This window comes from Brachypodium distachyon, chromosome 1 (assembly GCF_000005505.3).
Source record: "Brachypodium distachyon strain Bd21 chromosome 1, Brachypodium_distachyon_v3.0, whole genome shotgun sequence".
NCBI lineage: Eukaryota > Viridiplantae > Streptophyta > Magnoliopsida > Poales > Poaceae > Brachypodium > Brachypodium distachyon.
In genome coordinates, this window is record NC_016131.3 from 70,357,924 (window position 1) to 70,425,236 (window position 67,313).

The following is a 67,313-nucleotide window of genomic DNA, read 5'->3' on the forward strand; positions in this document are numbered from 1 at the left end:
TTAGAACTGTCATGCTTGCATTACGAACGATTTGTTCTGTACCTTCAGATAATTCTGTGACTTTTGGCCGCAGAAATCTGCAAGATTTTTGTTGTTTTAATACTTCGTGCAGTTATCCACGCGATTCCGTCCAGGAGATATGATCTAGTTTTTCCTTTTGGAAACTGACATGACCTACGAGTAGGCTAGTATCTCAGATTTTGACCTACTAGGCTACTAGTACATCTCCAGTTGAGAGTCCAGGAAATATCTCAAGGGCAATTATTAAGACCCCACGAAATATCTCAGCGAAAATATCTGAGAGCCCAGTCCTGTCTGTACTCCCCCCTTTGAAATTGCAACTTGCCATTGCAACTGAAAAATATAATAAGCTCATTTATCCACACAGACATGACCACAGATCTTATCCGTGATTTTTTCTCCTTTTCTGATACAAACCTTTTGTTTTAATGTTATATACAAGTCCAAGTAACAGAACAAGCAACCAGTTGGTAGTTGCTGTTGAGTTTAACTGAATCAAAATTGGAAGTTCCCAAGTTCATGGAAGAACCTTTACTTTATCACATCAAAGGTACAGGAGTTGCTATGCTGGTCGTTTTACAAACTTCATTTTTCCCGGGTTCTCTGGTCAGCCAATTTTCAACTCTACAACAATGTGAAAATACCATAAAATGTGCTAAGGAATAGTGCTCACGAACTACAACTAGGAAGCAACAGGAACTTCGGCTTGCAGGCTTTTCTGGCTCCTACGAGACAGCATTTTAGAATCCTGCAAGCAGCAGCATCATAATATCATTAGACTACAATAATGCCGTGCCACAATGCATGAAGACAAAAATGGGATTAGCCAACTTTCATGCATCCACGTACAACCAGAACCATGGGGAGTATTTACCTGCACTATGGACTGAGCACAAAGCTTCCCAGATAAAACTGCACCCTCCATAGAAGCCAAGTATTTCTGTTTTGTGTAGTCACCAGCCAGATAGAACCCTTCAATCGGTGATCGTTGCAGAGGTCGACAAGGTTCACAATCTGGGACTGTTTTGTATACAGATCTGTAACAGAGAGCCGGAAAAGTAAAATAGTGTAAGAGAAGAGCACATCAAACTATTAGTCTATTCATCCTCCTTTTGGTCAATTATAAGGAAGGGCCTTTGCAAAATGTACTCACCTCGGTGTCTTTACAACATGATATTTAAGAATCTTTGCTTTACTCTGATCAGCAGCAATTTCATCAGGAAATAACTTGGCTAGCTCTTGCATAGTTGCTTCAATGATTTCATTGTCACTCCGTCCAATCCATTCCTCTGCTGGAGCAAAGACCAACTCCAGCATTGAACGGTCTGGATCATAGTACTCCTGTAGACAGTTAGGGAACAAAAGAAATATGAAATTGTCGTGTATTCATGTCCTTGGTTCTTTTTCCTGAGCTAATACAACTATTCTCAGCGGAAGAAAAGCTATTATGATTCATGAAATCAAGAGCCAAATGACATGTTAGCAATGACAAAAATGCCACAATTCGAAATTTGAGATAACGGAATTTTGTAATGTCAACAACAGCTGTAACTTTAAGTTTAGAGACCTTCTGTAGTAAGATTCAGGTTAATCCACATGCGATACTTAATATGGTGGATCCCAAGGAGTAGTACAGGATTACATGATGGTACACTAGCATCTATCCATTTCATATTATTAAGTCCTCAAGTGAGTACCTTGCACGCTACAGACATGTCTGCATAAACGCTTAAAAGTGAACTCCTGAAACAGAAGGGGAAAGATCAATATAAGAATATGGTATTTGTTATAAAACAATAACATATTCAAACATTTACTAATGGTATAGGATGTGCCCAATTGTAATACTAGAGACAACAAATGCATTAGGCGTCGACAGGAAGACCAATACAATCAAAAGACATACCTGCTGAAAAGAAGGTGGTCGTACGTGTTTTTCAGTTTTCTGTCAAACCTGAAATATTAAAACCAACAGAAATACTAAGAGGCATTTCAAAAACACATGGGTAGAAGTAGAATTACAAAACACAAAGATTTATTATTTATAACTTAGAACCAAATGCTTCAATCAACTAACCATATATGAACATTGATGACAGGGACTCCCACTAACTTATCCAGCTTCTTGAAATAAGAGATCTCTTTCCACTCTTGCGGTACAAGAAGTTTGAAGATGTCAACTGAAACAGAGGCTAGTCAGTTAAAACGAATATCTGCAAAGGAAACATGATATTTGGAAATAAATCACACCTGGTGCTGCAAAAACATAAGCATCTCCAGTTATGTTAGACCCATCGCTAAGTACAAAGTGCTTCACAGTTCTGTCAGGATTCAGTTCTATTTTCTGAATACGAGAATTCAGGCGGACCTCACCACCCAAAGACTGAATATGGTTAACAATAGGCATGCATAGCCTTTCAGGAGGATTACCATCCAAAAATGCCATTTTGGAACCATGCTTCTCCTACACATACACACAGTAATTTTATCGTTATGGTGTATAGCACATTTAGATTCTCTAAAGGTAACAAAGAACGTAAATGAGAAATACTAAAGTAATGTAAATATGCTAGCTACTTCTCTAGGCAGAATAGAAGGATTGCTAGACTGCACATGCTGACACAGGAAGAGAAGTTGTACCTGGAGAAATCGGTTTAGAGCAATCAGAATGCACTGCATAGATAACTCATCAGGGTTTATGAAATTGAGCGCCTTGGACATTGCAATAAAAACCTCATCGTTGACTCGATCAGGAACACCCTGTGCTGATTAAAAAGTTGTATAAGACACTTGACTCCATTGTTGAGAAAAGCAAAGGAACGAAAATTTGGGAAAAAACAAAAGAAAGAAAATGGCAGTTATCAACATATGTACTACAAATAAGAAAGGTGATTTTTTTAAGGACACCCGCTTTATGCTAATTAACAAAGAACCTCAGTAACCTTGTGCAATTGTTCATTTTCAGATCTAACTGTCCATCACTTTTTCTTGGCTGTGACAAATACATGGATATGTTATCCACTTGGCCTTTAATTGAAAAGGTTAATACATCTATAAGCATTTCTCAAGCCTTAATTTGCATACAGAAGGGCCTGGTGCAAAACACAATATTGAACCTTTAGCATGTTATTTCATCTATGGACCTAGCAATGCTTCGTCCCAAAGAATATGACAATAGAATGTAGCAACTTATTAGCAGACAAAATTCCAGTGCAAATCCATCGGATGTCAATATATTTTGTACAGACAGGAGTGTGACTGAAATACTGAGCTCATACCTGCTTTTCCATCCACTCTGAAACAGTTAGGCCATCTTGAGCTTCAACATAAGCTTGGCCACCAAGCATTGCTGGCAAAAGTCCTATAGCAAACTTCACCTTCTCCGGCCAAGTAAGCATTTCATTGTTTCTCAGGATGGCCCATACTCCTGTTAAATGCATGCATAGTCAATTAACCTGACATCAAACGGCAGAGTACACCTCAAAGGTCATGGTTTGATTTTCCAATGTCATGTGCATTCAGATGATCACACATTAACAATATTAAAACTAACACTCCGATGCACTTCTCAATTCTCTTGGCTTTCTTCTAACAGTGTTATGTGTGATCTTACCATTTAAGGGTGCTGGCAAAGTTTCTGGGAAATCAAAACGGCTGTATTCTCCTGGCTTGTTCGGCATGGCAAATATCATCGAGTGTTCCTTCCATTGCAAGCGGTCATTAATACCAAGCTCGCCAAACAAATTCTGTATGTTGGGATAAGCTCCAACTTAAACCAAAAAGATATATGGTTACATACATGGACAGAATGAAGAGAATCATACACATTCCATTGGAAGGGAATGGCACGCTGGTAGCAGAGAATTTATGGACAAAAAACTCAACTAGGCAAACAATGTTGTATTCTTGTATGTAACATTCAAATCTGAACTAGTGTGCGCACAATTAGTCTGCAAACTTTCAGGCTTAAAGAATTTGAGACTGCTATTTACCTCTATTGTCCATGCAGAAAGTACACATATTCTTTTGCAAAATAAATAAAGCACATCTAAAAGAAATTCAAGCAGCATAACAAGTTGATTGTATGAAATAACCTCTCATTGTGGCTACTCGGAGATCTCTTCATACTTTACTCAAGGTGGTTTATCTTATTGCTATTATGTAGATATTTGTCGGAAACACCAAATACTACCTATACGCTGCTAATGGAAATAACCTACATAACACAGAGCACAAAGAGAACCAGAACGGTAACTTACAAAAAATATGAAGGCCAGTCTCGTACCAATCGCCATCTTCATCCTTCCAAGCAGCTATCTGTTCAACGCACACAACGATAGAAAAAAATAAGCACGAATGATGATAACAGTGAATACAAGCTATTCAGATAAAAACAATGAATGGAAATCCAGATTTAATAACCTGCATAAATTTAGCGATGAGATAAGAAAGCATGTAAGTAACTGTCAGACCTTTCCACCCAAAACATCTCTTGCCTCAAGCAATATGGGTTTATGGCCAGCATCTGCCAGATACTTTGCAGTCGATAAACCAGCCAATCCTGCGAAAGGCACATACAAATTTAAGAATGCTCAGCACTTGAGATTTCTCTCAAGGTTATCAGGTTTGTGAAAATCATACATGAGTTAATCCTAGAATTACATCAGACCTGCACCAGCAATCACGACCTGTAATGGTTTACTGGGGCGTTCGCTGCTCCGAAAAGATGAAGAGAGCTGTCCAGCTTCCAAATAGTTGATTGTGCTTTCCAGTGGAGGTCTTGGAAAATCCTGGCAAACAACCTGCAAAAAGGGCAAAGAATTGCTTCATGAGAAATGATATACAAAGATAAAACAGAGAAATTTTAAAAAGGAAAAGAGAAAAAATCTTAACCTGTAGAACACCAGGTCCACGACGCAATCCTTTTCCTTTATTCCTTAAGACAGGAGTTTTCAAGCTAAAGCTCGCACGGCGGCTACCTTTAAGTGTTTGGACGCTGCTACTTGTGAACCCTCTTTGTATATGAAGTTGTCCCACGAAAGATCTTACTTGGTTAGCTCCAGTTATGTTCATAGATGACAGACAGCCAGTATCCATAACGAATCAACTCTTGATAAATTCTTGTCAACTCTGATTTAAGTTTAACCAATAAGCGCGGGAGGAAGACTGCACTGTGAATAAGAAGAATTAAACTCATGGCTTATGTGGTCCTTTGTTAGGAATGTCAGTCAAGTGGAATTAAACTCATGGCTTATGAGGTCCTTTGTTAGTAATGTCAGTCAAGTATCACAACAAAAATCAACATAGGCTTCTACCACTACAAAAATCTTTCGATGCACGATTTACTGAGAGAAATTATCACAGAGCCAAAAAATACAAAAAAAATGTTGTGGTCCTTCAATTCGAGCAAATGTAGCATCACAATTTAGACAAACAAATATTCCATGCGGAAGAAAAAAGAGCAGGGCTGTTGTATAGTTCCAATTTCCAAGTCTAACCATAGATATCGAAGGTTTACAGAAAACATTTATCTGGGAGTGGAAAAGTGAGTTTCATTCCGTAATATTAATACTCCGTGTGTTTCCTTCCATGCGGCTGTGGCTCATAGTTTGGGGAATTGAAGTCAATGAACTAGCAGAATAATCAACCATACAGCATCAGTAAGCCGCTGGTTTCCCCAGTCGATCGGTAATTTCCAACGCTTCTAAAGCAAAAACCCTGAGAAATTCCCCGATTCTAGAGCTAATCCGCGCCCCACCCGCGGATTCTTCTGCCCAATCAGCAAACCGATCCGTTCCCAGGAAGCGCAAAGGATTATTAGCATAGGAGAGAAACCCCACCGAGGCACCGAGCTGTGAGCTGCCTAAGTGCGGGAGGAGAAACGTGGAGGAAGGAGACTTACCGGAGCAGGAGGACAAGGAAGGGGGGCGGCGAGGCAGAGGGAGAGGGAGAGGGAGTCCGGGCGCGAGAGGCAGGGGGGAGGTTATTTATGGTGCGGGATAAGGCTCGTCGCCGGTTGGGGTTTGGGGCGGTGGGAAAGGGACAAAGGCGGGGCGGGGGGAGGGCTGAGGAAGATGTGGTGGCGGAGGATGCCTTTTGGCGCCTGGTGCGCTCTACGTTTCCGTGGAATATACCGCCACCACCTATCACACGCTCAGCGCGGCAGCCGCTAGTGCCGTGTGCTTCGACGACGGTTCACTGGAGCTAGTGCTGAGCGTTGGGCTGGGTTGGGCCTTCACGGTACTGGCTACGTCAGGCCTAGACCATCCGGCCCGGAAAGCCCACCGTGGGAGCATCAAAGAACGGCACGCCGCACGCCAGGCCGAGCCGGGCCGGCACGAGCAGGGTCCGAAATTTACTGCAGATGGAAGACGTGGCTTGTGTGCCCTCAAAAAATAAAAGACGTCGCTCGTCGGCGTCGTCCTTGGTGGATCGTGGTGTTTGGTAAGCAGCCGCGCGTCATCTGCTTGTTGCAGCATCGCTTCAACTGCATTCTCCTCCCTTGGAGAGTGTGCTCTGCGTTTTCGTCTGGCTCTTCGTCGCAGCCCCGTTTTTCAGCTGTCTTCGTCGTGAGTTTCCTCCAATCTCGTACTGTACCAGACAAAGGAGTAAAATGCATCAGAGGTCCTATTTTTTTCATAAAGGTTACAAATTAGTTCTAATTTTTTGAAACTGCACGTTTGAATCCTAATTGTTTCATAAGTGGTTCATCACGGGTCCTAAAATGGCTCGAGCACGTGTCTTCTGCCGACGTGGCTATTTGGACCCATCGGATAACCACGTGGACATTTTTTCTTGAAAACCCCCTCTCTTCTCCTCTCCTTTCCCTCGTGAGCCCCCACTTATTTCTCTGCTCTCCTCCTCTCTCTCTCCCTCGCGGCCGCGGCTAGCACAGGCCAGGGACTCGATGCACACCTCCACGACCTTCTCCGGCACGGTTGGCCTGTACCTAATCAAGGCCGCATACTCAGTTAATTACATGGAACATGTACTCATACACGTAGTCGGCAGTCCATGCTGCTTATCGCACGCACCCAACCCCGCGATCTTCTTCCCCACGGCCGGCGTCGCGCCGCCGCTCCCGATTTGCTGCCGCGTGTCCATCCTCGCTTCTCCACCACGCGCGGGAGCTGCGCATCGACACCTAGAGCTCGCCGGCGCCCTCGCCTGCTCCTCCCGTGTCCGTCGGAGCTCCTCCGCCGCCGCCGCAAGGTCGCCGTCTCAGGCCTCTGCCGCCGCCTCCCGGTCGAAACAGACGCCACCTCGCCGCAGAGCCTCCTCATCTCCGCCTGGATCTCCCGCAGCCTGCCGTCGCGCTGCCATTCCCGATCTGCTTCCCCAAGTCCATCCTCGCCTCTCCACCACGCGCGGGAGATGCGCATCGACGCCCTGAGCTCACCGGCGCCCTCGCCTACGCCTCCCGTGCCCCGGAACCGTCCCGCGTCGGAGCTCCTCGGTGCCGATGGATCAGAGCAGGACCGAGCAACGGAGGGGCCCGGCCGCCGCCGGCTGCATTCCTGGCTGGGCCCATGGTGGGTTGGGCTGCGGGGTGATGGCGGCCACGGGGAAGTGCATGGGCCGAGCTCGGAGTCCACGAGTTCGTCGTCGATGGGCAGCGCGCTCGGCTTCGGGTTTAGCGATGGGCAGAGCAACCATAAGTGGTTCTATAATAGGCGACTGATGGATTAACTCGTTGAATATTAGGTAATTTCGATGAATATTTAATTCAGAAAGACATTGTGTAAAACATGTAGCACATTATATCATGCAAACTAGACAAATTAAATAGCAACGCACAGCAATAAAACTCATCTAATTTCACGGCATGAATAATAGAATTACTAATTAAAATCAACAAGAAAGAACAGATTACGTACGGTGTTGTGTTCTTTTCTTGTGTTTGTTTGTTGAGGTCGGTGACGAGTCCGGTGGCGTCGATGTTCACGCCGGCAGCAGCTGCAGCCTTGACTACCTCCTGAGCAGCGGCCAGTGCCTGCACTTGCGCCTGTGCAGCAGCAGTTGCCTGGGCTTGGAGTTGGGCAGCCTGCTGCTATGCTTGGAGTTGTGCAGCCTGCTGCTGCTGAGCTAGAGCGGCAGCCTGAGCCGCGGAATCTCTGAGGTCGTCGGCCATTGGTGATGAAGATGCCGACGAAACAGAGACGTGAAGAAGCGAGCAGTCGCGTGAGAACGCTCCCCAAAAACCTTACCGACCGTCTTCCGGGCAGGATCTCGAAGGTTGGGGTTCCGGAGGCCTGCTCTCCCGGCGATCTGTGCACGCAGTCGACGGGATGGAGTAGCAGTTGGCAGCGAACAACGGGATTGGATCGTGGACGTGACGGCTAGGGTTGTGGCGTCGTCCGTCCGGAGGCCGGGGTAGTCTTATTATATAGGCACGCAGGCGGACTTCGGTTCGGTTTAGGAAACCAAAACCGACTCCGCAATTATCGGGATTTGTTACGCGTCCGCAACGGATTCCGACTGCCAAAAAGATAAGCACGACCCGGCACGGCTCGAACTCGATACACGAAACGCGGCGCGCGCGCGTCGTGACGAGGCGAGCAGAGGAGGAGGAGGAGCGCGCGTAGAGATTTCCCTTGCTCACTTGCTCAAGAGGTGAGAACCAACATACCTTATATATTGGTCCAACTCCCCCTAAACTAGCAATGTGGGACTATTCCCACTTCCTCATCCCACTACATGAATGGGCTTTTGAGATTTTCCAGGAATTAATTTCAGATTGGACCTTGCACCTAACCCAAAATTCCAACATAACTAGCTACTACCAGCGTCGTGGGAGCAGATGATCGAGGGAGTGGACGACCTCACGCGGTTCCGGTGAGCGCGTTACTGTGGGAGCAGCGACAGAGCAGAGAAAGGAGAAGGCCTTAAGGGGAGAAAATAGAAGGAGGCGGGGTTCTGTTTGCAAAAGAGTGTCTAGCGTGTCACCTGACACGTGGATCCAAATAGAACCACTTATGAAACAATTGAGACTCACACGTGCAGTTTGAAAGAATTAGGATGAAAGAATTAGGACATGTGATACATTTTACTCTTGGACAAATTAGCGTTGTGATTTTCAGACTTTGGGCTTCCTTATTCTTGAGGCCGGGAGAGGTTATGCGAGACTTGGCTGGTGCTCGGAGGGGGTTTGTACGTCCATGACCATGAACCCATCTCATTCTGGAAAAACGAACAGACTCCGGTCAGTCCACGAACAGAATGCTTCAGAACACGGCCGGTGGTATCCTGCTTCTTCAGATTCAGAGCCCTGGATCGGACTGGACAAAACTGGACCATATGCGCTACTGTTTCAGGCCTTTTGCGAGCCTGCGCTGTTCTAGGCCCATTAAATCTGGCCAAACTAGATCATAAGCAGTGTTTCTGATTCGGAGGATTAGACCCCAAGTACAGTTTATATTTTTTGTACTCCTCCTATCCCAAAATATCAAGCGTGGATTTGTATAAATTTTTATATAAATCCAAGTCACTTATTTTGAGATGGAGAAAGTACAAATCCAAATACAAGACATTTATCATGATCGGAGGGAGTACGGTTTATACTCCTTCAATACTTTGTACTTCACAGTGATTTGTCACTTTCGCAAACAAAATAGAAGGCCTTTACTTACTCTCTTGTTCTGTCATATCCTTGGCTCCTTGGTTCTTTGCTCCCTTCCTTCTCTACACGGCTACAATGCAACTTGCCATCGACGAACAACTACAGGCGGTAGCACTCCCAGTTTACATCTACTATCTTGTCTGATTCAGAATCACTGACAAGAAAAGATAAAAACTTTCACTACTTGCTTATGTACTGTATCCTGTTTCAGTCCATGCCTTCCTTGGGGTATGTACCTTTAATTAGTAGTCAAACACTGGATACAAAGTTTCAACAAAATTTACTAAATAGGAGTATATATTAATCTCAAAGGAGCAGCCCTGTGTGGTAATCAGTACTGGACTTGTAAGCTCCGAAGTTCTACTTGCTCGGAGAGGTAATAATACATAAGTACTGTACTGATTACCACTGGGTATAGTATTTTTTTTTTCTTGCTACGGGGACTATCTTGTCTGGTATATATCCTTGTTCCCTGGACAGATACCTCAAAGAATGAGTACATGTTTCCCTTGGGTTATGTACCTTTAATCAGTAGTCAACACAAGCCATACCTATGTGGTAATCAGTAGTCAATGAGATGACAGATGTAGAAGTAAGCTACGAGCTAGGTTGGACTTGTGAATGTGAAGGCACAATGCTTCATGAATGGAATATTAGGTTTCTGAGACACAGCTTAATTAATTATCTAATCAAATGGCAGGTGACGAACAATATCTCTAACGTACCTTCCCAACCTACTAATACCACAGACAACGAAGCATGCATAGGGTGCTCCTGCACTGATCTCAATCCAAACAGATAAAATATCCCCTACTTACTAGATTAAGAAATGCATCAGAGTAGGAGTATATATAGTCAAAAATCTTGACCGTTCTTCAGTTACACAAAGCAAAAACAAATTACCCTAGCTACAGCATCGATCATCTCCCAAATAGGCCGGAAAATATGTGTTAAATTATACTCCATATATATGTGTTGACTGAATGGGCGATTTGCTCGTAAAGAGACACGCAAATCTTGCTGCGTTTGTCACACATGGCCAATTAGTAGCCTTTGGAGAATCATCTGCAGACCGATGCATGCCTGACTGAACTTGTTTTCTTGTGTACAGGTTGCAACTGCATGGGTGCTAATTAAATAGAGCTAAAAAACTGCCTTGCCATTTCGCCAAGTATGATTAGAGATTCTTATGTACTCCTACTACCTGTTAACAGATGCGAAATTCGTGTTCGTTTTTTGGCATCTCGCAGTGCAGACGGCGACGGAAAATTAATCAGTTCAGAACTTCAGAACAGAACAGGTGCACGAGAGACGATGATTCCAAGAAGTAGTAGCAGCGACGTGAAGGATTATTTTTCATGTTAGATGCATCAGGCTACTAAAGCAATCAGTGACCAGTCAACAGAGCAGATATTAAACAACTAGCACAGTCCACATGATGGTTGCAGACTTGCAAGAGATGGCCTTAAAAATGAATTTGGTGATGATAAAACATATAGCTGAATATAGAAAGCACTTGCAGTGTTATATACAACTACAGGTAACCAATAATCCAAACCGATCGAAACAAGAACTGTATCGTTTAATCATGAGCTTGAGACTTCCCAAGTGGCAATGTGACACACAGCTAACGTGTGTGATTGATTCTGAGTACAGCAAGAACTCGCAGGTTAGCTAGGATTTGTCATGTCAACTTATTGATGCTGGCACAACCAACATGTGTACTAGTTGCAACACAGGTATACAACCAAGATTTTTCAGATGCAGTGACTACCGAATGAATCCTTGTTATGAACAATGATGGCAACTTACAAGTGATCAAAATTCTCTACTGAAAAACCTAACAACTGATCAGGCAGTGCTCAAACAATTGGTGGTGATCTGCATTTTTTTTAATATGAAAAGGAGATATGATTTCGAACACAACATAGATAATATTTAGTTTTTTGTAGAGGTGAGTGTGGTCGAAATTTTGGGTGCAGGGAATCAACCTGACGAGGCAACTAGTACATGAGTTTCTTTGTCAGTTGTTGGGAGTAAACAACTCACCGGATGCACGGAACAGATGAGGGATCAAAGGAAATGAAATGGCTGTTGTGGTTGGGATCTTTTGACATCTTGACATAGAGACAAGGGCTATGGAACCAAATGTAAAAAAATCTTGAGCATTAAGCAGACAGTTCCCCTGATTCCCTCACCCTGTTTACCTGTATATCTTTTGCTACTACAGCCTACGGCCATGCTTGTTCATATAAAATCACAGGATGTTGATGGAGTCTTGCAAATTTTATCTTCAGTTCTGATTTGCCAAATTACTCCACTCTGTAAACAGATCCGACAGATGATTGAAACGGTCTCTCGTAACGAAGAGATACATATATATCCAGGTTGCATCTGAAACCGTTGGAAGAATTCAAGCAGCAATAATGGTCTTGCAGGGTCAGATGTGTAAAACAGTTGAACAGCATTTTGAGCAGTCACTGGCCAGTTATTAGCCAGAGATCGAAGGTTGTGGTTTTGGACGTGCCGTGTATTGCACTGATGCCGGCCTAGCTATGAGATAGCATTGCATGTGACGCTGAATTAATTGCATGCACGCATGCATGCAGTGTGCTTGTCCATTATTGCTAATTAACCTGTGTCACTTGACAAATGCATGTGATTGGATTTATAGCGATTTTATCTTGGTTCACGCTCGATCCCAACGGTCAATTGACCCACTCCCATGACAAAATTCTCTCAAAAAGTCATGACGATCTTTCAAAAGGAAACTTCTAAACCCCTTTGAATAAGTTGGCCCCCTCAGCAAGGCTATGATCAGTGCTCGAGCTTCTTCCGCACGATTCTTCCGGTTCAAAAGTCGTAGAGCCTACTGAAAAAGTTTACGAGCGCCCCTTTTGAACCTCCTAGGCTCCTACGTGTTGTCAACCGCATGCATGTGTGCTTCTCGCCAGCAATGCGATACGGAGTATTTTACTTCATCTCAAAAGCTAGTAGGCACTATGCAGTGGAGTCTAGTATATAGGTGTAGGCAAGTGCGTGCAATCTTTTGATTGAAAGAATCCCAAGATCTTTGCTCCTTTGACCGGACGAGCAGCTAGAGCAGGCGACTTTATACTATTCTCGGATGACGAATGTGGAGTACATTAACACATGATACAGCTATAGCTAGTACGAGTAGTATACTCCAGTAGAGTACTTACTCGTCCTACTGGAATAGCTCTCGGTGTCTAGTACATGATCCAGTCGACCGGCTGTTGTTTTTAACTGTGTGCGAGTCCAAACCAAGGAGACGACAAGCGCGGGCATGGAGACCACCGCTTTTTTTGCATGATTTGATTTGACAAGTGCGCGTTAACGTTTGAGCAAGCATGCATGTGCTACTACTTAGTTCCATGCACACACGCACCTTGTTCTTTCTTTGTCGTCGAGTACTCAGGAACGGAAGAGCGTAGTCAGGTCATGCATGATGCATGTGCAGTGGCTAATAAAACACCTAGCACATCCGTCACCACTTAATTGGTAGGACTGGTGCTAATTAATCTTAACTTATCCGACGCCCTTAATTAGAGAGCTGGCTTGCTGAGCTGTTTATCTAGCTTTGACAAAAGGATCAGCTAGTTGCTACTTACTCCGTCTCATCTTATATTAAGTGACCAAATATTACATGTATCTAGATACTTGAGCAAATTTGAGTCACACAGTATACTACCTCTACGATGGCTTGGTGAGTACTCAGGTCACGCACCTGACCTGATCGAGCTCACATTGACATACCGGTTTCGTCCATCGGCACGTCTCCAATGTGCAAAAGCTTACTTACACAAAAGTACACCTTTCCAAACAAAAAACTTAAAAAAAAAAACTTAGACAAAAGTAATCGGTACAGTAGTAGTGTAGTACTCCATAATCGTTAATTGCGAAGAACAAAAGTCAAAATTGAAGCATCGACCGCCAACGACGCCAATCGATCACTGGCCGCAATCTATCATTCTATCAAATTGAGGACTCTCCTCTATTTCTCTACTCGTATATGCAGGTTTTTAAAGACAAAATTCACTATTGTGGATAATCTCTTTTCATATGTCAATGCAATTACTTGCATCATTTATTATATCGGTTTTTTATATCTAAATTGCCTGATCGATATTTAGTCCGAGATAAGTCGATTTCTCAGCCATCAGATATAGTTTGTGTGCTTTAAGATTATTTGAAACAATCAACCAAAAGAGGAGCTAGAGTGGAATGTCATTTAGATACAAGTCCCAATGGCTTTGATATATACGTCAACTGACATTTAAGTTTTTTGCTTTAAATCAGGCGCCTAAGATGTATCCATACTTTATTTTACTATTTTTTAGTCGACTGAGAAATAACAATTTTCCAATCGATGCTAAAAAAATGTTTGATCCAATCACTGAGATTTATCAATAAATGATGTAAATAGAAATGATGAGAAAATCTCCATGAGAACGCATTAACTATAAAAAAAAAATCTCTATTTCTAAGTCGATTGAGAAATAAACATACCCTAAAATAAAAGCTTGGAAAATTGTAAATAAACATACCCTAAAATAAGTCGATTGAGAAATAAACATATCCAATTTTAGCTAGAGAAAACTTAAAACAACTGGATATACACTCCTTGCGCAGGGCAGCTTGCAGCCATACTCTAACCAGAAGGCGTGTGTTTTCCCGTCGTTGCATTCATGCACACGTGTGCGCGCGTACGTACTGTGTGCCTTGACTTCGGACTCTGGAATGTTTAGCTTGCATGGACACGGTACGTACGGCGTGGGGGAGATGCCGGCCAAAGTACCGGCCACGTGAAGTGACACATCACATCCGTAGCAGACAACGCAAACAGTCCCGCCTTCTCCCTTCCTCCTCGATCCTGATCGATCGTGCATGCGAGCAAGATCAAGCAAACCGCCGCTTTCGCCCCACGAATGAATTGAACCTTTGCCTCGTGACTCGCCGAGGACCTGATCGGTCCGTGCATGCCATGCAAAGTGCAGCAGCGTGAAAGCAGACAGCGATGGACATGGGCTGCATGCATGCACGCACTGTGCGGCAACAGCGAGCGCACGTACGCACGGCGGCTGTAATCGGCGACCAGGCCGGCCGGCCAGGCCGTAGAGCGAAAGGGAAAGCGGTCGAAAGGGCCGGCCGAATGAGGATAGGAACCTGAGCACCTGAAGGAGCAGGACCCCTTTTATTCCCATCAACTTCCTCTCATCCCAATGAAGGCACGGCTGTCGAGGCACGCGCCCGATAGACAAGGAACGTGGTGCGCGGCGACGTCACCAAACTTGGTTCGCCATGGCATGCATGGCGACATGCATCATCATGTGTCTTTCGGTCACTCTGCTACGAGTCTACCACGGCTAGCTAGAGTTAGCAACTTAGCAATTAGCATGCGTGCATATGCACATGCATGGACCACTAAACAAGTGCTGGTACTAAGTTTCATACATGCGTGCTCCTCTTTAATGTTTTTTCATCGCGGCCGGGTATTATTTGATTATCTCATGTACTAGTACGACGGCATGCACGCATGATCCATGGTGGAATGGGGTTTACTAGTTACCGCGTCGTAATATAAGTAGTGACCCCGCCTTTCAAAAATAATGTGCCTGCTGCATGCATGTGCCATGCATAAGCAAAGAAAAATTACGGGGCTAGTGGTGCGTCGTGTGCTTGTTGTTCATCAGCCTGAACCGGGCGTGGTTTATCAGTCCCAAACTCCCAAACCCATGCGCTAATTTCACACGTACAATCACGTGTTGCTCTTTGACCAGAAGACTCTTCTTGCCACCTTTTGCAGTTCACTTTCTCTACTCTACATAGCTAGGCCTCGAGAAAAGACAGGCCTTATGAAATTTTATTAGTACTAGTATCGCACGAGCGCGAGCTGTAGGTATGGCATCCGCATTAGCTCGGCATAACGTCATGGCTAACGAAAGCTCGTTTGTCTCTTTAGTCATCTTTGCCGTTTTGTTATCGTGCTTCGGATTAAATACATGAAAGAGTATCGTGCTAACTCAGACAGTCGTTTTACAATTAGGGAGCAGCGTCCATAGTGAAACCTCATGAACTTGGTGAACAATTATCGTATCCCATTTCAAGTAGTTACTCCGTACTTTTTTTGTGTGTGCTCTTCTTAGATGAGCTAGACACAGGTCTTGCTTAGCATGATTACTGTTAACACAGTATACTACTCCTTTTTATCGCTGCTCACAAGTTGCAGCAGGTTCTTGTACCGTTGGTAGCTAGTCCAGTGCTATAGTGGAGGTGGAGCTAGGGGTAGTGCAGACTTTTCCTCCTGTCAACTTGCGCTCATACTGCGGTCACCTTCTCAGCGATCCGGTCTATTCCTCCTTCTCTCGATTGTCGTTCTCTAGCTAGGTCCTTGAATTCAATTCAATGCCAGTGTCGAAAGCTGTCTGTCTTTTCTTAACACGCATTGATTAATCTGCTGCCACTCCGATCGATCCGTGCTTTGATTATGTCAGCACACAACAGCATCATCAGTGGGCTGTGGGCAGGACATGATCCCTTTGCCTGCGCTCAGCCTCTCATCGATCTATCACCTCCTTGTCTTAAGGAGCCCGTAGGGATCGATATATCGACTTGTCACGATCAGTCGATCCAATTGCGCATTCTGCCAGTTTTTAACAATATAAATGGTGCAGTCTGCAGCTTCGTCCTCGATCCTTCCCTGGTCATCACCTTTGGCCTTTGATCGTTTTGCAGAGACGCATGCAACGCTGTTCTGCACGGGAAAAAAGGAATACCAAATGTGCTGTCGAGAGAAATTAAGGTTGGAGTTACTAGTAGTACCTGACACTAGGTAGCTGTAGTAGTGACTAGTGTGTGGTCTGAAGCTACAGCTCCGGGGCATGCATGATGTTCTGCAGAAGAGCCGAGTCGCGGCGTACGAGGATGTAACAATGTTTTAACTGCAGAAAAGGATAGGTGCAGAGAGAGTAGGTTGATAGAGTGGAGAGGTAAACAGTAAAGAGATGCAGAACAACAACAAGCATGTGAGGCATGCATGCAGCATGCTCGATCGATCGTCTCCGTTCCTTTCCTTTCTCTTTGGACTTTGGACTCGGGTGGATTACCATCAAATCCCGGGCATGCACCAGCCCGGCATCGTGCCCCCGAGTTGGCTAGCTCTATAGTGAAAAATGAGAAAAAAGCTACCACCGATCGCTCGTCTAGAGGAGATCGAACTGATCTGCACTCGATCTCGCGAAGATGCCTATCGACGAAAAGAAGGAACCGTATGGATTAGGAAGCGACGACCCAACAAGGTTTATGTGTGTGACATATCGAGTACGGGCACGTGAGTACAAAACCCCTCTGCGTGCATGCGTGTGGCTGTGTCTCGTCCCATCCATCCATCACACGAGCTCTCGAGCGCCCAGCGCCCAGGTGGACGGCAAGTACGTACGCTTCACTTCAGGAAGCGAATCTGGGATCGAGTGGCAGTGTGTGGCACGAGCTCGAATGCTCGATATTTGAAGTCCGATGCTCGTGCGCCACACGAGCCGGCCAGTGACCACGGCTACGTACCCTCCGCGCGCGGCGCCATGCTAGCTATAGCCTCGTAGATAGCTAGACAGACTGTACACGCGCCTGCATGCCTCGATCGATCGTAGCAGCAGCGGCGGCGGCGGCTGGACGCGAATTGATTAACGTCCAGAAAAGACAAGAAATGGACCAGCGTGGCAGCGTGCGTATTGATCGCCCGCCCTCTAGCCGACGAGTAGCCTTTTGCTGCCACGGCGCGACGCGTTTATAGGGCATATTGACTTCCGGCGATCGGCTTTTGGCGGACTCGCGCATATTTGCTTGCGCCGCTGCGGCAGAATTTTTTGCCCTGGGCCAACATTTTTATCAAAAAATGACCTTCTTAAAAACTATTGGCAAAATTATCCTGCCGGAAAGCACAGAAAGCGACACGTGGCTTTCCGACAATGGCATTGGCTGAATGTACTATAGCACGTATTGTAGCAGTTTGCGCAGTGTTTGTGCATTTGACTCTGTATACTGAAAAGCTCTTCCATGTGCCCTTCCACCAATGGCATCGGCGGAAGGACTTTTCCTCCGATGGCATTGGCGGAAAGGCCACGTGTCGCTCTACAGGTTTTTCGTCAGACCATTTTTGCCATTTCGTTCGGAAGGAGGCTATTTTTGTCAAAAACTTCCGCAAGAAAGGCCAGTCGAGCAAAAAATTCACTGCGGCACGCGCTGGCAGAATGTGTCAGCCTAAACGACGGAGTTGCGAACGGGTCTCTAACCTAGTGGTTAGGAGCTCTAGTAGCACCCCTTTGGTTCTAGGTTCGACTCCTCCGGGAGGCGAATTTCAGACCCGAGGGTTAAAAAGATCCTTTCATCTGTCCCATACCAAAGCACAGGTCTAAGGCTGGTTTTGTTCTCACGTGACGCCGCGGTGCCGCTTTGTATGGGTGGGACATGAAGTTCGGGAATTTTCTAAACCTGTGTGAGAAGTTCTCTTCTTTCATAGGTGGACCTACGAAAGCTTGTGCGTATTTGTATTCAAGGTCGAGCTAATTGACTTGACCGCATTCATTCCTCCTGGCATCCTGGGACCCAAGACCCGACATGGATCAACTGTCCTGTCCAAGCCGGCCGGCGTACGTAGATTTGCGAATACTGTTTGGCCGGTACGAGTACAACTGTACTTGCATTTGCATGTGTAGACAAAATATACTCCGGGAGCACAGAGAGGAACGGAGCGAAACCAGAGCACCACACGCTTGCGCCATGATCCGTCCGTCCATCCATCCCCACGTACGCGCGTACATGAATCTGTTTCTTCAATTCTCTCCTCTGGACAGAGCGTACTTGGATTCCTTTGACAGATGACAGGTGCGGCGCACGTACAGGCAGTAGAGTGACACAGTGAGAGATCGACTCTTGCTTTTAACCCATGCCTCCCTTCACTTATCCGCCCGGTCCAACCAAGGCCGCCCCGCGCGGTGCATCGCTCGTTTGCACGGGATGATCGGCGGCGCCCCCCTACTACGGCCGGGCCGGGCTCGATCGGCGGCCTGGGCGACAGTGGCACGGTGGAAGCGCCCGCGTCATCAATTCGTCGCGAACAAGAAATTGATTAGCTGCGGCTCCTTTTTGCAGCGTACTTAAAGATCGGCCTCTCTCTCCCCCCTTTCTCTCTCCAACGGCCGAGGCCCCCGAGCTTTATATAAATGCGGGCCGGCCGGCAGGCGTCTTAACTCCTGTCATCACCATCACCTCATTCCCTCCCCTTCTTCTCTTCTCGGCCAAGCCACCGCGCCGTGCGCCGATCGATCAAAGATAAAAGCGGCATCGATGCTGCTGCCGGCGGCCAAGTACCTGCTGGGGTCGCCCGGCGCGAGCGGGTTCGGGTCCAAGTCCACCGCCGACGACGTCCTCACCGGCGGCCCCGACCTCTCTTCCCTCACCGCCATCATCACCGGCGCCACGTCGGGGATCGGGGCGGAGACGGCGCGGGTGCTGGCCAAGCGCGGGGCGCGCGTCGTGATCCCCGCGCGGAACGTCAAGGCCGCCGAGGAGGTGCGGGCCCGCATCCTCGGCGAGTCCCCCGCCGCCGACGTCCTCGTGCTCCCGCTCGACCTCAGCTCCCTCGCCTCCGTCCGCTCCTTCGCCTCCCGCTTCCTCTCCCTCGGCCTCCCCCTCAACCTCCTCATGTACGCAATGAATCCTCACGCGCCTCAGTCGTTCGACTGATTTCCTTTGCGATCATCCTGTTCTAATCCGACGCTTAATTCGTGTGCAGAAACAATGCGGGCAAGTTCTCGCACGGGCAGCTGGCGCTGTCGGAGGACGGCGTGGAGATGACGTTCGCGACCAACTACCTCGGCCACTTCCTGCTGACCAAGCTCCTGCTGGGGAAGATGGCGGTGACGGCCGCGGAGACCGGGGTGCAGGGCCGCATCGTCAACGTGTCGTCCAGCGTGCACGCCTGGTTCGCCGGCGACTGGGCCGAATACCTCCGCCAAGTCACCCGCCGCAACATGTACAGCAGCAGCATCTTCCTCTCCCAACCTCCTCCTCTTCGATCCGTTGTTTAATTAGTCGGTAATTAATCATTGTGTATTATAACCTTGGCGTTCATGTGCGCGTACGTGCGTGCGTACAGAGCCTACGACGCGACGCAGGCGTACGCGGTGTCCAAGCTCGCCAATGTGCTGCACACCAACGAGCTCGCCAAGCGCCTCCAGGTAGTGTACTACTACTGCTCCCTGACCCTCCGTCCAAAAATTTGTGTGCTGATGATTGATTAGCTTTTTGGGCGTTTGGCTTTGTTGGTTTCTTCCGATCAGGAGATGGGCGCGAACGTGACGGTCAACTGCGTCCACCCGGGCATCGTCCGGACCCGCCTCAACCGCGACCGCGAGGGCCTCGTCACAGGTAGTAAACCTTAGTAATTACTCTGCCTGGCTGCCTATTGGTGGTAATCTCGAATCAAATGGTTAATTCTAGAAGATGCTTGCTAATGGTAAATCTGTTTGTTTGTTCTGTACGTGCTGCAGATCTGGTGTTCGTGCTGCTGTCCAAGCTGCTCAAGACCATCCCCCAGGTGAGATGATGATTAATCAAACGCTGCCGCCCCACCACCAAATCCCCTCCCCCCCTCTTAATTTAACCTGACCCGGCCATCCGTCCATGTGTCGGGTCCCGTGCTCGATCGCTGCGCTCTCTGCCCCCGCCCCTGCCTGCGCCGGAGGGGATTAGCTTTTCTCTGCTCTGCTCTGTTCTGCTTGCAGTAGAGTATAGGTACTTAATGCACCGCCCGTTTGCTGACGTACCCGATTCCCATGCATGCAGGCTGCGGCGACCACGTGCTACGCGGCGGCGCACCCGAGGCTGGCCGGCGTCTCCGGCCGCTACTTCGCCGACTGCAACGAGGCGGCGCCGTCGCCGGCGGCCACCAGCGCCCCCGAGGCCGCGCGCCTCTGGCGGGCATCCGAGGCCATGATCTGCTGCGCCACCCAACACGGCAGCAATGCTTCTACGACTACTACGAGTGCTCCAATACTAGTAGTACCGGACAGGAACATCTGACTCCTGATCTCTGTATCCACGATGTAAATTATTATAATTCCCTTCTCTTGTTTCTTCTGTTAATTGCATGCAAGATGTAACATATGCATGCAGAGATATAAATAGTTGCAGTAGGTGATTAGTTAGTTAATTAGTGATCGTGTCACAGAGTGAAGAGCATCTGTAAGAGAGCTGAGACTGTGAGACGCATGTGTATTATATCAATATTTATTGTGCTACATATATATGGGACTGGGCTCAGTCGGCTGAGAAACCACATTTCTCAGTCGACCGGCCTGGGTACGTGCATGCGAGTCGGTGCGTGTGCCTGCGTGCGTGTGTTTGAGATCACAATGAAAAACATTCATCATTACAGTAACATTAATTAATTCAGTCTGCACTGATCGAAAACACACTTAACAGCACAACGATCGCCACGGAGAAAAGAAAAAAGAAAATTGCAGGTAAAACTTTATGCACGATTTTAAAATTGCAGGTGAAAATTTATGTGCGATTATAAAAATTGCAGGTAAAACGATTCTGAAAATTGCAGGTGAAGTGTTATGCACGATTCCAAATTGCAGCTGAAAGTTTACGTGCGACTAAAAATTACAGGTGAAAATTTACATGTGGTTGTAAAAATTACATGTGCTCACAAAGGTAAGGTATGCGCTCAGTACATTTATAGTGGTGAGTTTGCATGCTTGTGAGCGTCAAAACCAATCCTTGGAACAACATCTATCGAAAATAAGTAGTTTTGTGTATTTCTAGAAACGAAAGACACAAAGTGCATAGTACATGTTTCCAAGTTACAGAAAAAGCCACACACAAATAATTAAAAAGGCGAAACACCTAAATGAAAACTAGCCAGCCCCACCTACACATGTTAACCACACAGGGCCACAGGCGCAGCCAGCTGAACCTTCGAACCAAAACGTAATAGCTCAAACAATTTAATAGGACACAAATCTCCACACATGAATCGGCACGGCAACTCACACGGTCGACTGAGAAATAAGATTTCTCAGCCGACTGTGCATCAGCAAATCCGCATATATACACACACACTCTCTCGCTACCAGAGGTGATTGACTTGTGGGTCGGTGACATGTTTACGGTATAGATGCCCGGGCATTTCGCCCTTTGTCCTGGGCTTTGTCAGTAAACTACTCCTACATGCAGGTACTCCATATGCAAGACCTGTTCATGTCAGAAAAACGTGACATGTCAACAGTGCCGCACGCACGCTCTGGACACACGAGGGCATGCACCATCCATCGTATCTATCACAGTCGCGTGCAAGTACTAGGAGCACAATGCATGCATGGGCAACGCAGGGCTGAATTGTCTTGTTCGATTGGACCCGTCGATCCGCCAAAGGACCCGATGCTTCGGACGCCATGCATGCATGCATGGGAATCGTGGAAAAGCGGCCATGCCACTGCATTTGCATCCAAGAAGAACCGCGAATGATTGCGCCCGTGGCCGCAGCGCTGTGCTGTACGTCGCGTAGGGTACGTACTACCGCTACAGTTGTGGGTGCTGCAAAAGGAAGGTGTGGCCTTGGCATTTCCCTCTCGGACTTGGACGTTTCCCGGAACCAGGGCTTGGACGGTCGCTGTGCGAGATGGTCGCTGGCTACTTCCTGTCTTTGGATAATGGTTGTTGATGGTTGCTGAACGTGAATGGTGACCAGCTGACTAGCCAGGATATTTTGCTTTCTTTTGGGTTCTCTGATGGATGATAACATGCTACCGTGAATGGGTCTAGTGCTGCTGTTCTCCGTGGGACAGGAACTAGCTTAGGTGTTCTACTTCTATCAGACGGGGAGATTGGGACGTCAATATTCGATCAGTGTTCCCTTTCTGGGCCGGGTATGATCAGCAGATGCTGTTGTCATTTTAGAACCGAGGGAATGCTAATCTTCGTTGCAACTTAATAAGGGTCTCTAGAGTAGATTGAAAGCAAAAGGAGGGAAGAACTCCGATAGAAAGAAGCATGTGAAGTTGGCTAAGTTAGGGCGAAAGATGATAGCGACCGGTCCTTTTTTGAACTCTGAAATAAGGAAGTTGAGTGTGGATGACCCGCTGTGTATGGCCCACATATTCCAGGCCTTCACAGAGCCCATCCAGAGGAGGTGGCCAATCAAAGGAGACTGCCCCATCCAGGCCCTCAGCCATTGAAATGGATCAAGCCAACTCCGTCCAGGCCCAGCCTCATCGTTGACCCGACCAAAAAGAAAGGAAGCCACTTTTGCACCGGAAGAAAAACCGTGTTCCTTGCGTTGCGTGCGCTGCAAAGGCGCACCATGCATGTCTCACGAGACCTCTCGATATGGGAGGCACACCACAGACCACTGTCTTTTTTTTCAAGTCTTCCGTGGAAAAGCTGCACCTGGCACGGCACGTAGCGAAGCGTAACAACCTTTGACCTCTACGATGCAGCTCGCTGGCACAAGACGTAAGGACGAGCCCGGTGCCATGTTCTCGAATGATTGGATCAACTTCCGCCGAGATGGTCTCAGACTCTCAGTGCGTACTGTCTGTATGACGAAACCAATAATTCACTGACAGGAATTTGAGTACCCCACGGCTCTGCGGTCAACAGAGAACTCTGCAAAATGCTTACCAACATGATCCCCTGCAAATTTCACCACCGAGATCTCATCATCAATGTAACGGTACGTGTCATGGTTGTCAGCGAACACATTGACACGGAGCGGACTCAAGGTACTAATCGAGAGGGGACGAGGATCGTAAGCATTCGAAAAATTTAAATGTAGACACAAAAATAGAAGGATAGAGACAAGTGTTGAGGTTCAATGGAAGCAATCTCTATATACTGTACCATGAACATAACATAAGGAGATAAGAAAATTTCACCACTACTAAGCTGAGGCACATAGCGTTCCCTGTTAGAATTTTTTATGATAGATCGACGTTAGCAATCCAGCATTATGCGTGTGGATCAGAATTTCTAACAAAATTGTATTAAGGGCCTCTTTGATTCGGAACGAATAGGTAGAGGACAATATAGCTTATGACATATGTGCAGTGCCTCTTTGATTTCGTGGATCACAAAATCTCATGACACGTCATTATCCTGTCCGAACCAAACAGGTATTCTCGGACTAAGGTTTTAATTGATCGGGATTAGATACGTTAGAGGCCGAAAATCCAGGAGTAGAAGGTTGGAGTTTGATTCAGGACAAGTCCTACAAATTCAGAGTTAAAATGGATTTTTTGTTGAAGTAGTCAGCCTTTTCAGTTATCTCCGATATAGTTTTTGGTCTCCTCCACCTTCTTCGGCTGCTGCCAATTTTGTGGTTGTGGAGGACGTGCTGTATAGCCACGTCGTACGTCCGCTGAGCCTTGTAACTTGGGTATTTATGCCCCTATCGCAATCAATCAAATCAAGCATTGCATCAAATCTCCCTCTCAGCTTCTACATGGTATCAGATTCCCTCTAGTTTCCATACTAACCCGATCCTATTCGCTTCCGCTCACCATGGATTTCTTCTCCGACTCCAGCTCTTCCGCTGGCGGTGATCAGACCACCAACCCCTTCACCTCCCCTCCTCCTCCTCCTCCTCCTCCCCCTTCCCTGCCACCGATCCAGCCCTTGCCTGCCTCTTCCCTTCTCCACCTCCCCATTCGTTCCCTCGTCCCCGACGTCCTCGATCTCGAGAAGGGGAACTACATTCGCTGGAGCCGCTTTTTTCAGTCCGTCTTCCGACAGTTCGGCCTCCGCGATCACGTCAACGGTAGCGTGCTCGCCTCGGATCGCCTCCAGGACGCCAAGTGGATGCAGAGCGATTTCTGCATCGTCTCCTGGCTCTACTCCACCATCACCCAGGAGATTCTCGACATCGTCATGCAGCCGGACGACACTGCGCTTCACCTCTGGAGCGCCCTCGCCGACCTGTTCCTCGACAACAGTCTATAGCGGCAAGTCTTCTACCTCCAGGAGTTTCACTCGCTGTACCAGGGTGACATGTCTATCACGGAGTACTGCAGCCGCCTCAAGACCCTCGCCGACAATCTCCGCGCCGTTGGTGCGCCCGTCAGCGACCGGACCATGCTGGCCAACACCTCGCGCGGCCTTCGCGGCGACTTCAGCAACGCCGTCTCCAACCTGAACCTGCTGACGACTCCGCCGACCTTCCAGCGCGCCAGATCCTATCTCCTGCAGGAAGAGAAGCGCCTCGCCAACACGGCCAAGATGGAGAACGCCACGGCGTTGTACGCCGGCGGGAAACAGGCACCGGCGCCTCAACCTGTAGCAGCGGCTCTTGCACCAGCGGCCCCCTCCTCCTCCAAGGGGAACAGGCAAAAGAAGAAGGGAAACAACGACGTCAGGCAGCGCGGCAACAACAGCAACTCGGCGCTCCGGCCACCAGCGCCCCTCCCTGGGTCCCGTCCACGTACAACCCTTGGACCGGCGTCGTCCAGGCATGGCCGTTTCCTCCGAACCAGGCGCCGAAGGCTGGTCCAAGTCTGCTCGGCCCGCGCCCTGGTATGCCTCTGCCGCACGCCTTTTACGCCGGTCCTCTACCAACCTACGCTCCACCGCCGGTGCCGCCGCCCTCCGCTCCGTACCAGCCGCCGCACCAGCTCGACCCGGCTCTCCTGGCTGCACTGCACTCGGCGCCGGCCCGCGACTTCAACAACCCAGGCGACTGGTTCCTCGACACATGCGCCGCTTCTCATATGGCCTCTAACCCTGGTACTCTCACCGTTCGTTCCTCTTCCTCTTTACCATCTCGTATTGTCGTCGGGAATGGGGCATCTATGCCTATCACCCATTCTGGACACACTGTGATCCTTACTCCCTCTTCATCTTTACAACTTCACAATATCCTTGTTTCTCCTTCTTTGATTAAGAATCTCATTTCCGTGCGTGCTCTTACCCGTGATAATTCCATTTCCATTGAGTTTGATCCTTTTGGTTTTACTGTTAAGGACCTTCACACCAGGGTGGCACTCTTCCGCAGTGATAGCACCGGTGACCTTTACCCGCTGCGGCCGTCACCACCCTGTTCAGCCACGCCACAGAGCTTCTCCGTCACCGTCGACACCTGGCACGCTCGGCTTGGCCATCCAGGGCGTGATGTTCAGCAGCGCATTTTACAGTTTTTTCCTTTTACATGTACTCCTTCTTCTAGTCATAGCTGCCATGCATGTCGCATTGGCAAGCATGTTAGGCTTCCCTTTTCAGAATCATTGTCGATATCCACTGTTCCATTTCAGTTAGTGCATTGTGATCTCTGGACTTCTCCCATTCCTAGCAATTCTGGTCTAAAATACTACCTAGTCGTTCTAGACGATTTCTATCATTACACCTGGACCTTCCCCCTTCGTCGCGAGTCTGACGTTCCAACCACTCTGATTAATTTTCACGCCTACGTTCGCACCCAGTTCAACCTTCCCATCCAGATCCAGTGCCTTCAAACCGACAACGGCCGTGAGTTCGACAATGGCGTGCCGCGCTCCTTCTTCTCTTCTCAGGGCATCATCTTACGGCTCACCTGCCCCTACACCTCACAGCAAAATGGCCGAGCTGAGCGTGTTCTTCGCACTATCAATGACAGCGTCCGCACACTGCTCTTCCATGCCGGCATTCCTCCTCGGCTCTGGCCTGATGCACTAGCCACTTCTACTCACCTTCTCAATCTCCGCCCCACTCGTGCACGTGCCCATGCCACTCCCCATCAACTGCTTCTCGGCACTGCACCTTCCTACGACCACCTTCGCACGTTCGGGTGCCTATGCTACCCCAATTCCATCGCCACTGCTCCCCACAAACTCGCACCACGCTCACAGGCCTGCGCGTTCCTTGGCTACCCTCCCGGCACCAAAGGCTACCGTTGCTACGACCCATCTACTCGCCGAGTACTAACATCGCGTCATATTTCTTTCGACGAGACACGCTTTCCGTTTCAGGAACTCACGGCGACCAGATCATCAACTGCAGCCACGCCGGCGTGCCCGGCTCCTTTGTTCTTGCCGCAGCTGGTTCCCATTCCAGTTGCTGCCGCACCTGGGAACACAGCTGTGGAGGCACCTCGAGCTACGTCCCCGTCAAGTCCTGCTGTAGTAAGGAACGAGCCAACCGCTGCGATGAACCTGAGCTCTGCCGCCATGCCTGCCGCGGCAGCCTCGTCTTCTACCGCGGCAGCCTCATCTTCTGCCGCGGCAGGGCCCTCGCCTGCAGCTGCAGCGGCCTCCTCCCAGCCTGCGTCAACTTCTATCGCGGCACAATCCTCGTATCCCGCGGCTGGTCTGTCTTCTTCAGAGGATGAACAACCTCCGTCGCCCCCGGGCATGGTCACCCGTGCTCGCTCCGGCATTCCCCTGCCCAGCCGGCGCTACAACTCCGACGAGTACGTTTGCGCTGCCTCTACTTCGGCGCCGTCACCACTACCGTCGTCTGTGCGCGTCGCCGTCCGCGATCCGCACTGGTTCGCCGCGATGTAGGAGGAGTTCGACGCCTTGCAGCGCAACCGAACGTGGACTCTCGTTCCACAACCAGCCGCCGCCAACGTCATCAGTGGCAAGTGGATTTTTCGCCACAAACTGAAGCCCGATGGCACTCTGGACAGGTATAAGGCTCGGTGGGTCGTTCGAGGATTTCATCAGCGACCTGGCGTCGACTTCACCGACACTTTCGCGCCGGTTGTCAAGCCCGGCTCGATCCGCATGGTGCTCCATCTCGCCGCTTGCCGGCGCTGGCCGGTCCATCAGCTCGACGTGAAGAACGCATTCCTCCACGGCCACCTTGCCGAACGCGTCTACTGTCAACAACCGAGCGGCTTCATCGACACGGCGCACCCCGACCACGTCTGCCTCTTGTCGCGCTCACTCTACGGCCTCGAGCAAGCCGCGCGCGCATGGTACCAGCGGATCGCGGCGTTCCTTGTCCGTCTCGGCTTCTCGGCGACCCGCTCCGACTCGTCGCTGTTCGTCCTTCACAATGGCACCGAGCAGGCGTTTTTGTTGCTGTATGTCGACGACATGGTGCTTCACAACTTCGTCAACTGGCCTGTTGCACCGGGTGATCTCCGCTCTCCAGGGCGAGTTTGCCATGAAGGATCTTGGTCCTCTGGACTACTTCCTCGCCATTCGCGTCCATCGATCGGCTACCGGCTTCTTCCTGTCTCAAGAACAGTACGCCATGGACCTGCTGGATTGCGCGGGCATGTTGAACTGCAAGCCAGCACCAATGCCCATCGACACCAAGCCCAAGGTCGCCGCCAGCTCCGGCACGCCGGCATCGGACGCTTCCTTCTACCGGAGCATAGTTGGGGCACTCCAGTACCTCACACTGACGCGTCCCGACCTCCAGTACGCGGTGCAGCAGGTGTGTCTTCACATGCATCAGTCGTGCGACGTCCACTGGAGCCTCGTCAAGCGCATTCTCCGGTACGTGCGTGGCACCGTTCGGCATGGTCTCCAGCTCTTCGTCCAAAACACGGCGACGGACATCATCGCGTACTCCGACGCCGACTGGGCTGGGTGTCCAGACACCCGCCGTTCTACATCAGGGTACTGCGTCTTTCTTGGCGACTCTCTCATCTCCTGGTCGTCCAAATGGCAGCCCACGGTGTCCCGCTCGAGCCCTGAGGCTGAGTACCGAGCGGTGGCCAACGCCGTCGCCGAGTGTACATGGCTGCGACAACTCCTCACCGAGCTTCGCTGCAGTCCTGACAAGGCCTCGGTCATTTTCTGCGACAATGTCTCAGCCACCTACCTCTCCGCCAACCCTGTGGACCATCGCCGAACAAAGCCTATTGAGCTGGACATCCACTTCGTCCGTGATCTTGTTACTGTCGGCCAGGTCCGAGTTCTCCTCGTGCCCACGGCACAGCAGCTCGCCGACATCATGACGAAGGGTCTTCCGTCCATGGCGTTTGCTGACTTCAGGTCCAGTCTCTGTGTCACCAACGGCGCCGCTGAGACTGCGGGGGGGTGTTGAAGTAGTCAGCCTTTTCAGTTATCTCCTTCGGCTGCTGCCAATTTTGTGGTTGTGGAGGACGTGCTGTATAGCCACGTCGTACGTGCGCTGAGCCCTGTAACTTGAGTATTTATGCCCCTTGATCGCAATCATCAAATCAAGCATTGCATCAAATGTCTCTCTCAGCTTCTACACTTTTCTTTTTTTCACTTAAAAAAATTTAGGCTCCCTAAAAAAACTTACTCTCTCGGTTCCATAAAAATTGGCACAGATTTGAACTAGTTCTAGTTTAAAATCGTGACAATCTTTACGAAACGGAGTGAGTAAAATAAATTAGGCCAAAAATTCCCCAAAATTTCTCTCAGCCCGTCCCCCGAGTCCTTTGTTCTTTTTTTTTTCGTTTTCTTTTCGTCTTTGATTTGCTGGATTTGGTGCTGGGCCTGGAGGCTAGACAGATCCGCAGTGGGTTAGTGCGCTGGTTTCTTGCTGAAGTTAGGAGGTTGTGATCATCTAAAAAAGTTAGGAGGTTGTGGTGGGTTGACCCAGGTCAAATCCTGAAGCCAGGAGGCCCAGGAGGTTGCTGGAGTAGTCAAACTGCATGCTGTGAGAACGTTTGGTTCGAAGCGACCGTCGGCTCGCTGCCATGGCGGGAGATTGAACGGTGGTTGGGTTCGGAGGAGCCATGGATCCAATCATCCAAATGGCGGCGAAAAGAATTGGGCAGCAAGCCAACTCTTGCCACTCGTAATGTCCTAATCGACAAGAACCACCAAAATACTATCGATTGCCAACGCTACCAGCTCCATCCCATCAGATTCCCGGCCGCTGAGTTCCGAAGCTCTGAACCATGGATGATGGCGGGCTGGGCAAACCATTGCTTGGACCAGAGAATTTCAGCACCCAAGACATTGATCTGGTAAGTTAATTGAGTAGATCAGCCAACACTGCCAAAATTCTGCTCAGGACATCCTGTCAAAATGTCGTCTTGGCAATGGCGTCTCTCTCTGTGTGTGTGCAGGGGAACCTGCCCCTGGAAGACGTTTTCGAGCTGTTGAGCACGTCTCGCGGTGGACTCTCTTCATCGGATGCTGCAGAACGGCTGCAGCTGTTCGGCCCAAACCGTTTGGAGGAGAAGCGCGTAAGAAAACCCACCTTTTCTAGGTCCAGTTGCGCGGAAGGTTTGCGAGTTCTCAATGCCTCGTTACCTCTTCTGCAACTTATTTCTGGCAGGAGAACAAGGTTCTGAAGTTCATGAGCTTCATGTGGAACCCTCTGTCCTGGGTGATGGAGGCAGCAGCCGTGATGGCATTGGTCTTAGCAAATGGTGGTGTGAGTGGACTGGTGCTCTTTTCTTTTGATCTTATGTGACAATTCAACCAATGAAATTTCAGTGAGAGAAAAATGACTACTGAGTATATCTTCTACAACAAAAGAGACTTGTCACATGACAGAATTCATAGGCGTCTATTTTTATTCTTCAGAGTCAGGGACCTGACTGGGAAGACTTCGTGGGAATCGTCTGCCTTCTGATCATCAACTCGACGATCAGCTTCATCGAGGAGAACAATGCCGGCAACGCTGCGGCTTCCCTCATGTCCCGCTTGGCGCCCAAGACAAAGGTGGCAGCATGCAATGCAAGTGGCTGGATGTCATGGTTTACTCTGATCAATCATGCTGCTTTCATCCAGGTTCTTAGAGACGGGCAATGGCAGGAGCTGGACGCCTCCATATTGGTGCCCGGGGACATCATCAGCATCAAGCTTGGCGACATTGTACCGGCAGATGCCCGGCTACTCGAGGGAGATCCCCTCAAAATTGATCAGGCAATACGGTTACAGCCTACGGTTTTTGTGCAAAAAAGATAACCGGTCATGCTATGGCATAGTTGATCTGACAAAACGATTTGGTCTTTCTCTGCTTGTTTTCCATCTTTCAGTCGGCTCTCACAGGAGAATCCCTTCCGGTGACCAAACGGACCGGCGACCTGGTATTCACTGGTTCGACGTGCAAGCATGGTGAGATCGAAGCCATTGTCATTGCGACCGGAATCCGATCCTTCTTCGGTAAGGCAGCTCATTTGGTAGACTCCACGGAGGTTGTTGGCCATTTCCAAAAGGCGAGTCATCGACACTTCAGAATGTAATTCGATGTCAGCATTTAGTTGCAGAGATGTGACCGTTAGTGTGAACTGATTTTGTCCTACTGAAAATTTCAGGTTCTTACATGCATAGGCAACTTCTGCGTCTGCTCAATCGCTGTGGGGGTGATCGTTGAGGTGATCATCATGTTTGCAATCCAGCACCGGCCATACCGGGAAGGGATCAACAATGTGCTTGTTCTTCTGATCGGAGGCATACCGATCGCGATGCCGACTGTTTTGTCCGTCACGCTTGCAGTGGGTTCTCACCACCTATCTCAACAGGTCTTTACCCTTGCTGTCGCCTTTCTTTAGTTAACAGATGATATAGCTATGCAAGTATGCGTCACTGATTTCTTCTGAACTTTGCAGGGTGCTATCACCAAAAGGATGACAGCCATTGAGGAAATGGCAGGAATGGATGTTCTCTGCTGTGACAAAACTGGAACTCTTACTCTCAACCATCTCACTGTTGACAAAAACCTTATCGAGGTAGTTTTTTTTTCTTGAAAAATAATTAGAGGATATCCACCTCAAAAATTAACCGGGCTGGTGTGCAATCTGATTCTCATTTTGGAAAGCTCAGGTTTTCAGCGGAGGAATGGACAGGGACATGATCATCCTGCTGGCTGCAAGAGCATCAAGAGTGGAAAACCAAGATGCAATCGACATGGCCATCATAAATATGCTTCCTGATCTGAAAGAGGTTCTGAAAAGATCTCTTCACTTGCTTTGATTCTGCACGCTTACAATGGCTCACAAATGCCATCTGTTCTCTGTCAGGCTCGCGCCAACATCACCGAAGTTCACTTCCACCCGTTCAATCCGGTCGACAAGAGGACAGCTATCACATACATTGATTCTGATGGCAATTGGTTCCGGGTCAGCAAAGGTGCTCCTGAGCAGGTAATCTCTCCCCTGTTGAGCAAGTTCATCACTGTATCTCAGTGCCGCCGACTGTCATCTAACAATATAGGACTTAATTACAGTGTTTGGACCTCATAATTCAGAGCATCTGATCTGATGTCATCTTTCAGATCCTCAACCTTTGCTACAACAAGGACGATATCACCGAGAAGGTGCAGCTAGTAGTCGACGGATTCGCCGAGAGGGGCCTCCGGTCACTAGCAGTTGCTTACCAGGTACTACACTATCATCAAACTCAGATTCTAGTTCACTTGCTGGTGAAACACCGCAATCTGAACACTGCAGCACTCTGGGTTCACTTGATGCCTTTCATCAGGAGGTCCCGGAGAAATCAAGGCACGGCCATGGCGGGCCGTGGGTCTTCTGCGGCTTGCTTCCGCTGTTTGATCCGCCGCGGCACGACAGCGCCGACACCATCCGCAAGGCCCTGGATCTCGGCGTCTGCGTGAAGATGATCACCGGGGATCACCTGGCGATCGCCAAGGAGACCGGCCGGCGCCTCGGGATGGGGACCAACATGTACCCGTCGGCGGCGCTCTTCGGCCGCCGCGACGAGGCGGTTCCGGTGGAGGAGCTGGTGGAGAGCGCCGACGGGTTCGCGGGCGTGTTCCCGGAGCACAAGTACGAGATCGTGCGGATCCTGCAGTCGGAGCGCCGCCACGTGTGTGGGATGACGGGCGACGGCGTGAACGACGCGCCGGCGCTGAAGAAGGCCGACATCGGCATCGCGGTCTCCGACGCCACGGACGCCGCCAGGGGCGCCGCCGACATCGTGCTCACGGAGCCAGGCCTCGGCGTCATCGTCTGCGCCGTGCTCACCAGCCGCGCCATCTTCCAGCGCATGAAGAATTACACGGTGAATTTTGAATTCTGTGAGACTGAAGCTGTTATCCATTGTCCTTCTGTTTTGATTTTTGGTTCTAACGATTTCTACCTTCTTCGCTGCAGATTTACGCCGTGTCCATCACTATACGAATAGTGGTAAGGATTAATGCAGCAGATCAAGTAGTAGTAGGATACCTGAGATAATAATCCGGTGATATATCATTGGGTTCTATTGATCTCTGTGTCTTGTGTGTGATTGCAGCTTGGGTTTGTTCTTCTGGCGTCAATATGGGAGTACGACTTCCCTCCGTTCATGGTTCTGATCATAGCCATTCTCAACGATGGTACGATCCATCTCTGAATTTTTCATCAGAAATTTCAAACTCCTCGAAATAGCTTCAGTTACACCGTAGAATCAAACTTACTGAAAGCTTGCCGATGTAACATATCAGGGACGATCATGGCGATATCCAAGGATCGCGTGAAGCCGTCGCGGAGCCCGGACAGCTGGAAGCTGAAGGAGATATTCGCCACCGGGGTTGTCATCGGAACCTACCTCGCGCTGGTCACGGTGCTCTTCTACTGGGCAGTTACAGAAACAACTTTCTTCGAGGTACCAGCATCGAATTTTGCAGCAATCAAACATTCGTCAGAACATTCTCTTCGATCCAATCGCTGATGCTTCCAAGTTCCGCATGCAGTCGCATTTCAACGTGAGGTCTCTGAAGCGGGACACGGCGGAGGAGGAGGTCTCGTCGGCGGTGTACCTGCAGGTGAGCATCACGAGCCAGGCGCTGATATTCGTCACCCGCAGCCGGGGAATCTCCTTCCTCGACCGGCCCGGCGCGCTGCTCCTCTGCGCCTTCGTCGCGGCGCAGCTGGTGGCTACCCTCGTGGCCGTGTACGCCACCGTCGCCTTCGCGTCCATCGCCGCCGTCGGGTGGCGCTGGGCCGGCGTCGTGTGGCTCTACAGCCTGGTCTCCTACGCCCCGCTCGATCTCATCAAGGTCGCCGTCCGCTACGCCCTCAGCGGCGACGCCTGGAACCTGCTGTTCCACAGGAAGGTATAGTAATCAGCAATCACCACACCAGATTTGCCTTGCTTTCGTCTTCCTGGCTCGATCGGAGCCCTGTTCGGGTTGATTTGATTTGGTTGTTCTTCAGGCTGCGTTTGCGGGGAGGAGGGATTACGGCCACGGCGAGGAGGAGCGGGAGGCGAGGCGGGCCTTCTCCCGGAGGGCGTTCTCCGACCATCTGCTGAGCAGCGGGATGCCGCCGTCCTCCCTCGTCGCGGAGCAGGCAAAGCGGCGCGCCGAGATCGCCAGGTACACGCAGAATCTGAGGATTCCTCCCTCTGTTTGCCCACGGCGGTTTCATGGCAAGGGAAACTGAAACAAACTAAATCCGGTGACCTTTTTTCCCCTTTGTTGGCAGGCTGGGAGAGACGCACGCGCTGAGGGCGCACGTCGAATCCGTGATGAAGCTGAAGCGCGTGGGTTCTCACGTCGTCAGGTCGGCGCAGTCCGTTTGAAGATTGAAGGTCTCATCTGCTTGAGTTCGGAGGAAGAAACAGCGGCTGCTCCTGCAACTCTGTTGCTGCTTCCACCTCATTGTTTTTGTATGAATTGAATGTATCAAAAATAAGGGGGTTTGGTAGAACAGGTTAGATCGCATACCCAATGTTCTGATGCATCATATTATTCTCGGCCAATTCAGACAGCACCGATGATACCACCATTTATTTATCACTCGTAATCGGAGCATCTGGAGACAATTTAATGGAAGAAGGTAACAGGAATACAGCATGTCACAACTGCGAGCTGAGATGGTTGTACTGAGTTGTAGACATGATAAAATCATACAAGACCAATCCTTGGTTATGTCAAAGCGAAAGCTGTGATAACTGATATGTACTCACGAGACCGGAAACTATTCTGTTTTCTTTTCCTCCAAAGGGGCTAGAAGAAATAAACAAATACAGTCTGAGATGCAATAGCAAGGGTGGTAGGGTTTTGCTTGTGTTATATGAAATCTTGGTCCTGGTCATCTCCCCGCCCGGAAGTGTCTCCGTCGAGCATTCTCTTTGTCATGTTGGCCCTCTGCACAAGGCGAACCAATGCTTGCACCACCTCTGACATCGGTGGCCTGAATTCTGGTTCAGGCTGCAACATAATTTTCAATGTTATTCATTACACATGTTTGGTTTTGTATGACTAATAATCTGCATGAGGGGTGAGTTAAGTCCTACCTGGACACACAAGGCGAGCACATCAGCAAATCGGGACAGAGATTTGGCAGGGTACAGACCCTTGAGTGCAGGATCGACCATTCTGTCCAATGCATCGATGTCATGCAGCTGGGGAGATGCCCACCGCACGAGTGACTGCTCGGACCTGGACTTAGAGCTGAAATGCAAACGGTCACAACATCACATCTAGGATCATAAATTACTAAAAAAAAAATTGTGCACAAGCTGGAAATTGGTGGTGGCTGATAACAGGATACCTGTCAAAAGGTTTCCGTCCCGTCAAAAGCTCTAGCATTACTACTCCAAAGCTGTAGACATCACTCTTGAGAGTGTACTGACCAGTCATGTCTACCTCTGGGGCAGTGCACCCAGCACTCTGTTCTGCTGCCTGTTGATGTTTATTAGGTGGTGAGTGGTGACTATCAGATGATTATTATGAACCATAATGTGTGAAATGCTAAGCTATAATTGTATAGTTCATGCGCATCCAAATAATCAATAAGACACAGGAAACATGTGTTTGATTGATTATTTTATCATCAGTGCGGATAGGTGTATTATACCCAGCAACTTCTATAAGCCCATTAACCCGATTTTTTCAATAGCGTTGCTTGCCAAGAGTTATCTGTTTTCTGACTTCTTAAAAGCATGCAAGATGCAACTATGCCAACAATCATCTTATATTGGGTGCTATAGTATATTGACCAGACCTGGAACTCAGCATCAGGAATAAAGCTTGCAAGTCCAGCGTCTGAAAGGTGTGGATTGAATTCTGAGTCCAGCAGAATGTTGGATGACTTGAAATTCTTATGGATGATGGACGGAGAACATACTTCATGAAGGTACCTACAAATTTGTTTTCAGTGGGAAATGATAAGACATCTACAAATGATGAAATGATATTTCAAAAGGATCACCGATTGTTACAACGGACTATGTTATGAACAAATACTTTATTAAAGTGTGTTCTTGAACCATTCGGTGAATGCTATATGACAATGTATAACATTCGACACCAACAAAACACGTAAAAAAACATGCATCTAAAAGTCTACACATAGTATGCAGAGAATGCCTACAGCTTACAGATATTCAGGTGGCATTATATGACCAACGACAATTAATTACTTATCGGCTATCATTAACAAAAAAAAAATAGAAATACAACTTTGAAGCTAGCAAAACTCAGTTAACTTGTCCGGTTGGTCTGGACACGAGGCATAATATAATATCATCCAGATCAGCATATATAGTGTGCCTTTTCCACTTACTCCAGTGCACGGGCAGAGCCGAGTGCGATCTTAACACGAGAGTTCCAGCTAAGTGGCTTGCTGTACTCGTCTGAAAGATGGAGTAGATCATGAAGTGATCCATTCCTGTGGAAATGGTACACAAGCAAGTGCTGCCCATGTTCCATGCAATAACCCTCGAGCTCATTGAGATTTGGATGGTGCAACTTTGAAATGTTTGAGACCAGTTCAACAAAGTCATCAGAAGAATGGAATGGCATTACAGTACTATCTAGTTTCTTCACAGCTAAAACCTGAAAAGAGTAAACAAGAACAGTAAGCACTGTATATTTAAATGACTGAACTTCTGTTTCCACTACCTAAATAAATATCCGTACATTAAAAGAAGATGGACAACAAACACAATAACATGAGAACTGAAGCTATAATTAAGCCACAAAGAATTTCCAAATTACGAGGAATGCTTCTATACTGGGTTTAATACGTTATGTTTTGAACACATAAATTTCATCTTAGATATGTGTAATTTCCACCTTTCCACTAATGAGAAGATGTATAAATAAAATGTTACAGCAAGGACCTATTGCAGACATGACTACCCAAGAAATGGCGTAAAATGATAAGTAGAATACCTTCCCGTCGTTGAACTGTGACCTGTAGACACGTCCAAAAGTACCCTCTCCAACAAGATTGTCCATGCTGAAGCTATCTGTTGCTATTTGTAGATCCGCAACTGAATAAACAGTTGCCTTTATAGGTTTTGCATTGCTTTTCTTCGGGACAGGCTTGTTTGAAAAATCATCATCATCAAATGACTTGTGGCGTTCAATTTTGGGTGGTAGCTTCAGACTAGCTGAAGCAGGGGAAGCCAAAGACTCCACATCTATTGTGGCAGACTCTTCAAAGGGCTTCACATCTGCGACATTTGTAGAAGCAAACATTCACATGATCTGCTAAACAGAAATGGCATCCCTCTAGTATGATAAACATCAAGACGTCAACCTAACTTACCTTTAACTTGGTTTGAAGGGAACGAAGTAAATGGCTGGTGCTGTTCGAAGTGTTCTTCCATTGTAGCTTTGCGTTTTCTTTTTCTTATCACAAAAAACGCAACAACTGCTCCAACGACCAGCAATGATATGATAATGCCTGCCACACCTCCACCACCTATCCCAGATTTTCCACCAGAACTTGATGAACCATCATTTTTCTGACCTGGGCTCTTTCGACGGTTTGCAGGTGGAGCTGTATATGGAGGTGGTGGTGGTGCTGGTCCTGAAGTCCAAGAGTTGCCATCAGTCCTATACACAAGCTCCATATTAGTTTAGGATATAGCTCATCAACAAGTGCATGTTAGGAAATCAAGAGACTCACTGTAGACTGTTTATCTTCTTAAGCTGACTAGGAATCCAACCAGTGAAACGGTTATTTGCAATATTCCTGCAGGTAAGCAAGATATGAGATATGGTGATGTATAGGTAAATAAAGCAACGTTAAAGTATATGTTGCTTACAGATCGGTAAGGGGGAGATTAGCTAGGACATTGATAGAACCAGAAAATTGATTGTTCTGCAAATATCTGAGAAGAACAAGACATGTATTAGATGCATGCCAGTCTAATAAGATATGTCTTAAGAGATAGAAAGTAAATAAATTTCTTACAAAGTTTTAAGACTTGACAGCGCGGTGAAGCTGTCTGGAAGGTCACCAGTAAGAGAATTGAAGGAGAGATCCCTGCATCACATTACACAGGAAAATAGTAAGTGAATCAATATATCAGGGATATGGAAAAAGAGAGATTTTACAACACCAGATAAGAACAATTCGCACACACAAAAATACTCACACTGTTGTTAAGCTATCAAGGTTGGAAAATACATCAGTCATCTTTCCTTGTAATTGGTTATGATTAAGATTTCTGCATACACCAAAAATTCATTTAGCCTCTAGATGAGACAAACTCCAAGAAAAAATATTCCTTCTGGGCTTCTGGTTGCAAAGGTACTCACAAATACTTAAGTTTAGACATAGAGAAAATTGAGTAGGGTAAATTTCCAGTGAACTGGTTCCCTGCAAGATTGCTGCAAAACAAGAATCATTTAACAGCCATGGCGCTGGAATAGTTGAGGACAAGACTTTATTTGAGAAACTTACAGCCTCTCAAGCTTATCAGTAGGGAGATTATACTGTATCGCTTGTCCACCGCCAAGGTTGTTTTGGCTCATGTCTCTGCGAAAATCGATTTAACATGGTTATCAACTGAACTCCGACAACAAACTGAGCATAGGATAAATTTGGACACTCACATCTCAACCACTGAACCCATGGTATTCATATTGTAGGCCAAATTCCCAGAGAGTCCCAAGCTTGGCAATTTGCTACAGCATCAAACAATGGAAAATATGCTAAGAGGGAGTAAGAAATGAGCCGGTTAGCAACTACTTTTCCTTCATGAGGCTCACATTGCAGTAACCGACGATCCTGAGCAAGTAATTCCCTGCCATGATTGGCCGCAAGGGTCACCGCCACTTGCTTGCCAGCCTTTGAGTTGCCCGGGAGAATTCAGGCTAGTGAAGAGCGTGTTGAGGACAGTAACTGCATGTAGGAGAGCAAAAAAATACAACCGTAGGCAGGGTGTGTCAATTAACAAACCCCGATTCATTTGCAAGCTGAAATAGCAGGATATATATCTATGTACGGATTCATATCCACACAACATGCTGGCTAAAATGCGTGAATAGAACACTAACAGGAATAGGAAAGCTGGTCTACTCAGGATGTGCAACTGCAAAGCAATCAGACCCACTGGGGCAATTTCCATGATCCAGCTAAATACAGAAAACTGGAGAAAAGGAGGGTCAAATCTAGAAGGCACACGAGAGGAAAACGACCGCACTTTTTGGACGAAATGCTGAGCCAAAACTATTTCCCCCCAAAAGAGCAAAGCATCCCCAATACAACGTTTTTCTTTTGGTCGAAATCCCTGCTTTATCCCAACAATTACACCGAGATTCAAAGAGTAGGAAAGAAAATGTTGATCAAATTTCCCGTAAAATCCGGAAAATTGCTGGCTTGTGTTAGCAGCACCTATTAGAAACGCAGGGGAAATAAAAATGGGAATTCGCCGACTAAGTGCTATAACTAAACAGCCGATTTGACGCATCATCTTGTTCAAAATGCAGAGAGGGTCCAAATCCAGGCACTCCTGGACAAATCTGGAGCTTCAAAAGCAATAAGCAGAATCGTCATTCCCGGACTGAATCTACCAGTTCGGGTTTGCTACGAGAACCCATCTGGCGTAAGCACTTCAAACAAACAGGGAAAATATGCGCAGCAAAATTCTCGCCTTCTTCCCGAACTAAAACCATGAATCAGAGCTCTACATAGCAACCAAGAGAGGAAAAGAGAGGAAAGTTTTCTAGGATCCGACTCACCGTCATTAGCGTTAGTGTCTGCAGAGACCAAGATTTGCTTCTGGGGCCAGGCGCAGCAAACCAGGAGCAGCAGCGGCAGCCATGGCGCATCCAGCATTCCGCCGCCTCTCCTCCTCCTCCCCATCCCCTACGCCACAGCCCCACCAATGCTCTCCCCGTCACCACTCGATCTCCCCCCTAAGAATGTAGAGGAAAGCGCTTTACTGACCGAGAAATGCCTCCTTCTTTTTGGCTCCTCCAATTCTGATTTCTTAATTATCCCCTTGGTAGAGTTTTTGCTGCCGCCGCTGCTGCTTTTCAACCTAGAATCGAGCAACGGAAAGCAGCCCAGCAGCAGCTGGCACCAGAGCGCAGACAAGAACCCCGGGGTGCGGCGCCTTGGTCAATCGTGGGCGTTGGGGTTCCTTTCAGGGGCATTTTGGCGAATTCAAAGAGCACGAAGTTCTGTAGAAACCCCAAAACCGAAGCAAACCCCGTGATTTAATTCGTCAGCACATAAACGAGTCATCTCGGGAATCTCGTGTGGAACATTTTAATTCCTGTAAGAAACGAAAAATGGTACTCTCGGCATTTCATTGTATCTAAATATATTTTAGTATTTTTCTTCCATTTCATTGTCTTAAATTTGTCTAAAATGGATGTACTACCTCCGTCTTATAATAAGTGGTTTTCTATTACATGTATTTAGATTTTTTTTGACATAGTTACATCCATATTTAGACAAATTTGAATCACTTAATATGGGACTGAAGGAATATCTATTACTAAAAATGTCCAGATGCATGTAATATTTCAACAAGAATTATGGAACGGATGTAGTATATACAGATACGTACATATTTAGACAAATTTGAGTCACTTGATATGGGACAGAGAGACTATTTCTTTTATGATCTTCGTCAGAAGAAAAGATGTTTTCTGTTATACTACATGAGAAAATTACACACCAGACAAAAATTAATCGGAGAAATTGTCCCCGCAAATATAAAGACACTTACATTTGTGTCACCAGTGGTCGCCAAACATGCGGTAAGCCGAGGTTAGTGGACATTGTGTTGCCCCACATACCTTATGGAATACACACATGTTAGTGTTCAATGTTACCTTCTCGTGGTTGGGGATTTTCTTTCCATTTCTCGGTCCGGTGATTTTTCTAGAGTGAAGTACTACACTTCTAGTCCATAAACTCATATGGGTGAAACTTTAGTCACATGAACTCACAAACCCAAACTTAACTTCTTAAAAAGCTCATACAAAATCGATTCAAGATGGCGAACAATGGCCATGTGAGAGAAAAGAAGACAACTGTTGAATACGACTAACTATGGTTTGTTTATTGCCATGTTCACATCCGGCATCCTGCTATTCCTCTTACTCGTTGCCATCTCACCCACCTCCGTCTTGTGTTAGCCATGGTTGAGGCCTTGTCACCAGTGTCGGACATTGTTGACACATGTGTTCTTCCAGTTGACGTGGCATCTGATGGCCGCAAGGACGGGAAGGAAAAAACTTGTTATGCTAGTGATCCCAGCAAAGTCATTCATGTGGTTGCCGGCATCTTCCCGACGCACCGTAAACATATTGCCCTTAATACCTAGCCACCGTTGGCATGGACCAGTACCCGACAACATCTCACCATTCACGGCACGATCGATACAATGGCGACAATGATAGCAAACTAGGGTTAGGAATTTTGAGTGGGTGCGAGAATCAAAAAGGGAATTGGGAGAAATAGCAAGGTATGACAACTTTGCGTAAAGCACCCTGCAGTTCTCATTCCTCAATCCACGATCCAGCCTTTGCCCGACGTGGTATCTACGTGGCCGATTTTACCCCCGCTGAATCATCTTTAGGCTAAAACGTGGCACTAACAAGACGAGTTTAAGGATTTAAATGTAGGCTGTGATGAGTTTGTGAGCTTAAGGATTTAAATGTATATTGGCTAATGGTGTACGAAAACTCAATAAGCTCGAGTCCATTTTTGCGTCCAGCTGATGCAAGTTGGGCTTGCAGTCGTCACAGCGCCGAACGGTGCGACGCTAGACCGAATCTGCACGTGGCAGCCATACCGTAGATAACGTCATGGCATGGCAACGATCGTGCTGGATCCGATTTACCGTAATGCCTACCGGGATTGCACGTCAAATTATGATCAGTTGGTCACAGGTCGAAATTGCGCGTAACGTGCTCTCCATGACATGGCCCCGCTGCTGCCTGCGTGCTGCACGTATATTGTCCTCATGTCCTGTGCTCACCAAGCCATCAATTCGATTTGGGTTGTGGGTTGGTACGCCTACGCACGTACAGCCAGACTAGATGTCAAGCCAGTTCAACCTTTGTGGTAGAAGGCCCCAGTCTACTACACATCAGCAACCGATAATTTTTGCTCAAGTCAACTTTGGACCTAATCTCACGCGGGCATGCTAGCTTATTTCCAGGTTTTGCAATAATGCCATCGGACCATCAAACGTTAATTGCACATGCAGCCGTGGTAGGATTGGGAATCAGATTAGGCTAACCCGCTGCACACCAATGATAAGGCCATGTTAGCGTCCAATCAGTCGATTTTTAAACTTGTCCTATAACTTGTTAGCCCCATGACAACAACATGTGAACGAACGGGCTAACAGCATGCAGTAGTTGAAAGGCATATATGACGATCTTATCCTAAATACTCTACTTGGGTTGCCAGAGAGACGAGGACCTCCTTTCGGCCAGTTCCACAACTAACCTCACCCACGTGGCAACATTCGTCAAGCAAAACGAAATGTTAATTAGTGGAATCTTAATTCGACGCTATATTTGATGGTGTATGTGCATGGTGATTGAACGGTAGCTTGACTTGTGAGTGGGGATGTCTGATCAAGGTGATCTTTCAGAAACGCCGTGCAAGCAAACCCGTGATAGCGAGAAAGCGTCAAAGAGCCTGGCGTGATTCTCCTGCTTCGGTTCAGATTTCAGACTCGATCCGGCCTTAATTTATGACTTTTAGCGACAGTTACTCTGCAACTACCAAGCGTAAAACATCGCACTATTCTGTACGTTGCCCTCGTCGTCGCTCGTCAGTGTCTAGCCAATTGAAAATAGTTCCTTGGAAAGAGGAGATTTATTCTGGCAAATGTTCGAGCTCACAACTTCTTACACCACTGAGATCTCATTCTCGACCGGTAGATCTTTTTTATGAGATTTGTTTAGAACAGAAACATTTTAGGTTTCACGGAACAGAGCAGGGGATTAGGTTAGGTGGACTGTAGCCTGTTGGTTGGTGGTATCTGTCAATGGAAGAATTTATAGACTGATAGGCGTGTGTTCGATCGATCACCTTCAGTTCAGGCTTCAGGATTCATGGAGCAGGAACCGAATACAAGGACTCTTCTTTTAGTCCTACTTTTTCTCCTTTTCGGAATCGCATAATAGAATGACTTGCAAAGGTCAGAGTCTGCAACTCGATTGATGAGACGCTCCATCAGATTTTGCTTGGAGCCGCGGGTGTTCTAGTGTTCTAGATTCAAGGAAAAGATTGGGAAACGGTTATTGTTTCCTCCAATGTTTCTTCACTTGTGACGTGATGTTGGTGTCACATGGGCATCACTGCAAGATATGCCTAACTAAAAGCACGAGTCGGATGCAACAAGGTGACAGAAACCTGTAAGTTATGGCGTGGGAAGCTGTTACAGCATGCAGCTACTGTTTAGTCCAATCAAGAAATCAAATTACTGTGACATGATATACCGTTGTTCTGGGGATAATTTGGGAGTTTTGACTCGCAAGCAGCAGCGTTTGCAGCAGAATGCAGCCGAGGGAGCACGGCGGCGTGTGCGGGCCTGCGCCGGCCCAAGTAGCGCGAGAACGCCCCGTGGTTTGGTAGATGTTTCGGCCCAAGTAGCGAGAAACGCCCGTGGTTTGGTGGATGCTTCGGCCCACGACCTGCCTCGCCCGGCCGGTTGGGCTGGACCGCTGGACTAAGGATAAGCAGATGTCCATCCTCTATATTCTCAAAAAAAAAAAAAGATGTTCATCCTCTAAAAAAAACAAAGCTAACCGGATGTTCTGAATCGCATGTTTTTGTAAATCTCATGGACGATGGGTCGCCAAATATGAAGACATAGGGTACAGTCTGTTGGCCTTATTGCATATAGATAACGGGCGTCTAGCCACCCTAAACATATATTCTGATAGTCTACTCGATCGCCCTTAAACGCAAAAGCCTGCTAGGCTTAAACATTGGTGCCCGCATAACATGTGCTAATCATCCATCACTTGGACGTATCTTCACGGTCATGCAGCAACAAAGCTCACGGCTGTCTTTTATCTGGCAATAGCTTCCAATCTCGCTGTAACCCTGGCTTCGACACTGGTGCGAGCATATAGCGGGTTTGCATCCCGGCATATCGTCGCAACCCTTTATCTCCCTATCTTGAGTGCCTCCGAAGATCGAAGCTTCAGTGACCACGATGACTGAGTCAGAAATAATGTACTCCCGCCGATTTTAAACTGTTGTCATTGTTTTAGTACAGATTTGAATTAAAACAATAACAATAATTTAGGATCGGGGAGAGTATATGAGGGAAGTGCAATCGGTATAACTAAGAACGAAATTACACGTGTTGTAGAAAAGAAGATACCTACCGGGGCTCTGTGTTGCCTGGCATGGTTGGAGAGCAACAAAGACTGCCGCAAAAGCGAGTAGGAGGCATAGAACACTTGGTGTTTTCTTGATGGGCGCCATGGAGAGAAGGCGAGAAGCTAAGCTACATGTCCTTGTATTTATATATGTTTCTTTTTGCCTGTGGTCGATCCGTATGCCCATCTTGGAGATTTTATAATAATTAATTCGTAAATTTATTCTCTGTCCTCGTCAATTTTCTTGCATTAATGTCTGCTTGGAAAATCCAAATAGATTTTGGCCTATGTTATGAAATATTAATGTGAATGTCCATAACTCCTATACCATCAAAGTTATAATCTCCTACTTCAATGGTGTAACTCTTCTAACATCAGTGCTTGTAACTCCATCTCACATGTATGGCTATATACATGAGCTTATGTATTGGAAAATGAATTAGAATTTCCAACTTCATCTCTCTCTCCATTGTATGCATTCCTTTACATTACAAGTAGTTATTTTATACTCACTCCGTTCCATATTAAGTGACTTTCTATTACATGTATCTAGACGCTTTTTAGGCATAGATACATTCATATTTGGTCAAATTTGAGGCATGTAATATGGGCGGAGGGAGTAACACGTTACCAGCACGACTTTATCTAAAAGCTATCAAGAACTAGGTAAGAAACTTTACATTGATCATAATGTTATTTTTGTGGTAAGACATTATCATTTGTATTTGTTTCTATATTTTGTTCTTGCGCGATTGTTTGAATTTTGCAATATATATATTTTGTAGTTTACTATGTCGAATCTTGCCAAGCTTGATTTCACGGCTCTGGATATTTCGGGCAAAAATTACTTGTCATGGGTGCTAGATGCAGAAACTCACCTGAATGCCAATGGGCTTTGATCTTCATTGTCACCACCTCCACGAAGGTCTGAAGGATGGATACCTTACTGATAAAGATCCACTTGTTCTTTGGAATAAGTTGAAAGAAAGGTATGATCACCAGAAAACAGTGATTCTCCCTAAAGCTTGTTATGATTGGTTGCACCTAAGGCTGCAAGATTATAAAACTGTTTCTGAATACAATTCAGCCATGTTTAGAATCACATCACTGTTACTGTTGTGTGCAGAAAAAGTAACAGATGAAGAGATGCTAGAGAAAACATTCTCTACATTACATGCATCAAATGTGCTGCTTCAGCAGCAATACCGTGAGAAAGGATTCAAAAAATATTATGAACATATTTCCTATTTGCTTGTGGCTGAACAAAACAATGAGCTTTTGATGAAAAACCATGAGTCAAGTCCAAGTGGTTCCAGTCCATTCCCTGAAACGAATGCGACAAGATATGATTACCAAAATTTGCACTAAAACCACGACAAATATTTAGAAATGGAGGGAGTAATAGTTGTTGGTACATGTTTGTTTTGAAGTATATATGAAAAACTCTTTGGCTCAACATCTTCCGAAAGAAGAAAGATATATGTTATATGTTTTGAAACATATTAGACATGCCATGTCATTCTTTTTTTATATAGAAAAAATGCCATGTCATTCAATCCTATGTTTTTCTTATCCCTATGTTTTTGCAATCTACAATGCAAAAATGCAAAGAGGCCCTAGTTACTCGTAAGCAGGAGCACGTGTGCTGCGTGTTACGGCCGGCCAGTTAATTCCACTGTGCAGTGTGCACGCGCTGCTTTTCTTGCTTGGGATGGCAACGCGTGACTAAATTAAGCAGGTGCTAACCAAAAGGTGCTAACGCGCTCGTTTCACGTGGTCTCAACTCAAGTCGAAAAATTAATTACTTGTAGTCGTAGTAGTCATATAAACGTACGTACCCCTATTTTCATATTTTCCATTGTTTTTTTTAACGCAGAATCATCTCTGCGTTCTTGCGTTGAGAAAACAAAGTTAGATCCGCAGCACATGCATTGTGTTGCTTCACAATTACGTCAGTTAATTATAAAACTACACACGCTGACACGCACGCTTAAGCACCAGTTTAATAATGAAAAAAAAATCAAGGTCTTAATAGAAGAACGAGACACACAGAGGACATGGTCAAAGAGCATAAAATTCATTTAGGTGGGACTTTTATCCGCCACTAAACTTTGCCAAACCAGATGAAGTATGAAGCCACGTACGCACATTCAGCTGAAAGGCGCATTGTACAAAAACAGATGGAGTACTATGAAATTTCTAAATAATGAAGATCAATGACATAGTTGGCGTGATCACGGGTGGGAATCAAGTGGAACAAACTATACTATAGCCGCTAATTTCTTATCTCCCGTGGCCACCGAAGCAGACAACTTTTATAGGCGAATGGACACGTCTTGTTTCCCTTTCACGATGACAATGATAGCGTCCACATGTAAGAGGTGTGACTCACCGGGGGCTATCTGTAACTCTGCGGCAGTGTGGCTCCCAATAACCGAACAGTGCCCTGCACACTCACACTGACACACACGCTAAAACTGCCCGTGGTCGCGCGCCATGTGTTGCATGTGCGAATATGAAACGTGCGGACAAGCCTTTCTCTTTCGGCACTCACGAAAGGCCCAACCAACTAAACTGAAACACGCGTGCAAATGTTGGCGTTCGCGTCTATTTATAATCTTCGAGCCAGTCGCTAGCTCATCTCACCGATATATCCATTCACCATTCTTGAATTCCTCTTTGGAAGAGGCCTGTTTGCTGCCATGATTCCGAGGTCTCCGAGCCTCTTCCAGATCGAGGAGGGCGCCGCGGACCAGCAGGCGACGGCGCCATTGCCGGCGTCCGGCGAGCTCGTGGGGCTCCGGCTGATCATACAGCCGTCGTCGGCGGCGAGGCAGCAACGACACCACCGGCCGCCGCTGGCCGTGCTCAGGAGGTCATCCTGCACGCCGGCGGCGAGCGCGTCGTCATCCAATTGCCAACTTAATCAGAGTGGCGGCGCAAGGGGGCTCGTGGGGCTGGAGTTCCTCAAGTGCTGCCTCTCCTGCCGCCGGAAGATCGACGCCGCCATGGACGTCTTCGTGTACAAGTAAGATTCTTATCAATTATCAATCGATAACTACAACCTGGCTTGGCTTAATGACTTGAGCTGAGGTTCTGATGGTTTTAATTTGGTTTGTTGCAGGGGAGAGCAGGCGTTCTGCAGCGCCGAGTGCCGGTGCCGGCAGATTGCGGCGGAGGAGCGGCGGGAGATCGAGGCCTTGGTCAGGAAGCGCCGCGACGCGTTCCACAGCCGGCGTGCAGCGCCGGCGGGTAAGATCGGAGGACCGTCGGATCGCCACGCGAGGGTGCAGATCTCAAGTTTTTGCTAGCTAGTTCCGCAGTGTGCAGGGAGAAAAGGAATTTACGAGTATGAGGACAAATATGCAGTCCTAGGCTGATAGGCTCCTGCCCCGCTCGTGTCATGTGTCCATTCTGGTACAACCAGGATTTTCGACTTGGATGCGTAGTTTCATGATGTATTAAAATTTGTTAGAATAAGGTTTTGATCCAGAACGTATATGACCACGATTTTTTTTTGGCAGCATATATGACCACGGTTACTAGAAGGTCTTTGACACATAGGTTAACTTTATGTTGTTTGGCATTTGTGGAATGAGAGAAATAGGACAATTTTTGAAAGTACGTATATGCTAAATTATATCAATCATCGATCATGGTGGGTTAATCCCCATAGAAAAGGCACAGTGTCAAGCGCGGAAATGAACTGGGCACAGCTAGTTGTGATTTAAGTGAGACAAGACGACACATAAGTCGGTGATTTTCTCCCAGGGCCATCTTGTTGACGCATAACGCAACCATAAAAACAAGGTGTACTTTTTGTTGAATTTATCGTACCATTACCTCCACTGGATCACGGCTGCCAACACATTGCCCATTCACCCTTTACACATGTAAAGAGCCTCCCAGAGCCTTAATAATATTTGCAACAACATCTTAACCGTCCATCGTGTTCGTCGCAAAAACCTTTATCCTTTTTATAACCCCTGTCTTCACAGAAACCATTGCAGTGATCATCACTGCATTTATGGTCGTAGCATATGGCAACTCCAGGAACCGCCCCATTCCCATCCGGAACTGCGTACAATGAAGAAGAATAATCATCACGCCAAAGTTAGAAACATTGACTGTATGTACTCCCTCTCATCTTAAATTCTTGACTCAAATTTGTCAAAATATGAATATATCTATTCTTAAAAAACCGTCTATATACATGTATATTTTGACAACAATTTATAAAACAGAAGGAGTATTTGTTTGTGCACTTAATGCATTATTATATGCATGCACGCACAGACTGTACGCGCGGCCGTTTATTTGGGCGACCGTTTGCACGGTAACTCCGTCCAATTTTTCTTGAATACCAATAACATAGAGAGTCGTATAGTCAGATCCAACCGTTGATTTGGGCATTTTCGACTTTTTTTTTAGAATTACCTGTAACTACACGAGCATCATTACATGTACAATGTTTTGGATTATAGACTCTAAAACTTACAAGGTAACTCTTATAATTAAGAATTACAATGAAATCTTTTAAAGACATCTTCTCCGTGATATCATACTTTGCAATATGAAATTATGCTGAGGCTTCAACAAATAGACTGCAATCAGGCTGTAGCAGCAACAACGTTACTGGTATCCCTGTACGAACTTGACTAACTTTGAAGGTTTCGAAAAGCCCCTTGAGTCGCTCATCAAAAAATATGAGAAGTCATGAGCGTTGAACGTACTTGGGCCAGGAATAATCCCCTAAACGTGCAGGTCGTCGAACCGCAAGATCTTCATCAGAACGCCAGAGAAGTATTCCAAAATCACAAAAGATAAAATCAACACACACTAACAAAACCTCAACAGATACGTATAAACGGATCTGCGAGTATACAAACCCAAGATCCACGAGATCGGGTACACTAAACCCACGGGGATTCAAAATCTCTGACCCCGCAGCAACGCCCGTTGAGGCACCACCACAGCAGAGGAAGAACCAGAGTACATTTATTCACGACGGCATCGCAACCTCCGCTATTGCGTTGCTGATCGCAACCAAACAATTGAAATATGCAAACACTTCTGTATACTTTAAGAAGGAACCGAGATTCCCCCCACCTCGCAGCGCCAAGACGGTGGCCGGAGGCGAAGGGAACGCTAAACCTAGATCCTCTTTTTTCTTTTCTTGACTTTTTCTCTTTCTTGTGATTCACATGTAGGCCGGTTACCAAAGTTTGGTGGGCATGGGCTTGAAGACGAGGCCCAGTACGTGAGCCCAGAAGCAACCACAAGTTCACCCGCCCGTGAGCGTATGAACTGCTCACCGCCGTCGTTGATATCAGTGGCTGTTTTTTTTATTATGGAAGCCGCATTGATGTCCGTGACGGAATACTACAGTAGCTGTCCAACGTGAATCACACCAGTGCAATGGGTAGAACCAGAGTTTGAGGTCTTTCGCTGTCTAGAAAATCACTTTTGTGTTTCTTACCCTAAGAGTTAATTTTTTTTATGGAGTATATAGTTTTAATTGCTCCTTGCTTCAAGCTCTAAGCCGTGATGAAACTATTGCCACTTACTCTGAACTCCAAGCTCCAGCTGTGATGATATATCCTCTGTTGTTACACCGGAGTTAACTGAACATTTCATATTACGACCTGAACATGCAACTTCACACTTTTTACAGTTGCCTGCTTGCGTTCCTGTTTTGACATTTGGATCTGGGTATAGCAGCACTTCCTCGGGATATTATATCTGGCTTGGACCCTACTAGTGGAGCACTCATGGCATGGCTGTGACGATCTCAATTTTGAGCCATTCAAGCCACAAATTGGACAATTCTGGAGCACGTCTGCATAGCAGCTGATCACCTAAGTTGTCCCTGGCCACATGAAATGGCCAAAAGGTAGGAGACTCGTTACTTTACTTGGAAACATCGCAAGACACTGAACCTGTTCGTAGGGGCAAATTCATGGTTCCAATGAAGCCACCAAGTTGCACAATAGAGTTAAGCAACAAATTGAGCTGTCTACCGTCAACTCACCTAAACTAACCAGCGAAAAGCGATGCAAGTTACATCGCCGAACACGCATAACAATGCAGTAAACAAGACAGCATCTACCTTTTTTTATGGTGCCAACTAGCAACGGAGTATTTATTTTTCTCCCATCAAAAGGTTAGTTTACTCCGTTGTTTCTTGCTTGGCTCAGCTTAAAGTATTGTCTATGACCTCCTTAGGATGCAGCTAGCAGCTGGAAAACATATAGGTAGAGGCAGGAAAGAATTAGGAATCGAGTGTAATGGCCGGCATGTTGTATTTTGTATGTTTATAAAAAAATGATTACAACATGATAAAATGAAACAAGTTCTGACTATAATATCAATGGCACTCCGTGATATTGTTGTTTAGTTAGTACTGTATCTAGAACGGGTATCCTAAAAGTACCCTCTGATGCTACTTAGTTCAACCAAATGTACTGAAATTCTAAATCACATGTGTTAGAAGATACCCTCTAGGTCATCTTTGTTTTTTAATCTCTTAAGGGCTTATTCGGTTCACACGACTTTGAATCACAGAAATAGAAAAAATAGAGAACCGGAATGAATCATTTGGACTTTTCAATGAGGTCTCAGCTATCGACGTTTAGAGTCATTAGGAGTCAAGAATTAGGTCAATTTGGACACCGTCTTTAAGAATTCAGCACCTCTATTCTTATAAACGAATGGTACACATGAGAAAAAAACCTTAAGGGTTGAAATCCTCGAAATCTTTTGATTATCCATCAAACCGAATGAACCTCGACTGTATCTGTATGATAACCTAGTTTGTTTCTTGGCGTGGCCCTGCTGATCTTCCAGTTGTGCTAGCTGGTATGGCCTCAGCTAACAAGTCTCTGATGCCATACCGCTCTCCTAATGGCCACCTGAGCAACGCCGCAATCAACCTTTGGTTTTGCTCCTCAGAGCTGAATCATTTCGCTGGCCGGGACAAAAGATGCTGTATAAACAGAGAAACCCTGTTGGATTACAGATCAGGTCTAAGATCTTTATCCGGTCAGCGAGATGATCTGGTCTCTCTTTATCCTTAGTGGTCTAAGTGCAACGTAGCCGTACCACTCCACCAAACAGCGAAGAAGTTTACACCAAGTGGAGAGGCTTGTGGTTTCGAAAGATGATCAACGCTCGCAAGTTGTTACGATTTTGACTCCAGCTATATCTTCCTCTTTTTTAAAGAAAAAACTGCACATACTAGTGTTGTCATTTTTTTTAGCGCACGGTACACGCGTAACACGGGGTTGTCCTTACCTCTGCCCCATGGGTCTTATCAAGAGAGCTAACACCTGTACTAGAAAACTTATTAAAGCGCGTGCTTAGTTAAATGGAACGAAGGGCCAAGTTGGCCACTTGACAATACAGCCTTTCCCACAAACTTGGGGGCGCCGAAGGAGGTTTTGCGCTGCTAGTTGCGGCAAAGCTGTTCTCTTCTCCCCGGGGGTGGATGGGATGGGTGATGCAGACGCCATCTCTGTGACCTGCTGTGCGGCCATCTGAGGCTGTGAGCGCTTCACTTGAAGCGCGCCCCGGGCACACGCCTCCGTAGCCGTAGGCTCGGGGGACGCGGCGACAGGGTTTGGTTTCTACGAAGGATCGATCCATCGGGAGCTCGAAACCGGGCCATGTGTTGTTGGGGTCAAGCAGCAGGACTCGAGAGGGCGGGCGGGCGCAGGGAGATGCACTGCACCGGACGGACCTCTCCGCGTCTGGGCTGAGCTGTCTACGCGGACGCCTAACCTTATCTCCAAACCCCCGGGCCTGGCCCACCATTCCCGCGAAATTTGGAGCCTTCGCCACCAGAGCGCCCTCGCCGACCTGACATCCTTCCTTCCTTCCTTCCTTCCCCCGCTCCTCCTACTTAAGAGCGCCTCTACACACGCTCCAACTCCCCAAACCAAACAAGCAAAAGCAAAGCAAATCACCGGTCAAGAGCAGCAGCAGCGGCAACAAAGAGGAGCGAGAGCAGAGCGGAAGAAGAAGAAGAAAGCAAGATGTGTGGCGGTGCGATCCTCGCGGAGCTCATACCGACCGCGCCGGCACGGCGGGTCACGGCGGGCCACCTCTGGCCTGGCAAGGGAGGCAAGAACCAGCAGCAGCAGAAGCGGAGGAGCGGAGCCGACGACTTCGAGGCGGCGTTCCGGGAGTTCGACGAGGACTCCGAGGAGGAGGAGCGGCAGGAGCAGGTCGAGGTGGTGATGGCAGAGGAGGTCGAGGAGGTGGCCGAGAGCAAGCCGTTCGCGTTCAACGCTTCCTCCAAGAAGGCGTCGTCCGGCGGGAGGCCCGGGCGCCGCGGCGGCAGCGGCAGGAAGCCGGCGCAGTACAGGGGCGTGCGGCGCCGGCCTTGGGGCAAGTGGGCCGCCGAGATCCGCGACCCCGTCAAGGGCGTCCGCGTCTGGCTCGGCACCTTCCCCTCCGCCGAGGCCGCCGCGCTCGCCTACGACGACGCCGCGCTCGGCATCCGCGGCCCCAGAGCCAAGCTCAACTTCCCCCCATCCTCCTCCTCCTCTGCCGCCGCCAACGCCGGTCTGGGCACGCGCAAGCGCGGCCGAGCCGCGGATCCCGTTGCCAAGGCGACACCGGTCGTCGACCTCGTCCACGAAGACGCCGCCGCGGTGGACGCGCATCGTTCGTCCGGCATGAAGCACGAAGCGGCCGAGAGCTCCGAGTCCAGCGGCAGCGCACTGCCGGACTTTTCCTGGCAGGGCATGTCGGCGTCTGCGCTCCCGGAGATCGAGCAGCAGCTCGGGTGCGGCGGCGCCGCGAAGCGGCCGAGGGCCGCGGAGGACACCGACGAGGCGTCGGCGGACGACTCCGACGCGCTGTTCGACGGGCTCTACTTCGCGCAGGACCCGTTCGCCTTCTTCGACGGCGGCGCCTACGAGTCCCTGGACTGCCTCTTCAGCGGGGACGCCGTGCAGAGCAACGCTAACGCCGCCGCGGACGAGACGGTCGGGCTCTGGAGCTTCGACGACGACTGCCTCGTCGACGAGTCCAGCCTGTCGTTCTAGGATCCCTCTTGCATTTGCGTGTATATGTTCGTGTAAATGCAGAGCGGACTCGAATCGCGAGCCGTGAAATCTTCGTAGCTCCCCGTCGCTTCCCTTTTCCTTGGATCGGGAGGTGGATCTTTGTGTAAGAGTTGGCATGGTAGTAAAAGATTTTTCCCTGCGCCTTCGTTGCAAACCAAAACCTGACTTCAGTTATCACGTTTCTTCAGAAGAATGTTCAAACCAAAGGCAATCGCAATATCATGACACCCGCGAGGAAATGTTCAGTCACGGATCCAAGGCTCCTATGATGGGCTCGAATCGGCAATACCTTTTGCAACTGTTGCTAATCAGGTGATCCCTGAGATACACACACGTACTGGATGCTACTAGTAAATCTCTGCCGTGACATATCACGGTACTGTGACATTGACAAGCCGCTGGAAGGATCAAAAGTGCCCGTGTCCATCCTTGGCCGCTTTGTTAGGGGTTGATTGATTCCCTTCGGGTGAAGGCGGGAACAGTGCCTTTGATTGAACTCGGATGGACGAACAGTGCGAGACAACAAATTCCTGTGACATTTTTTTGTTTACAAAGTCAGGGCCTTGGAAATGGTAGCGGAGATTGTTTAATGGGTAAGATCGAACACGCTAGCCGATCCTACAGGGCCAGATGCAGAGACACAGACGTTAGGAGATGCATCTCTGAAGTCTGAACTGAAGGAGAGATAACAATGTTTTTGTTCAGGAAGCGATCCGAACTTCCGAAGAGACACTGAACTTGCCGAAGCAAAAGACCAAAGAGATGTCCGGACGCAACGCAAGTTGCATCAGGGCATCAGGCATGACGCCGCCGCAAACGGACAAGAAATGTTGCCATCCAATCAAGGGCGACAGAACATGCATGCATGTACATCTGTCTCCTAGACTAGTCCATAAAATGTTGCCCACCACACGTTCCCTGATTCTTTTCTGCAACCAATTCCTTCATTTCCGCTGGGTACTGCCGACTAACCACAAATTATGTTATCCCAGTGAGAAGAAATATACAGAACTGAGCTAATAATTTGGCTCGGCAGATTGGCACAGCACCGTGGAGCATCTTCACCGATTCACCTTGTATGAAAACACCGAAACTTGGCCGAACTAACAGGAGAAGAACAGATGGATACCCGTAATAAATAAATAATGAACGGAGGAAAGTGAAACTCTGCGACGAACAGATAAAAGCCTACTTACACACGCATGCAACAGTGTCAAAATAAGTTTATGGTTTGGTTAACGCCTAAACGATCATCTGCTTCCTGGAAAGATTTTTATTTCAACAATAATTTAAAAAATGTTGCAGTGGTTGGTGTGCAATACCATACCGCTTCCTCCATACTTGGGCATTATCAGCCATGGTTTTGTGTTGCTCGGTATGTACCGTCACGTCAATGGGCTTATCCTATGTGATCAACAGATGAAAGCTGCTTAGCACTAGCTAGGCGTCCATTAAAAATACTCTTACTAGGTGATTAGCTGGCCAATTATGACAAGTTATAGTATCTGTGCACTAGATACAGATAGCTTCATTAGGTAGCATGATGACCTGGGACGCATGGCACTTCTTAATTTAGCATATGTCGGACAAGGGATCAGTACCAGCTCCACGGTACTTATATTTTGTTGATTTTTAAGGAACAAATACAGTACTCTTCCGATCCATATTAATTGTCTCAAATTTGTCTAAATATGAATGTATTTATGTCTAAAAGACGTCTAGAACTCTAGATACATGTAATATTTCGACAATTAATATGAATCGCAGTGAGTACTGTTTGTTATTCTCGATAAGCTAGCGTTAACCACCGTTTAGCTTCTTTTTCTCTTGAACGGATAATTACCGTTTAGCTTAACCATCATCCACTTGCTAATCGATACTCCTAGTCTAGGAATCCTAGACTCTGTCTGGTTAAGGATTCGTAGGGTTAAGTTAGTCCGGGCAATGCTATTTAACTCCCCTTACCCACGATCAAACAAACCCACTAAAATAGTGACTAAATTCGTTTTTATATTGTTAAACCTTTACTTGATCTAAGCATCAATTTAGATTAACATATAGTTAAACTAACCTATCCGAATTAAGACTATCTGGACCTAGATAAGTTAACTCCAAACCAACCAAATAAGACCCTAATGAACTGACTACAAGGTTTCGGTATCAAATCTTCTAGTTCTTGTCCAACCATCAGTACCCGTTAGGCTCGAACCCATCCCAGAAGGAATGGCGGGGAAGAGAAAGTGATTGTAGTTCACCCCTTCCACCCCCCAACCCCAACCCCAAGTCGAAAGGAAGCAATATTGAGCCAAATAAGACCTCACGGGGACGACATTGTCATAAACTAATAAAATCTGTAACATCAATCTTTGACCACCATTTTTGTTGTTATAACGTGTCAACGTAATAAGTCTACGCACGAACCTTCCTTCCCTCGCTGCATACCGTGACCCCCTTCTCATAGGGTCCTTCGTTTTCTCTTTCACCTCGAGCCCTCCTTGAGTAACCTTCTCGTCCCTCTTGGGCACCACTTCCCTTCCCCATACGACAACACTTTTTATTCCATTCTTTCTATGTGACTAATTGCCTTCTACTTCCCTCCCAGCGGGCGGACTCATCCAAATTCAGATCTAGTCACGCTAACACCCCTGATCAGGCCTTCCACTACGTCCCAAGGGCATTTACCACATGTCTAGCCGCAATCCACCTCTATCGGCATTACCATCAAAGACTATGTTCTCCTTCCATCTTCCTCCTCTTCTTCTCCTTCTCACGCACCTCACTCTTCTTCTTTCTCCTTCTCGCTCACGTCCCCATTCTACTCCTCTTTCTTCCTAGCTCCTCCCACCGATAGGTCACACACTTTAAGACCAAAACCCATTCTTGTGAACCCTAGTGTTTTTGGAAAGAAAAAAAAAGGTTTGTAATACAGGTGGTCCATCCAGCCTAAAATGCAGGACCGACCGGCCAACACTTGACCACTTGTCTAGTTGCATCATGTCACGTCCGTCGCTCGAGTCGTCCATTGTACCGGTTCCGTGTCACGTCACCCGGTAAGCTTTGTTCATATAAGTACTCTACGTGCATTTCCCTCCCTCGGTGACCAACCAACCACACGTGAACGAAAAACCCGAGTGAAAAAGTACGCAGCCAACAATGTGCGGCGGCGCCATCCTAGCAGAGCTGACCCCGCCGCCGGCGCGCGGTGGTGGTGCGTCGAAGCCGGTCGGCGCCAAGGGCCAAGTCTGGCCGGTGAGCTCCAAGAAGGAAGGCGGCACGAACAAGACGCGCCACGGCAGCGTCGTCGACGACTTCGAGGCTGCCTTCGAAGGCTTCCACGACGACTTCCCTGTCCTGTTCGCATCCAAGCCTGCCTTCTCCCCAGGTACTGACAACTGAACAAGTTCTGAGGTTTGGACTCAACGGAAGACTGATTTTCCTTCCGCATGCAGTCCATGGCGATTCCGGGCGCGCCCGCGAGGCACAGGCGGCGGCAAGCTGCAGGAAGAAGAAGCGCGTCCGGGGCCTCCACGGCATCCGGCAGCGGCCGTGGGGCAAGTGGGCGGCGGAGATCCGCGACCCGCACAAGGGCGCCCGCGTCTGGCTCGGCACGTACGACACCGCCGACGAGGCCGCCCGGGCCTACGACGTCGCCGCCCGCCGCCTCCGCGGCAGCAATGCCAAGCTCAACTTCCCTGCCGCGCCAGGCCGTGCGCGCCCACGCTGCGGAACCGCGCCGAAACCGCGACGCCCCACTACTGCGCAGACGGCGTGCTTCTCTGCTATTACTGCCGCAGCAGCAGCACGCGCCCAGGAGATCGAGCAAGAGCTGATGCCAATGCCATATTTCGACGTGGACGCGTTCCTCGACCTGGCCGCCTCCGTGGCCGAGCTGCCGCCGGTTATAATCGGGAGCTCCTTCGCCGACAGCGCCGGCGGTGCGGCCACGCGGGGGTTCGCCGACGAGCTGGAGTTCGACCCGTTCATGCTGTGTGAGCTCCCCTGGTCAGAATCGGACACATGCGAATCCATCGAAGGACTCTTCGCCGGGGACGCTGTGCAGGATGCCGGCGGCGTGAACACTGGCATGGACAGCGTCAGCCTCTGGAGCTTCGACGAGTTCCCCATGGACGCCGCCGCTTTCTGACGTCGCGCTCGCAGACAAGGGCCACTTCATGATTACTTGTTACTGATTGAATTATGTTGTACTGCTTGAGTTTGCCCGTCAGATTCCGTGTCTGTAGTATACACTGTACTGCCCCGCCGCCTGATCAAACTGTATCGTACTTTCGTAGTGTTCGTCAACAGTCCTATGATCGAGTCGGTCATGTTTTCGATGCTTGTGATTGTGAATACTAGTACCAGATAAGTTTGTGAACCTGGTCGTCTAGTCTAGTGTATATGTGTCACCTAGTCATCCTGTCATGTTGAGTTGGTTATGTAAGAAGACCATGATTTGCTGGATTCAGTTAAGCCTACAATTCTGGATGTCTAAACGTACAAAATTTCTCCACTGTGCAGTTAATATTATTTTTCTAGAATTATAAATACCGCAAGAAGTTTTGCAAACACCTGACCTGACGAAGTCCAGAAAACACTTGCCATGTTGGAGCTCGCGAACAATCCTCTCTTCTTCATCCATGATTTTGCAATAGCAGTTTTCCAAATGGATGCGAAAACCGTCTTGTAAAGCGGTGGGCATAAGAGGCTGCAGCTGGTTTTCATGCGCTGCTGAATGACACTCCATTTTTTAAGCTACAAGTTGCACATCTTGCTCTTATAATTCTTGTCGAGAGGTGGCTACGACAGCGACTTGGCTACATTCCAATTTAAGTTGGGTTGCAGGATTCTCAAGCAAAGATAGAGAAACTTAATTATAAGTGGAAGCAGAAGCCAAGGCAAGTTATCCATTCAAGAAAATTAAATAAAATAGCAAAGGTGCTTGTGTCTTCAGACTTTTCGTTGTTTATTATTGGCAAGTTGAGGGCCATGCCGATATCATTCAGAACAAAATATATGCTATCTAATCTTTCCTTCAGAAAATTATTAATCGCACGGATGCCGGCAAGTGCATGATTTGCACGGCATGATGGACCAATTTTGTGGCTCATGATTCTTCATAAAAGATTCGATCTGCCATATACACTTCCCAGTGATATAGACAATCGTCCGGGTTTCAGTTTCCAAATAAGGATGGCTAAGGATGGCTACTTGCTGTACCTGTATGCTGGAGAAATTTTCATGAGCAATTGTGCATCCTAAGGAACACTACAGGGTCAGTACAAGAGAGAGAACGATCAGTATCAGTATCACCTCTTCTTTCCCTTGGATTATTACTATTTGGCCATGTGAATGCCTCTAAATCCCTCTCTAACCAAGGATTGTCAAAGATGGTTTTTGAAAAAGATCTTGATTCGGTTATGCGCATTCAGAAGACACTGGCTCTGTGCAAGATTTTGTTACTCGATAGACCACATGCACAAACTAATGAAAAAAAGAAGCAGAACAAAAAACAAGAGATGAGGTGCTGATGAATGATGATCACTTACATGTATGTAAAAACAAAGATGCATGGACCTTGCAAAATCACCTCCTGTTTTTTGAAGCAATGCACTCAAAGGATAGACCAGGCTTCGAAGATCATCACTTCATCCAGACTGCATACAGAGATGGGACCATGGACCAAGCAGGAAACTGACAAGAGCAAATGAGGAATGCATCACTTGAGTTGGGATGCTATAAGTAGGAATGTGTGTGTATGATGGCCTAAAACGGAAAAGAGTTTCTGATCCTTTCTGTAAATTAATGAGCACAGTTGGAGTGTAGTATTATAGTACACAGTACTACCCATTGACACTGTACAGGAGTAGCAAACCCAGGGTGCTCACAAGCAGGCTGTGGGCTGAAAAGAGCCCATGGTATTCCTTGACTTATCATGTCGTGTTTTTGAACAAGCATCCTGATTTTTTTCTTCCTGCAAGTAGCCCAAATGTAAGTACAGAAGGGTAGATATGCGATATCCGAACTTAAGTTGTACACCAACGCATTTTGGACAGTAATATTTTGCAGCGCAGGTCCTCTCCACGCAGCGCACGGATAATCGAGGGACTAAAGTAACAAACTTACACGAACCCGAAAACCCTTCTCCACCCGTTACCTCCCCCCTCCTCTGCGCCGCCACTCCTCTCCTCTATCGCGGCTCCCACCCAGGGTTTGTCGATCTAGCTAGCGTTAGTGTTCCCCTAGACCGGCGACCATGGCGAACGAGCAGGCCGCGGAGACGTACACGGTGGAGGAGCTCGTGTCCGTGAACCCCTACAACCCTGACATCCTCAATGACCTCGAGATCTTTGTCAACGAGCAGGTGAACCCTAGCCCTGCTGTGCGGTTACCCCTGTTTGTTCCGTTCGTTTAGTTGGTATAAATTGGTAGGGCTCAGCCTGCCGGTTTTATGGTTTGTTGTGGTAAAAGCAATCTCTGTTTCGTGGCGAAATTAGGTGGTCGGTGGTGTGCTATATTGTGCGGCTTTGTCAGATGGAAGTCACTCGTAGCAATACAGACTAGAAATTTAGGGTACCTGACCCCAAAAACGTGTTCATAATTTGTCAGCAATGGTGGATGGATGGAGAGATGGTCTTTGAATTATTAGATACGTGGCTAGTGATCAGGATTTCGCAGTATTGAGCTTATTTGCACATGATACACATAGAACACACTTGATTTATTGATACACTTATTGCTCGGCCTGTGAATTCACAGGAACATGTTTGACAAATCTGGTTTTAGGTTTTGTGGTATTGTGCACTAGTATTCAAGCATGCCTTTTTACTATTAGGTATGACATGTTTTTATCCTTTCAGATTAATAATATGTCTTTTCTTCTATTAGGTTTCCTCTCAAACATATAACCTGGACGCAAATCTCAGCCTTCTTCGCCTTTACCAGGTAATGATGACATGTATATGAAATCTTGTTAACCAGATTATTGCTTCATTGTACGCTACTTAATGACTAATTCCCTATTGCAGTTTGAGCCAGACAGGTTGAGCGTACAAATTGTAGCCCGCATATTGATTAAGGTCAGAGAATAAGAATGGTTACATCAGTTCTTCTAATTCCACCTTTGTGTATCCACTCCCTAACTGTTGAGCTCTGTACATGTTGTTTTGTTGACAGGCGCTCATGGCAATGCCAGCCCCTGACTTCAGCCTATGCTTATTCTTAATTCCTGAACATGTGGTATGACAAATATATTCTGCTTTCCTGTGTCCCTTTGGAATCTATATTCACCCTCTGTACATATTATGTTTCCCGAACAATTGCAATTAAGCATTCAACTTGCAACATCCATGATTAAGGGTGTTGAGTTATGTACTTATGTTTGAATGCTCATTGATCTATTTGTCATTGAAGTTGGTCGTTATGTTAACCTTGAAAATGTATACCAGATCTGTAAACTTGGATATGCAGTCTTTGTAACAACCTGCAGACTTGTAGATGTATGAATGAACATCTTTATACTCAGTATACTCTCATTTGGATATCAATGTATCGTGCAAACCAATATTTGTTTTGACTTGGAGTATCCCTTGCTGTTTTTGAAACATTGAAATTTTGCACAATACAAATTAGTCTTGCACATGTTCAAGATGTTAGACTTCTTCCTGTTGCCTTTTAGTTGTGCATCTTTTAATTCATTTTTGTTGGGTCTCCTGAAATATTCTGCTGTCATTTGAAGTTGACTTGTATGCTGTTATTTTAGCAAATGGAGGAGCAGTTCAAGACGTTGATAGTTCTCTCTCACTATCTGGAGGTACATACTTGGACTAAGTGACTGTTGTATAAATGTCCGTGAACTAGCGTGTATTGAATATTGGCTGCTAACCTTAATTAATCGCCTTACAGACTGGCAGGTTCCGTCAGTTTTGGGATGAGGCATCAAAGAACCGTAACTTATTAGAAGTTGTTCCAGGTATTTATTTTCTCAAGACATTAAAACCATTGCTGATCATATTTTGTAAAGAGAACCTGTTGCGAGTAACTGTACTATGTGTAATGTCCATATAGGATTCCTTGGAAGAGTTTTGAATCATGTCAGTATTGCATTTCATTTTCTGTCATCAGACTTGGCTGTGAATTATGCAGTACAGCTTTTCTACCTCACTACATTTTCTGAAGCTTATTTCTGCGGAACTTGTTTTACTGTTAGGGCCTGTTTGGGAGATAGGTATTCCTTGGTAATACCGGTTTCCCAAATAGCCCCTAGCCTTTGACTCTTCAGTATGTATTTGCATGGCGTATTCATCCCAAACAAATAATTGTGTGCTTGTCCCGTTGTCCGTTCAATAGGTGCCTGGTGTTCCCTTATGATCTAGACGTCTTACGTTGTTAACTTCACCTCTCCTTTTGTTGTTTCTTTCACTTGAAAAAGGGTGCCTGCATGTTAAATTTTTGTAAAATTCTAACTGGAAACTGCTATGGATTTTTTTTTGTCCTTTGTTTGTGTTCAGTTTGATGCTGTAAACCTAAATATGATTTTTACTGGCATAACGAGTTCTTTTTGCAGGTTTTGAGCAGGCAATCCAAACCTATGCGATTCATGTTCTCTCCTTGACATACCAGAAAGTTCCTAGACCTGTTCTTGCAGAGGTAAAAACTGTCTTCTTATTAATTATTAAGTATGGAAGTCCTCCAAGCTGCATTGGCTTTCTTACGAGCTTGTTCTTAAGCATGCCAGTTCAAGCATATATATTAGATGATAGCAATATTTTCTTTATATATGAACTAAAAACAGATCATCATCAGCCAAATTATGCTGCTTATCCAATAGTGGTGATTGTTTCTTGCTGATGTTAAAATCATGCACATCTCTTTTCAGGCCATCAACATTGAAGGTCTTGCGTTGGACAAGTTTATTGAGTATCATGCTGCAAACTCGGGCTGGATGATTGAGAAGGGTGCCCGTTCCCAGCTGATCGTCCTTCCGCGCAACGAGTTCAATCACCCTGAACTTAAGAAGAACACAGCCGACACTGTTCCGTTCGAGCACATAACTCGCATATTCCCCCTCTTGAGCTGATTCAGTAATCATGATGGAATTGACAACTAGCACTTCTGTGATCTTGGTTGCACCCAGACCTCCCTCCGGAGGGTTTCATAGAACTTGAGCGCGGCAAAAAAAGCTAGTGTTGGCACTTGTATTTTCTCTTATATCATGTACTGCATTTTGATGTTTTGGGAATATCGGATGCACCTATTTAGCTAAATGAGTATTGCCAACGAATATACTTTTAGTAGCGACATATATATTTCCAAGTTGTGTTTGCTTTGCATTACTGTCAATATGCTAATTTCCTGCATTCGTGAGAGCACAGCTTTGCACATCAGTTACATATTTTGGTCTCAGCACAAAATTTGTCCCCAATTTGTCATGATGATGCCTGCAAGCAGCAGGAGAATCCATATGCAGCTTCTTGGGTATTACACTGGAATTTCATCAATCTCTTGTTGAATTCATTTTGGCTCGTTAATGCTTAATCCACCTCTTCCGTTCCAATAAAATCCACGACCTGTTACATAGGTTCATGTATCATTGTCATAGCCTCATAAATCTTCAAACCAAATGACAGAATATATGTTCGCGTCTCGCGATACATATTCTGTCACTGATAAAATAAACTGGGCAAAAAAAAAAGAGCAAATTCACGAGAGAAGAGGGAAAGATGGCCACTTCGGGCCGGACTATAGGAGGCCCAAAAGCATGGCTGGGGATTAGGGTTTAGAGGCGCCGTCCCCTCCCCGTCTGCCCCTTATCGCCGCCAGTCCCAGACCACCGATCACTCTCCTTGCCCCTCCTCTCCTTCGCGGGCGCCACCCAGACGCGCTCGCGTCCGGATCAACCATGGCGGCAGCTGCTGGAGAATCCCCGCGGGCAATGTCGCAGCGCGAGCAGGACATACAGATGATGCTCGCCGCCGACGTCCACCTCGGCACCAAGAACTGCGACTTCCAGATGGAGCGCTACGTCTTCAAGCGCCGCTCGGATGGTACGTGCCAACTCACGCCCTGCCATGGATATGTGAAGTACTAGAGCACTTGCCCTGTTTTACGGTCAGGTATCCTTCGATCTAGCTTTACCTAGGTATAATCCGACTTGCCGTTGAACTCTATAACTATTTCTGCATCATGATCATAACGACGGCCTTATTTTCTAAGTTGATATGCTTCGGATCATGCCACCTAGCGTCGTAATTTCGTTCCACCTTATTGCAAGAGATGCTGCTTCTGTTTTCTTGTTCTCAGATGAACTGTTGAATTTTATTTGTCCGTTGTTAATTTGTAGGTATCTACATCATCAACCTTGGCAAGACATGGGAGAAGCTCCAGCTCGCGGCAAGGGTCATCGTCGCCATCGAGAACCCCCAGGACATCATCGTCCAGTCTGCCCGCCCCTACGGCCAACGCGCCGTCCTCAAGTTCGCGCAGCACACCGGCGCGAATGCAATCGCTGGAAGGCATACCCCTGGTACCTTCACCAACCAGATGCAGACCTCCTTCAGCGAGCCCCGCCTGCTTATCCTCACCGACCCAAGAACCGATCACCAGGTGGGGCGAATTGCCATGACAAAGTAGAACCCTTGTGCGTTATATGTTTATATGATGATGAGTGATGTTTTCTGCTGAATTACGTGCAGCCAATCAAGGAGTCTGCTCTGGGAAACATCCCAACCATTGCCTTCTGTGACACTGACTCTCCCATGCGATATGTTGACATCGGCATCCCAGCAAACAACAAGGGGAGGAACAGCATTGGGTGCCTGTTCTGGCTCTTGGCCAGGATGGTTTTGCAGATGAGGGGCACTATCCTACCTGGGCACAAGTGGGATGTCATGGTACGTTGGCTTATTTATCATTTTGAAATCTTAGTTGAAATGTGTTGCTTGTGGATAGTTTTGTATCGAGTACTAACTAGTTGAACTTGATTGCACTTTGCAGGTTGATCTATTTTTCTACAGGGACCCTGAGGAAGCAAAGGAGCAGGAGGAGGAAGCTGCTGCGGCCCCAGAGTATACTGCAATCACTGATTACCCAGCAGCTGGTCAATGGGGAGGTGATTGGCCCGCTGATGCTGCTGCACCCCTGGCTGCTGGTGGTGCTGAGTGGCCCCTTGCTCAAGGTCTGTATTGTCGTTCTCCTTTCTTGAAAGGTCCTTACTTGTATGTAAACTATTATAGACCTTAATTCTGTTTGGTGATGTGAGTTTGCCACCATTTAAATTAGGTATCCTTTGGCCAAAGTCATTTCATATTATGGCTGCCTGTTTCTTGTCGTGAGTTTGCAATTCGTGTGTTCAGAGAAAACCACAATGCTGATTCTTGCATCTTGCAAGCGCTAGATGTTTGCATCTTGCAAACGCTAGATGTTCCATTGTTTCTGATTCTTTTTTGGTTGTGCTTAATTCCAGCTCCTCAGGCTGTTGCTGATGGGTGGGATCAAGCAGGAGCACCTGCTGTGGCTGTGGAAGGTGTCGCTCCCCCCCTGGTGCCCGCTACTGGCTGGGACCCAGCAGCACAACCTGCTGCTCAAGGCTGGGACTAGACTAAGTTTTACTTTGAGATGTCTTGGCAGCTTAAAGCTCATGTTTTGTGAGGTATGAAATTTCTAAAATCAGATCCGATCTACTATCTACTCTATGAACATACATGGTTTAGGATTTTCTAGATGCACCTGGTGTTTATCTCTGTTATGGAGCTCAGATGGAGAGATCTTTGAAAGATGTGTTATAACTTGGCTTTCATTCTGTTGGTCCTTCAGTTTTGTAGTTCTTATAATGTCTTCATGTAAATGTGTAACAGCTTTTATGTTGCAGTTTAGTTTGGGAAATTAGATATGATTGTGTTGGTATCGTAAACTTCCTGGTTCATCAAAAGTTATTTTTCAGTTGGGTAGTTTTGCATTTTCTCTGGGGCATGTTTGCCCAGTTGAATCGCATAACCACTTCACATGTACTCCTTGGCTGATTCACAAAAAAAAGGTACTCCTTGGCTTAGCATGTTAGTTCTGGTCTGGTTGCCGGCCTTATAATCCCTTCCTCTGACAGCCAGACTGCTCATTTCTGTCTACTATTTGGGCGTTCAATAGCATTTGCGTTAGTTTGACACACTGGGCATACGCGGCCGACACACCGGGCCGTTTTGGGCTCTGGATTTCAGCCCACAGCCTTTGCGTAAGGTAAACATATATGATAAAACATTTATACCCTGAAAATGATTACTTTACTAATTTATTCATTTTAATGTTAAAATTTAAGTTTTTATGAGTTTTAGGCCAGGCTTGGTATGGAGCTTGGCCCGGCCTAGGGTAGGCCAGGTATAGCTGAAATGCGTTTTCAAGCATCCATGTAAGCGTCCTTGCCGGACCCACAAAACAAATATAAGCATTTCTGCCTACTTGCAATTTCAAAAGTAAAGCTAGCAACAACAAAATATGTTAGTAGAACATTCTTGTAAGTTGAAGCGGCTTCACGGTTTGGTAAATTGAGCCATAGAGGGTTCATTACTATATATGTAGGGGGCTCCAAGTTGGAGCACTGCGTTAGAGGGTTCGTTACTACATGTGTTAGATGTGTTAGATGAGCATTGGGAGCAATATCATCCATGTGTGTTTCCATTTCTTACATAGTTACATGTACATCCTGCACATATGGACACATTTATGCATACGCAATCGATGCATTACCAATGTTGGATTTATCACTCATCCTTTCCATCCATCAGTCGCTTGTCGTGAAGTCTTGAAAGAAACTGACGCATTTTTAGCCGTCCACGCATAGCATCCACGTCCATCACCTATAGTTGCAAACAACAATGCCAGCAACGTGCCAGACATGTTAGAGTATTCTTGTAAGCTAAGCCTCGAATGATGCTAATCTAAGGAGGGGGCGCTGAGAGGTCGATTGTAGGCCATAGAAGAGACTCATCGGTTTCAGTATGGGTCTCCAAGTTAGAGCATTATTTTCTATATGTGTTTCCTTTTCTTGTTTGTTCTTCACGCACATGTATGTAGACGCCTGACGGCTGCGCTGCATCCGTGCTCCATGTATCACTCACTTCACCTTTCCAGCCATCACTCACTTTGTCGTGGCGCGGCGCGGCGCGGTGAACTGACCCCCACCGGCTGTGTCGTGGCGCGGTGAACGGAACTGACCCCACTGGCTATGTAACGACGCGGCATGGTGAACGAAACTGACACATTTTCTAGCCGTCCAAGTAAGCAACCCCACACGCCAGCTGCGATCACAAACAACAATGCCGGCGTCAGGAACACCATACAGGAGCGTCCACAACAAACACCACGCACACACGCACACAACATGCCAAAGAGCTTGCTATACGCGTGCGTAGGGTGCGTGCTTCTTCTCGGTATATCAGCACACATTCTCTCCATCTCCTCCTACTCAAGACTCCAACCCATCCACAGATCCACCGCACAGGCGCCGATGGACAGGAAGGACTCGTGGAGCGCCGAGGAGGACGCCAAGCTGACAACCATGGTCCAGAAGTACGGGGCGGAGCGCTGGAGCCCGGCCGTGGACCGCCGCCCCTTCACCGCCGAGGAGCACACCCTCATCGCCAACGCGCAGTCACTCCGCGACAACATGTGGGTCGACATCGCTTGCGGCCTCAACAGCGGCCGCACCGACAACTCCGTCAAGAACCACTGGAACTCCAACCACCGCAAATCCCAGCACGAAGCCTGAGCTGCCACCGCAGCGCAGTTCGCCCATACTAATGCCGCTGGTTCTGCCTCGGCTACTGATGCTGCTGCCACGCCACAGAATAATTCGCAGGTTTGGGGAAAAGGAAAAGCGGTGGTGATTGACTTGGAAGATGACCAGGTGGAAGCCGACGTCAAGGTCCACAACGAGCTGCCGCCGGCCAAGCGGCAACGCGTGAGTAACGGAGGAGGCTCTGCTGCCAGTGGTGGTGGGGACGATGATGCGTGGCTCACGCTTAGCCTGGGCTTGCCCCAGCAGCCCGTGCCCAAGCAAGAACCAATGGTGCCAGTGGCAACAGAGGCGCCGATCATGGCGGCGATGCGGGAGATGGTGAGGGAGGAGGTGGATTTGC

At 47.4% G+C, this 67,313-nt stretch overlaps 11 protein-coding genes across 13 annotated transcripts in view; 9 read left to right on the forward strand and 2 right to left on the reverse strand.

Annotated features, from left to right (window-relative positions):
* Positions 1–401: 401 nt before the first annotated feature.
* Positions 402–6,089, reverse strand: PDS (phytoene dehydrogenase, chloroplastic/chromoplastic). Of its 2 annotated transcripts, none has more exons than XM_003558605.4 (15): positions 5,924–6,089; positions 4,915–5,187; positions 4,691–4,823; positions 4,494–4,582; positions 4,281–4,338; positions 3,635–3,790; positions 3,300–3,448; positions 2,662–2,781; positions 2,272–2,485; positions 2,099–2,201; positions 1,928–1,975; positions 1,719–1,764; positions 1,175–1,362; positions 896–1,058; positions 402–769 (listed from the first exon to the last, which is right to left on the reverse strand). In XM_003558605.4, the coding sequence occupies exons 2-15, from the start codon at positions 5,116–5,118 to the stop codon at positions 704–706; spliced, it is 1,737 nt and encodes a 578-aa protein (XP_003558653.1). In that variant the 5' UTR covers positions 5,119–5,187; positions 5,924–6,089; the 3' UTR covers positions 402–703. The 2 variants fall into 2 exon arrangements, with proteins under 2 accessions (XP_003558653.1, XP_010229080.1); XM_010230778.3 differs by having other exon boundaries at positions 4,915–5,192.
* A 12,752-nt stretch (positions 6,090–18,841) lies between these two features.
* LOC100825786 (short-chain dehydrogenase TIC 32, chloroplastic) lies at positions 18,842–21,112 on the forward strand. The gene is made up of 6 exons (XM_003561935.4): positions 18,842–19,362; positions 19,452–19,691; positions 19,815–19,896; positions 19,999–20,086; positions 20,209–20,255; positions 20,504–21,112. Exons 1-6 carry the CDS (start codon positions 19,004–19,006, stop codon positions 20,738–20,740), a joined length of 1,053 nt encoding a protein of 350 aa, XP_003561983.1. The 5' UTR covers positions 18,842–19,003; the 3' UTR covers positions 20,741–21,112.
* A 3,114-nt stretch (positions 21,113–24,226) lies between these two features.
* LOC104582413 lies at positions 24,227–24,664 on the forward strand. The gene has a single exon (XM_010231937.1). It carries the CDS (start codon positions 24,227–24,229, stop codon positions 24,662–24,664), a length of 438 nt encoding a protein of 145 aa, XP_010230239.1.
* Positions 24,665–29,020: 4,356 nt separating this feature from the next.
* On the forward strand, positions 29,021–34,461 carry LOC100830974 (ATPase 10, plasma membrane-type). Its single transcript, XM_003558606.4, has 18 exons — positions 29,021–29,588; positions 29,691–29,810; positions 29,903–30,001; positions 30,154–30,291; positions 30,361–30,495; positions 30,609–30,788; positions 30,888–31,094; positions 31,182–31,301; positions 31,396–31,515; positions 31,593–31,715; positions 31,847–31,951; positions 32,053–32,592; positions 32,685–32,717; positions 32,824–32,905; positions 33,014–33,174; positions 33,263–33,625; positions 33,726–33,886; positions 33,996–34,461. Exons 1-18 carry the CDS (start codon positions 29,520–29,522, stop codon positions 34,090–34,092), a joined length of 2,853 nt encoding a protein of 950 aa, XP_003558654.1. The 5' UTR covers positions 29,021–29,519; the 3' UTR covers positions 34,093–34,461.
* On the reverse strand, positions 34,286–39,873 carry LOC100831473 (protein STRUBBELIG-RECEPTOR FAMILY 7). The gene is made up of 16 exons (XM_003558607.4): positions 39,494–39,873; positions 38,522–38,654; positions 38,366–38,437; positions 38,214–38,288; positions 38,069–38,140; positions 37,906–37,977; positions 37,722–37,793; positions 37,573–37,638; positions 37,434–37,499; positions 37,071–37,360; positions 36,692–36,975; positions 36,081–36,352; positions 35,520–35,655; positions 35,067–35,197; positions 34,810–34,966; positions 34,286–34,723 (listed from the first exon to the last, which is right to left on the reverse strand). Exons 1-16 carry the CDS (start codon positions 39,615–39,617, stop codon positions 34,583–34,585), a joined length of 2,163 nt encoding a protein of 720 aa, XP_003558655.1. The 5' UTR covers positions 39,618–39,873; the 3' UTR covers positions 34,286–34,582.
* Positions 39,874–46,741: 6,868 nt separating this feature from the next.
* On the forward strand, positions 46,742–47,740 carry LOC100832899. Its single transcript, XM_003558612.4, has 2 exons — positions 46,742–47,144; positions 47,241–47,740. The coding sequence occupies exons 1-2, from the start codon at positions 46,819–46,821 to the stop codon at positions 47,425–47,427; spliced, it is 513 nt and encodes a 170-aa protein (XP_003558660.1). The 5' UTR covers positions 46,742–46,818; the 3' UTR covers positions 47,428–47,740.
* A 4,253-nt stretch (positions 47,741–51,993) lies between these two features.
* LOC112268587 (ethylene-responsive transcription factor ERF073-like) lies at positions 51,994–53,347 on the forward strand. Its single transcript, XM_024458041.1, has one exon. It carries the CDS (start codon positions 52,150–52,152, stop codon positions 53,164–53,166), a length of 1,017 nt encoding a protein of 338 aa, XP_024313809.1. The 5' UTR covers positions 51,994–52,149; the 3' UTR covers positions 53,167–53,347.
* A 2,919-nt stretch (positions 53,348–56,266) lies between these two features.
* On the forward strand, positions 56,267–57,665 carry LOC100826410 (ethylene-responsive transcription factor 1). The gene is made up of 2 exons (XM_024458042.1): positions 56,267–56,569; positions 56,637–57,665. Exons 1-2 carry the CDS (start codon positions 56,341–56,343, stop codon positions 57,329–57,331), a joined length of 924 nt encoding a protein of 307 aa, XP_024313810.1. The 5' UTR covers positions 56,267–56,340; the 3' UTR covers positions 57,332–57,665.
* Positions 57,666–59,293: 1,628 nt separating this feature from the next.
* Positions 59,294–62,519, forward strand: LOC100831772 (eukaryotic translation initiation factor 3 subunit K). The gene is made up of 8 exons (XM_003558608.4): positions 59,294–59,548; positions 60,073–60,129; positions 60,213–60,263; positions 60,361–60,423; positions 60,947–60,997; positions 61,090–61,156; positions 61,751–61,833; positions 62,063–62,519. Exons 1-8 carry the CDS (start codon positions 59,441–59,443, stop codon positions 62,261–62,263), a joined length of 681 nt encoding a protein of 226 aa, XP_003558656.1. The 5' UTR covers positions 59,294–59,440; the 3' UTR covers positions 62,264–62,519.
* A 429-nt stretch (positions 62,520–62,948) lies between these two features.
* Positions 62,949–67,313, forward strand: part of LOC100832279 (40S ribosomal protein SA) — a 4,564-nt gene continuing 199 nt past the window's right edge. The window contains exons 1-6 of one of the 2 annotated variants that reach the window (XR_730055.3): positions 62,949–63,230; positions 63,527–63,789; positions 63,879–64,076; positions 64,180–64,360; positions 64,649–64,834; positions 66,664–67,313. The exon at positions 66,664–67,313 is cut by the window's right edge and continues 199 nt beyond it. Coding sequence is in view for 1 of the 2 variants with exons in the window: in XM_003558610.4 (XP_003558658.1) it covers positions 63,086–63,230; positions 63,527–63,789; positions 63,879–64,076; positions 64,180–64,360; positions 64,649–64,782 (921 nt within the window). In the remaining variant the exon portion in view is untranslated. Of the gene's footprint in view, positions 63,231–63,526; positions 63,790–63,878; positions 64,077–64,179; positions 64,361–64,648; positions 65,096–66,663 lie in introns of those variants that run through there. The other variant, XM_003558610.4, reaches the window with a different exon arrangement.
* LOC104582414 (transcription factor MYB64-like) overlaps positions 66,683–67,313 on the forward strand; it is a 696-nt gene continuing 65 nt past the window's right edge. The window contains exons 1-2 of the mRNA XM_010231938.1: positions 66,683–66,937; positions 67,034–67,313. The exon at positions 67,034–67,313 is cut by the window's right edge and continues 65 nt beyond it. Of these exons, the coding sequence (XP_010230240.1) occupies positions 66,683–66,937; positions 67,034–67,313 (535 nt within the window). The remainder of the gene's footprint in view (positions 66,938–67,033) is intronic.

Coding starts and splice junctions, on each gene's coding strand:
- LOC112268587 (XM_024458041.1), top strand. CDS start 52,150: ATGTGTGGCGGTGCGATCCTCGCGGAGCTCATACCGACCGCGCCGGCA.
- LOC104582413 (XM_010231937.1), top strand. CDS start 24,227: ATGGATTTCTTCTCCGACTCCAGCTCTTCCGCTGGCGGTGATCAGACC.
- LOC100825786 (XM_003561935.4), top strand. CDS start 19,004: ATGCTGCTGCCGGCGGCCAAGTACCTGCTGGGGTCGCCCGGCGCGAGC. Junction 19,692..19,814: donor CAAGTCACCCGCCGCAACAT/GTACAGCAGCAG, acceptor GCGTGCGTACAG/AGCCTACGACGCGACGCAGG. Junction 20,256..20,503: donor TGCTCAAGACCATCCCCCAG/GTGAGATGATGA, acceptor CCATGCATGCAG/GCTGCGGCGACCACGTGCTA.
- LOC100831772 (XM_003558608.4), top strand. CDS start 59,441: ATGGCGAACGAGCAGGCCGCGGAGACGTACACGGTGGAGGAGCTCGTG. Junction 60,998..61,089: donor TTCTCTCTCACTATCTGGAG/GTACATACTTGG, acceptor ATCGCCTTACAG/ACTGGCAGGTTCCGTCAGTT. Junction 61,157..61,750: donor CTTATTAGAAGTTGTTCCAG/GTATTTATTTTC, acceptor TTCTTTTTGCAG/GTTTTGAGCAGGCAATCCAA.
- PDS (XM_003558605.4), bottom strand. CDS start 5,118: ATGGATACTGGCTGTCTGTCATCTATGAACATAACTGGAGCTAACCAA. Junction 3,791..4,280: donor GACTGGCCTTCATATTTTTT/GTAAGTTACCGT, acceptor TTTTGGTTTAAG/TTGGAGCTTATCCCAACATA. Junction 1,363..1,718: donor ACATGTCTGTAGCGTGCAAG/GTACTCACTTGA, acceptor AACTGTCTACAG/GAGTACTATGATCCAGACCG.
- LOC100826410 (XM_024458042.1), top strand. CDS start 56,341: ATGTGCGGCGGCGCCATCCTAGCAGAGCTGACCCCGCCGCCGGCGCGC. Junction 56,570..56,636: donor CAAGCCTGCCTTCTCCCCAG/GTACTGACAACT, acceptor TTCCGCATGCAG/TCCATGGCGATTCCGGGCGC.
- LOC100831473 (XM_003558607.4), bottom strand. CDS start 39,617: ATGGGGAGGAGGAGGAGAGGCGGCGGAATGCTGGATGCGCCATGGCTG. Junction 38,655..39,493: donor AGACACTAACGCTAATGACG/GTGAGTCGGATC, acceptor TCCTACATGCAG/TTACTGTCCTCAACACGCTC. Junction 38,289..38,365: donor ATGGGTTCAGTGGTTGAGAT/GTGAGTGTCCAA, acceptor CGATTTTCGCAG/AGACATGAGCCAAAACAACC.
- LOC100832899 (XM_003558612.4), top strand. CDS start 46,819: ATGATTCCGAGGTCTCCGAGCCTCTTCCAGATCGAGGAGGGCGCCGCG. Junction 47,145..47,240: donor ATGGACGTCTTCGTGTACAA/GTAAGATTCTTA, acceptor GGTTTGTTGCAG/GGGAGAGCAGGCGTTCTGCA.
- LOC100830974 (XM_003558606.4), top strand. CDS start 29,520: ATGGATGATGGCGGGCTGGGCAAACCATTGCTTGGACCAGAGAATTTC. Junction 29,811..29,902: donor ACCGTTTGGAGGAGAAGCGC/GTAAGAAAACCC, acceptor TATTTCTGGCAG/GAGAACAAGGTTCTGAAGTT. Junction 31,095..31,181: donor CTCACCACCTATCTCAACAG/GTCTTTACCCTT, acceptor TGAACTTTGCAG/GGTGCTATCACCAAAAGGAT.